The 72,089-nt window shown below is 41.2% G+C and overlaps 1 protein-coding gene across 1 annotated transcript; it reads right to left on the reverse strand.

The window, feature by feature from the left end:
- Window positions 1-15,366: 15,366 nt before the first annotated feature.
- On the reverse strand, window positions 15,367-33,694 carry LOC146608812 (uncharacterized). Its single transcript, XM_085348691.1, has 3 exons — window positions 31,423-33,694; window positions 22,968-23,038; window positions 15,367-17,724 (listed from the first exon to the last, which is right to left on the reverse strand). Exons 1-3 carry the CDS (start codon window positions 33,692-33,694, stop codon window positions 15,367-15,369), a joined length of 4,701 nt encoding a protein of 1,566 aa, XP_085204817.1.
- Between the last annotated feature and the right edge of the window lie 38,395 nt (window positions 33,695-72,089).

A 72,089-nucleotide genomic window follows, 5' to 3' on the forward strand; every position in this document is an offset into this window, starting at 1 on the left:
GGAGGAAACACTTGTGGGGACAATTAGAAACGAGAGTCCCTGTTTAAAAAAGGATTCAGCGAGGTAATCCAAACTCAAGTTCTTGTTTCTTTTTGAGATGACGTCATTTTGCTGAGTGTGGAAACTAGATGCGACGACAGGTTTCACTATCAGCAAAGAACGGATGAATGGATGAAAGACTGGGAATAAAAACAAACGGACTGACTGGTAAAAGATGACAAGACTTGACCATGACTCAAGGTTAACCACCTCCACCTAGATAGGATAAAAGGGTGGATGAATTTATGTGGGTTTCTTTTACAGGAGTAGAAGGATGACAAAATATTCGAGGATGAGTGAACCTGTAAATGCCATTTTTGTGTCTTGTGTTGCTTACAGAGGTGACTGCGCAGCGTTACCATTTACATTTTCTTCCCTACAGGGTTACAGTTTTAATGTTTTTCTATTACAGGATTTCTGGGCGGATGTGTGAAGAAACGGTGTTTATGGGTTAGGAGTTGGGGATGCTATTACACTGTATTCTGGTGAGAGTGTTGGGGGAGACACACCCTGTCTTGAAAACTGTGATTCTTTTACAGGAAATGTTTTATAGCACCTATGGAATGAGGATGCCGGACTACGGTCAATGTGCTGCTAATGTTTGCTTTGCTTTGGTGAGAGGGGTGCAGTAGAAAACAGACAAGTGACATGAAAACAAGTAATAATAACAACTAACAAATTTGGGGACAGTTTGACCTAGAGCCCACTAACTGGCCATTAGGGGCTCTCTCTCGCTCTCTCTCTCTCTCTCTCTCTCTCTCTCTCTCTCTCTCTCTCTCTCTCTCTCTCTCTCTCTCTTGGAATAACATTGCCCAAAGGGTGAATAAAGCAAATTGTGGCAATAATAGTGATTTAATGATTGGAGAAACCTGAACATGATACTTGTCTGTTGAGCTGAATCGTTTATTACTCTTATGATTTTCCGGTGGGACTATGAAGATTTTTTGGTACAGATTGCAGGTTGTTGCTCTTTAACTCCTAGAACACGCCCTTGGCGAGGTGGGGGGAACTGGACCACCTTTCTCTGCCCCATCATCCTCTATTGGAAGACATCCAAGCTAAGTAAACATGTCTTGGCCCTTTCCCCCTGAAATGACAGGCAGGCAAAGATGTTGCGTCTTTATTTGCTTCCTGGCCCTGGGTCTCATTCCCATTGGCATAATCCTGATCGTGAGGGTGACGAACATTATCGTCTTTCTCTTGTTTAAATGCTTCTAGACTGGTTGTTTCTCTGTGGTGTTTTGTATTAGGTTTGTTATTAATTGTTTCCCTCACCCACTTCCTCTTGAAGGATATATCTGGTTGAACTGTGTCTGGTCGGGTTGTGAGGGTTAAGCGATGTTCTCAGGGTCTCCGGACTTAAGCCTGAGCGAATGTGTACTCCCACCACTGGATATAAATTGTTTTTTTCCACACCCCTTCCTCACGTTTTACCATATTCACTTTTGAATGTCCTTAGCAGTTACCGTTCTGGGTTTATTTTACGATTGATTTATTCTTTCACATTTTCACGTTTATATCTCTCATTATTATAGTATACTCTGCACTCTCCACATTTTTATCATTACTTATGCTTTTTGGTTGCTAGGTTACAGGAACTGTTAATTTTGTGTCACTACCCTGGTTGCACTGACTCGTGTATCCTTCTGTGCAGGACAGCTGTTACTGCTTTCGTCGGGAACCGAGACTGCTTGCAGCCGACCCCTGGGCAGGGTGGTGCCTGGACTCTTTTCTCCTCATCTGCAATGACAGATAAAGACAAATGATAAGACCCGAGGAGTTTTTCGAGCCAGGCTTCGACACGTCTCTGTGTTCCTTTGAATGTTGCTTATTTTTGTGTGTTGACCCATTTAAGATGGGTCAAAAGGGGGATTTGAAGAAAATATAATCTGATCAAACATTATTCAGCTTTAAATATTGTTCAGCTTTAAAGTTACTGTGCAACTGTGTAATAAAAATGTGTGCTCACGACTTTGGCCTTGAGAGCGATAAGAAGCGATCGCCTCATCCTGCAGGTGGAAGATATCTGCAAGCGAAGAGGCTAGAACACCCAAGGCCGATTTCCTTTTATGGAGTTGTTTTTCTGCTAATGCAGCACTTTCCTCACAACCCCCTCCTGTAAGTTTTAGAGAATATATACCCATCCTCACAGCAAATATTAGGAATCTTCTGATGTGAGCTGTATTGAGAGGTTGTCTCTGTCTCAATAAAAGTTCACTGATTCCCCATCTGCTGCAGGTGTCCGGTTGTCTTCATTCTCCGCCAGCCTGGTTAAGTCAATTCCTCCTTAACATCTAAAAGAACCTATTTAATGAAGGAAGACGGTTCACTTTGTGTTTAATATTATTCTATTGCTGTTGTTGTTTTTTTTTATATCCTTCACAGTACAGATTTGTTATTACAGACCAAGCCACAATACACGAGGAGATGTGAGGAAAGCTTCCAGCGTTTACATTTATGATGATTTCATGTCCGAGTCGACGTTTAAGTTCTTGCAAATTGTTTCATTGTGTGATGTAAAGATTTCTGGCTGGCGATCAGTTTGTGAAAAGACAAAATCAAAATTCTAATGTGTCTCACTATAAGACATTTAGATTCAACAGCAATTTAAGACTCGGCCCCTTAGTTCCAGTAAAAGATACTCTTAATGCTTCTACACACCAAAACACTTATGATACATTCATGCTCCATAGTCTGTGGGAACAGTTTGGGGATGGCCCCTTCCTGTTCCAACGTCACTGCACACCAGTGCACAAAACAAGATCCATAAAGACATGGATGAGCGAGTTTGGCCTGCACAGAGTCCTGATCTCAACCTGAAAGAACTGCTCATAAATAGAGCAGAGACTGCAAGTTAATGTGTGAGATCAGTGGCTGACCTCATAAATTCCCCATACACTCCTAAACGCTGTGGAAAGCATTTACAGGGAGGTCGACATCATATGGATTAAAAATAGGATGTAATTCAAGTTTATATGTGTGTGTGAAAGCAGAGGAACAGAATCTTTTGGCAACATAGTGTATGTAACAGTAGAATATGAATGAAGGGGAAGGAGTGTATGAGAAGTCCCTGAGCACCCAAAGACAAAAGCAAAGTAACTAAGCAATCATTCAGCAGCTGATCCGACGCTTCTTGCTGGGCTTGAAGCCAGAATAGGAGCAGGCTCAACAGGAGAGGGCTGGGTGATAGTTGAAGCCTCTGCTTCCTGTTAGATTTGTATTGTTGGATTGTCATTTATGCTTAGAAATATATATTTATATATGCTTAGAAGTATATATTCATTTGTAGATTGAAAGAATGTCTCATCCTAGGAGGTCTGTAACAACTCTGTGTAGCATGAAGAGGGGGGTGCGTTCACTCCTCTTCAGAGAGACACTTGGCTCCAGGCAGGTCTCCCTCATGCATGAGTAACACAAAGAACTTTGCCTACTTGTGTCTTGATTTTTGCTGTGTAGTAAACTGTGGTTTATGCTACAAACCTATCACTTCCCATTCTACTTTAGGAACCACAAGTTAGCATGTAGACTCAAATTTATTACATATTTGTTGCAATAATTTGTGCTTTTTCTGGATAAAATTCTCAATCAGAATATTGTTTCTGTTTTTTCTTCACCAGGTAATAATGAGGATCCTGTTTATCTGTTTGCTGCTCATTGCCACTGAGAGTTCAACGCTTGAAGAAACCCGCTATGGCCAGTTTAGAAGACAGCACATAAACGCCAAGATGACTGCAATGGATTGTGATACGGTTATAAGAAGGAAACAGATCTACAATGTTGACAACAGCTGTAAAGATACCAACACGTTCATCCTTGATAATCCAAGTGAGATCAAAAACATTTGTGTTGAGGGAAAATTTGATGAAACACTTCAAATGACAAAAAGTCACAAGAAGTTCAAAGTTGTTAAGTGTGAACTAAGGAAGGAGGGAGCCAGAAAACCCAGATGCCAGTATACTGGTAATCTCCTCACTAACAGATATGTTGCAGTTGATTGTGAAAATAATTTACCTGTACACTTTGCAAGAGACATTCTGGTCTTAGACGGCTAACAACTAGTGTTAAGTATGTTCAGGAAAGCCCCTAATATTATTTTTTCTTTTCTCTTTGGTGGAAGCAAAACTTAGCTGTGAAGACTGTTAACCTGTAGCTAAACACACAATGAATTTGAATCTCTCTAAAACTGCAAAGTAATCACAGAACATCGAACGATTCCTGAAGCTCGTGTTGCTTTGAGTTTGTGGTCCAAAGCATTAACATGTCGTAACAGTAACATGCTGCCACTTGTTCAGTGATTCTGTCATCAGCCATGGCTGGCTTGTGACGCAGTGCCAAAGGTGACTGTGTTTCTGTGATACTTTTACAGTCTGGACGATGTCAATGACTAGTCTCATGATCACACACATTTCACTGAACACACATGAGCTGTTTCTGTCATGAATCGCTGTGCGGCAGGCAGGAGTTGGACCCAAAGTGCAGGACTCACAGACTCAGGGAGGTGAACTCAAAACTCAGCTTTATTTGCTGGCAGGGAAAAAACATACAAACTAATCTAAACTGGGAACTTGGAAAACTCACAGAGAGACACACAGGGAGATCCACACAGCATGAGGGACGACGCGACACTGACTCAGAGAAACACAGGGTTTAAATACACTGGGAAGTAACGAGGGGAATGAGACACAGAAGGAGGGCACAGCTGGGAGAAATCAGGACTGACGAGACAAGCAAAGCAGGACGCATTCACATGAGACACGGACCATCAAAGTAAAACAGGAAGTATCACACAGAGACGCGAACTTGACACAGTGGAGACAGCAACTAAGAAATACAGAGACATAAACCATAAGGCAGAGGTCTAAGAACCAAAATACACAGGGAAATACTCAGCTGGGAACACAAGAGACTAGACTAGAGAGAGTAACAAAAAACCAACCATGAGAACATAATGCACAATGCAGAGTGACAGAAAACAAGAAACTCAAACATGCAAAGACACACAATTACACAGAACAGAGGGGACACAGAGAGACATGAAGGGCAAGGGATCAAAACTAGAAGCCATAGAATAAATCACACACAAGTACAATAATACAAAAATCACAAAGAACTAAAAACGCTGGGTCAGGAGACCCAGGACCGTGACAGTTTCTCTGTCAGTCACAGCAGGAGGAAGACTGTCACTTTTTTGTCTTTTTACCTTTGACTCTGTCATTTCTTTTGGAGCTTAGTAAACAACCTGAACACGCGTTAGCCACTTTTTAATTTCTTTCTTTGTTTTTAGCAGCATTCCAGGGCTGTGTGCTGCCCAGCAATTTTGTTTTTCAAAGCATGTTTCTTGTGTTTGAGCAATAAAAAAAGTTACTAAAAAAACCATCTGGTTACACGTCATTTTTCTTTATACTACCTGAGCTGGTACATAATAAATACAACAATAAATACTGTACCTTCTACAACACGACTTGTGTAGATGAGTTAGTAATATCTCTCCCGAGCTTGCAGAATTAACTAAATTAAACCACATCCCACTTTTAAAGACAGTAGAAGGCGACCTGGCTAGATGGATTTCTCTACCCATATCACTCATGGGAAGGGTCGCCGCTATAAAAATGATGGTCTTGCCAAAAATAAACTATTTATTTTCAATGATCCTAAATAAGCCATCACAAGATTGGTTCAGATCTCTAGACTCGTATATTTCTAAATTCCTTTGGAAAGATAAATCCCCACGTATCAGCTTAAAAACACTACAAAGGACCAAGGATAAAGGAGGATTAGATCTGCCTAACTTTAATCACTACTTTTTAGCCAACAGGCTTCAGTTCATCTCTAGATGGTTTAAACACATCTTCTTAGATGAAACCTGGATAGATGTAGAACAGGCACTATGTAATAACCTAGAGATTTCAGACCTACCATTTATCAGCTCAAACATCAAACGACATGAATGCTTTAAAAGCATCAATATCAGCTCTTCTCTGACAGCATGGTGGGAGTTTCTAAAATTGACGGCGTCTTCATTAATCCCATGCAAACGTACACCTATCTGGAACTATCCGGACATATTACAAAACAATAACATGATAAACTTTCCAGTTTGGAGTTATAAAGGAATTAAAAACTTGGAACATATATTGGAAGGAACAGACTTTATTTTATTTGACAGACTAGTTACACAATATGGGATCAACAAGAAAATACTTTTGGAATATCAACAAATTAAATCCATAGTAAAAAAAAGAAATTTAATTCCAGTGAAGCTGAATTACAAACACCACCAAGTGTGGTACAATTTTTTAATCTAACCCCCCCCCCAAAAATTATTGTCTAAAATATACAGCACACTTTCTAAAGTAGATGAATCAATATCCCTTCCGATTGCAAAATGGGAAGCAGATTTATCAATCAGCTTAGACCAAATCCTTTGGTCTCAGATATGCTTAAAAACCTTTCAATGGATCAGAAATCCCAGTTTGCCATTAATACAATACAAAATATTACACAGAGTGCACTATACTGGTCATAGGATGTTCAAGATCGGCTATACGTCTTCCAACAACTGCTCACACTGCACAGCAAATACACCGGACAATTATATCCACGCTCTTTGGTTCTGTCCACCAGTTCAGAAGTTTTGGCGCAAGATATGTGACGACTTATCAAAGTGTCTGAAATGTAACATTCCAGCCTCCCCTTTAGTATGCTTGCTGGGCAACTTGGATGAGGTCACTACAGAAATAAACACAGCCCACGTTGTTTTTACGGCCCTATGCATTGCCAAGAAAATGGTCCTCATTAACTGGAAAAATAAAAATAATCTTAATTCTAATCAATATAAAAACCATCTAATAGATCACATTAGTCTTGATACAGCCTCTGCCATCACATTTGATCAATCCCTCTGGACTACTTTGATTGGCTTCATCACCTAGTGGGGGTGGGGGGTCATGGTTTAGTTCTGCCTTCGCTATTGTGGTTGATATGGGGGTCGGGACGGCCTTAGGGCATCTAGGGATTCCCTAGGGACGTTTTCCCTGTGGCCATGACCTGGTAAGGGGCTCTGGTGGCTCTTAGATGGTGTTTTCCTTGTGGCTGCTTACAGCGGAGATGGGGGAGGGTCTGTGCTGGTGGACGTTGGTTACTGGCCTGGTAGCCTGGCTGCCCCTGGGTGGGTCCGGGATGGGCGTGGAGGCTTGGGGGTCTGGGGGTGCTCCGCCCCCAGGCTGGGGCTCTGGCTGGGCCTTGGGGCCTTGGGTCCTGGTTGTTGTGTCGCCGGGGTGGTGCATGGGGGCTCAGCCCCGGAGCGGGGGACCTCTGGTGCATCGGCCTGAATGGAGGGCTCTCTAACTGGTGGGGAGGCTGTTACATCTTTGCAGGAGGTCTCCTCTCTACAGGAGCAGACTCTGCAGGTGGGGGAAAGATATTGGAGAGGTGGAGAATGACTCAACCTGGGTGTCTATTGTCTTGTGTAGTCTGGGAGAAGATTGGATGACGGGGTGGGTGCATTTTTCTCTGCAGTGGGGTCGGGTGGGCTGTCCCGGACTCTGTGGGGCCGGGTGGTGCTGCTGCTGTGGGTCCCGGTCCGGATGGGCCTGGGCCCTCTTGCCCCGGTGGGTTCCAGAGTGTGGGGGTGCCTACTGGGGTCAGCGGGGGAGCTTGGGTGTAAGACTCCACCTCTCTGGGGACATCTCGGGCTCTCCGAGGTGTGGAGACCTCTCCCCCCTCGGCACGCTCCCTGCCGGTGGCTGGTGTTGGTGTGTTGGTGGTTCTGGGGGCGACTGTGGCTCAGGGATTTGGGAAGCCTCGCTTCTGTCAGTCTGCCCCAGGGCAGCTGTGGCTACAACTGTAGCTTGCCTCCACCAGTCTTATGAATGTGAGAGTGAATGAATAGTGGAATTGTAAAGCGCTTTGGGTGCCTAGAAAAACTCTATATAAATGCAATCCATTATTGTTATTCGTTTTGGTGTCTGGGGCGGGGCGCTCATGTATGTACCGACTCACTCCTGGTGGCCGATTGGCGGGGCCTGGCACCTGTGGCCCAGCTAGGCCCCTTACGGGGGGTCGGGTGCCCTCAGGCCTCTCGGCCTGATACCCGGTCTTCTCTGGCACAGCTGGCTGCTGGCAGAGCCCGCGGGCACATCACTGCAACCCCCTCTGGCCTCTGCTCCGTGGCTGCTGGGTGACCTCTCGTTTGGGGCTCTCCTCAGCTCTTCCCAGGAGGGTGGCACGTTGGCCCCCTGGTGGTCCTCCTCGGGTCCTCGTACTCTGGGGCCTCTGGATGTCTGGGGCCTGGATCTCCTCCATACCTGCTTCATGCCCTGGGGGACGGGGCTATGGCTCCCCACACTCCCTAGCAGATCGTTACATGGAGAAACCTTTTGAATACAAGCGTGCTGATCCACACAGGTGTGCACACAGGTGTGCACACAGGTGTTCACAGACACAAACTACACCTTTCTTGGCTGCTGCCTGAAAGCACATTGTGCGCTGTCGATCTTGCGTGCTGTAACATAACATCTAATATTTGGTATCTACTGTTATCTACTGTTAGCTGTTTTATTGTGATGGTGCTATATTTATTATGTTGCTCTTTCTTGTTTGTTTTCTCTTCTGTTTTTTCTTATCTCCATACAGGTGATCCAGGTGTTTTGTTTGTTTTTCTTTTTTTCTTCCCCCCTTTCTCACCGTCTCTTCTCCCCTCTATTTTTTTTTCTCCCCCTCTCTTTCTTTCATTCTTTCTCCCTGTCCTATCCCCCAGTCATGTCTGTCCCATCTGTAACAACCAAAAATCAAATCAAATAAATATATAATTATAATAAAGGTCAATCAAATGGCCCAAACGCAAGACCGTGATGATCCAATTGGTAAAGTAAAGCCGCTTGGCATCTTTCTTGGCCTTCAGACAACAATTCTGATGGCTAAAGATCCAAACGGGACAGGCAAAAAAAAAAAAAAAAAGATGAGTCAGTGAAGCAAACTGATCAGCTGTCTTATTGTGTCTTTTGTGTGTTTGGTTTTGTGTATTCAATGAACCGAACGCCGTCTTTACTGCACGAGGGTGTGACCATCCACATCCTTTCATCTGTCCACTGTCAGCCAATAATTTTATAAAAATCTGGCCAAGTCTTCCAAGTGTGCGTGCTTTTCCTTCTGACCAGATGCAGATTTCTGTACCATCACTTTATTGCCCTTATACTGTTCAGCACACAGTGTATGTGCGCTAAAACAGAAACTGTTTCACTGCTTCTTTGTAGTGGCAGGTTACAAAACATCATAAGATGCTGAGTGGCCATACAAGATGGAATTTGGTTAGCAACAACTCTCTGAGGCCTTTACTGTGAAACACAACGCTGTCTTATCCGGTTAACTTCAAGATTTAATGTGGGATTTTTTTGTAATCCAAGACATAATGCCAGGTCAACTCATGCTTTGAACCTAATCTGCTCCAGAGCAAATCATGTTCCAAATGTGAGATCAACAGGTAGAAAATCACCACCTACTAACCAGTAAGACCGAAAAAGAACAAAATAAATAAAATCCCCGATCCTGGAAGATCCCTCAGACCACTGTGTGCAGAGAGTAGGAGGGTGTAATGTCTTTGTCTTTCCATGATGAGCAACAATAATGAACATAGATTCTCTACAACAACTTTATTGTTTTGGAAGTATTAATATATTATCCCAAAACTTCTACATTTAACCTTTTAATCAGACCAGCAAAAATCTAGTATTGAATTTTAGCAGCAGTCATAAAAAATTATTTGCTAAAAGCATTTTTGCAGCTGAATATTTTAAATTACAGTTAACTTTACTTTTTGGCTGTTTTACCTGTAAGACATTAAAATAACATGCTAAGGTTTAATAGTCTATATGGAATACACTCTGAGGCCTGGGCAGTGTTGTGCTAATAAGAGAAGGTTTGTGTGTGCAGTGAAACAGTAATTTTTTGTATTTCACAATTTATTGATATGTTTGATCCTTTCTGACCTGCGTTAATGAAGCAGTCATTAGAGCACCATGTCCGCTATAATAGTTCTGTAGTTTGATGCTTGAGTCGTTGCAGACTTGTTGAAACTCCCTCACCCGTCAAAGCAGCGTCTTTGTTATTCGAGTCCAGCAGATGGCAGTGTTTCACTGTCATATGACGGCTGTCTGAAGCTTCAATATGATTGTTCGTTTAAATTAGATCGTTTTATACAATAGTTTGTGTTTGCTAGGTTTGCTATGCAACAGTGGGGAGGAAAAACTCCGTTTCAACAGGAATATCTAGACATGAGTGATTACTGCAGTGGGGCACTATCTGTGCTATCTATAAGAAATGTTAGCAACAATAAAACTCTGAGGATCAGGGCTCCATTTCACTCCAGTGTTCAGTGGCATTTTAAAAGAGTGAATACCGACGCTGAATGTCTTTGTAAAGCAAAAGCACTTTGTTAGCCTTTACAGAGCAAAGCTATGGATCAATGTGCAGTGAAGAAAAATCCAGGTGGCCAGTCTGTCCTTTCCTAACCAATCACAGAGCTCCTTACATTGTTGCGCTGGAGAATAACTAAATATAATATAAAGATGATATTGAAAATAATCTTTTGTAGAGTCACTACTTAGTGGGCAGAGGACAGTTATCACTTTGCTGGATGCTTTAAAGTCACATGTTCTGTATTTGCTGTATGCTAGACTTGTAGTCAAGACCGCCTAATCCGAGACCAAGACAAGACCAAGACCAGAGGGTATCGAGACCAAGACCGAGACCAAGACCAGAGGGTATCGAGACCAAGACCAAGACCAAGTTGAGACGAGACCAAGACCGAGACAAAAAAGTCTTTAAACTGCAGCCAGATGCTATTCTATATACATATGCAGGACACCTTAAACTAGTTTTTTAATTAAGCAGCAAGGCAGAACAAAGTCGGGCCTGTATCAAGACACGAGGACTAAACCCCAATTCAACCAGACCCAGAACTGATCCGGAATTAAAACAGGACTACAACAGTAACCAAGACAGAACCAGAATCAGAACTAGATGATAGTAGCACTAAAAATCATCATAGACCTGCACTACACTTATTTTTTAATTCTACCAAAGTACAATATTTAGATTGAGAAAGGTTTATATAATTATTTAGCCTTGTTGTGCAAACAAGCCTGCATAACTTAATAAATATAGAATTTGAAAAATAACAAACCTAAAAAGAAACACTAGGTACTAGGTACATGTTCTGATGAGTTTTGGCAAACAACCATTTGACTAACATGTGTCTCACCTGCTCTTGTTCCATCTCTGTTCTGTCGTCATTCTCTCTCTCCCTCTCTGCTCCTCTCTCTCTCTCCCTCTCTGCTCCTCTCTCTCCCTCTCTGCTCCTCTCTCTCCCTCTCTGCTCCTCTCTCTCTCTCTCTGCTCCTCTCTCTCTCTCTCTCTCTCTCTCTCTCTCTCTGTTCCTCTCTCTCCCTCTCTGCTCCTCTCTCTCTCTCTCTCTCTCTCTCTCTCTCTGTTCCTCTCTCTCCCTCTCTGCTCCTCTCTCTCTCCCTCCCTCTCTCTCTCTCTCTCCCTCTTTCTCTCTCTCTCTCCCTCCCTCTCTCTCCCTCTTTGTGCTGACAATCAAGCCAAACACCAACATCATCAAATATACAGTTGAAACCAGATATTTACAAACTCTTCAGATAAAAACACAAACACTTTTTAATTGTAACATCAAATCAGACTAAATGTTTATTTTTTTAGATTGATAAATATAAAAAACATATTTGTTAACTTTGAGAGTAAAGAGAGAAACTATCTGTATTTCTTAATTGCAAATGGCACCAAACTGTATTCAAAATTGAGCCACACTTATGGAGCTCCACAATTCTTTTCCTGGTGTTTTGGTTGACATCTCTTGATTTTCCCATGTCACAGAAACAGGCTCTGTGTTTTGCCTTATATGCATCCACAGCTGTGCCACCAGTTTACTCACATGGACTCTACTAACCTATCAGAAGCTTCTTCAGCTCAGAATCGAATCGTCTGGAGTTTCTTATTAATTAACAATAAACTTAGTGTACATGTACTCCTACATTTGATGAAAGTGATTAAAATAGACAGCTCCCTCTTTTTATTCTGACATTTAACTAATTCAAAAGATATTTCAACATTTATTTATCTAAAACAAAAGTTTACTCTAAATTGATGTTTAACAGTAAAAAAAGTTTTTATGTTTTCTCCATAAAGTGTATGTAAATATCTGGTTTCAAGTGTGAATATACTGCTGTGTATTGAAATTCCTCTTGTTTTGCATAGATATACTGAACAACATCCAAAGCATAATATATAAAATAACATCTACCTGAGTTTTTTCTTTGAAAGAAGCTCCTTATGTCCATTGTTGTGTACATCAGTACACAATTGAAACCGATTTAGAGAGTTTGTTTAGCCGTGGAGGGTAACAACTGAAAATATGAAATGTAAGCTAAGACTCTAAAAAATCAGCATTGCTGTTCGGCTTTTTATTTATCCATTTGTTGATTCACTCGAAGAGCAAGTAACGCAACCAAGTGATCAGTTTGATATCAATCTTTTGTGATACACCGTCATATTTACATTATTAGTTCAGTACGAATGATTTGCTTTGGTACCTGGTCAAACTTAAGCTCTCCTCTGTCTGCAGCAAACTCGCAGGCAGCAGCTTCTCCCCCCTCGCTCACATGGGTGCTGTGCTCAGTCGCCCAGTGCCTGAGCTCGGATCATACCAAAATTAGGGGGAATTTACGACGGTGCGCTCTGTGCTTCGTGTGTTGTTTTTGTTTTATACAGTTGTCAGTCAGGCATCTAACTAACAAATTACACTCCAAAAGACCCCATGCTTCTGAAAAAATGACCCGGGCTTAAGCCCAGTAAGCCACCCCCCCCCCGCTCCGCTGATGGTTGACTCCAAATCTCCCGAACACTATGTCGATTTGAGAACGCAGGACCGAAACAGCGAGACCAAGACCGAGACCAAGACAAAAGTCCGTCGAGACCAAGACGAGACCAAGACCACGTAAAAGTGGTCTCGAGACCGGTCTCGAGACATCCAACTCTACTGTATGCAGATTAGCAGGATATTAACAGATTAACAGCTTTCATTAGACTTCATATGATAATCAACAGTGAAGTGTTTCTCTTTCAGTGTTTATTCTTGCTCATTGAATGGTCTCTGTTCAGATAATATGCTGCACTCATCTCATGTTTCTTTAAATACGGCATCACTTGTCCAGCTGTCAAACTCTGAAAGAGTTACAGTTTCACCACTGAGCACTTTGAATGGTTATTCTTTTATTTAAAAGCACTTATTCTAGCTGCATCATCAATACGACAAAAACTGTGACTTTAGCAAAAGTTTATCTAAAAATATTTAGGGGGAAATGTTCCTACACCCCTCATGTAAACGTTACACCTCCAAAAGGGAGAAATAATCAGAATAAGGCGTAATCATTGTCTTGATAATAATGACCATGAAAATGAAACTAGGCCTACCTTTAGTTCAGCACACTCAGTGTTGCATAAAGACATGCGAACATGCCATCATCCATTCTGGAGCCTACTTTTAAAAAGAGCGAGCTGTTTATTCTGGCTGAGAAGCAAACAGAACCAACCATGACAACCTAAACTGGGAAAACACTTGGAAACCTTGAACACTGGGAATATGGAGACACAGGGGGTAGGTGAACAGGCACTCTGACAAAGGACAGAGGAAAACAGAGACAATATATATAAGACAAGAAGTAACACAGACACCCTTTTCGGTGACAAAAAAGAGAAAATATCCAGTGAAAGGCAGTTCTCTTGGAAAAACTGCCTTATTGATGTCAACGGTCAGAGAAAAATGTCTGATAGGAAGGCAACCGTAGCTCATACAACCATTTGTTGCAACCAAAGAATGCAGAAGAGCGTTTTGGTCAGCTAAGAACAGGAAATTGAAGCTACAGTTCTCAAAATTTGACATGAGAAGATTGGATAAATGTTGCCTGGTCTGATGAGTCTTGATTTCTGCTCTGACATGCAGATGGTCGGGTCAGAATTTGGCATAAATAGCATGAAAGGATGGATCCATGCTGCCTTATGTCAGACTAGTGGTGGTGGTGTCACTGTGGGGGGGAGGGGCGGTATTTTCTTGCTGAAACGTTACATAGTGAGTGTGTGTGTGTGTGTGTGTGTGTGTGTGTGTGTGTGTGAGAGAGAGAGAGAACAACTTGAAACAAACTGCAGCAATAAGGGCAAACTAGTGCACAGTTATGTTTACGTGAGCGTTATTTTGTATGCATTTGTACAGTTCCATAACTGTGAGAATACATTGATAGCATTTAACTCTAGTAACAGGCATTTGTACCAGTAAGCATGAAAAAGTAGGGAAAAGAACTAGTATGTAAGCACTGACTAGTACTGTAAAGTATATGTGTATATAGGTCAATCGTGGCTCAAGAGTTCGCAGTTCATCCTGTAATTGGAAGGTTGCCAGATTGAGCCCCGCCTCCGACAGTCTCGGTCGTTGTGTCCCGGGGCAAGACACTTCACCCGTTGCCTACTGGTGGTGGTCAGAGGGCCCGGTGGCGCCAGTGTCCGGCAGCCTCGCCTCTGTCAGTGCGCCCCAGGGCAGCTGTGGCTACAATGTAGCTGCCATCACCAGTGTGTGAATGTGTGAATGACTGAATGTAGTGTAAAGCTCTTTGGGGTCCTTGGGGACTAAGTAAAGCGCTGTACAAGTACAGGCCATTTACTGTGCATGTGTTTATGCTCAAGTGTATGAATAAATTAGTCAGTTTTAAACAGTTGCAATTTAAACAGTAGAAGAGTGGCACTATATTTATATATTTATAAAGAATTTCAAACAACAATTAATTGATGCTCAAAGCAGGTTTATTTAATTAATATCCAGATTTCCAATTAGTTCCGAATTGATTCAGCAGCAAATCACATCACCAGTCACTTCAAGGCTGTATGTATTATTGTAAGGTAGACCCTACAATAATACATACAGAGAACCCAACAATCATATGACCCCCTATGAGCAAGCACTTTGGCGACAGTGGGAAGGAAAAACTCCCTTTTTACAGGAAGAAACCTCCGGCAGAACCAGGCTCAGGTCGGGGCGGCCATCTGCTGCGACCGGTTGGGGTGAGAGACTGAAGACGTTTGTTGTAGGTCTGATTGAAGGACTGATGTGATGGTAAGTTGTCTGCTGCTCAGCTTTGAATATTGAGAGATTAGTTGATGGATTTCAAGCCAAATTGTGCCCAAGTTTAAGACCACATTCATTGCTTTTTTTTGTTGATGTTATTGTTTTGGGCTTTTTTTCCACAAGAATTTCTAGCTCCCCTAGAATTCTGGCCACCCAAACGATGATTGCTGCTGAGAGAACACAAGGTTTTGTCCCCCTGTACTATTCATGTCAGTGCAGGGGGTTCTCCTTGAGAGGCCAGGGTCGAAAAAGGGATGCTTCAGAACCTCCGAGGGTGTTATGCGCTGATTTGCATCCAAGGCCAACATTTCTTTGATTAGCCTTACAAATAATGTTTGGCCATTTTCCGATCCTCGCCTAACTTTCAGCAGTTTTTCGAGGTCATCGAGACACTTAAGTTTTATATATCGAGTTTCCTTTGATCGATAATGTGTCTCGTATTGAAATTGTTCTTGGGTCTTAAATGTCCAGCGCTGTTTGTTGTAGTTATCCTCGATGAAGTAGCAGTCAGTGTACAGGCCAGACTCTAGGAGATGATCTGGTAGCTGACCCTGGGTTTCAATTATGAATTTTAAAACATCATAATCGTCTTCCCCAGGATAGAGAGGCACCCCTGTAGCAAGCTCCACAGCTACCAGCCCCAGAGACCACATGTCGATTGCTTCGTCGTATGGAATGCCAAGCATAACCTCAGGTGCACAATAACCAGTTGTCCCCACACAGTCACCAGGAATCACTGCAGAAGCAGGACATGCGAGGCCAAAGTCTATGAGTTTGACTTTGACGGGAGACTCACTGTGGTTCAGCACCATGATGTTTCCAGGTTTGAGGTCAGCATGCACTATTCCCACAGAACCCAGGTGGAACAGAGCATTTGCAAGCTGATGCAAAATTGGCCTGAGTTCTCTCATTGGGAGACCTCGGTTATTCCGGTCCCCAATGTAGTCCCACAGGCTTTGGTCGAGCAATTCGAAATTCAAGCAAATGCGCTGTCCATCGAGGAAATAGTCGTTCCATTCCACAATGTTGCACCTGTCTGGATCCAAGCGTCGTAGCTGCTCCAGGATGAAAATTTCCAGTTTTGCCTGGAGCAGAATTTCAGGGTCGCTCTTGTTGACTTTAATAGCAACGGTTTTGTTGTTTTTTGTATCGCGACATCTGGTTACCAAACCAAAGCCTCCTTCTCCAAGCAAGGCCTCTACCACGTGGTGATCTCCTAAAATGGTCCCTTCCGTTATTTGAAGATCATCTTCAGAGGCAGATGGGTTGGCTGAGATGTTGATGTCTCCTTTTTGAGGAAATTCAACTGAGTTTTGGAAACTGCAGCTGAATTTTTGCAATCCATGACTTTTCCAGCTTGAAGGCTGCTGAGAGAGCACAAGGAGTTCTCCCCCTGTACTATTCATGTCAGTGCAGGGGGTTCTCCTTGAGAGGCCAGGGTGGAAAAAGGGATGCTTCAGAACCTCCGAGGGTGTTATGCGCTGATTTGCATCCAAGGCCAACATTTCTTTGATTAGCCTTACAAATAATGTTTGGCCATTTTCCGGTCCTCGCCTAACTTTCAGCAGTTGCTCGAGGTCATCGAGACACTTAAGTTTTATCGATCGAGTTTCCTTGGATCGATAATCTGTCTCGTATTGAAATTGTTCTGGGGTCTTAAATGTCCAGCGCTGTTCCTTGTGGTTATCCTCGATGAAATAGCTGTCAGTGTACAAGCCAGACTCTAGGAGATGATCTGGTAGCTGACCCTGGGTTTCAATTATGAATTTCAAAACGTCATAATCGTCTTCCCCAGGATAGAGAGGCACCCCTGTAGCAAGCTCCACAGCTACCAGCCCCAGAGACCACATGTCAATTGCTTCATCATATGGAGTGCCAAGCATAATCTCAGGTGCACAATAACCAATTGTCCCCACACAGTCACCAGGAATCACTGCAGAGGTGTTACATGCGATGCCAAAGTCTATAAGTTTGACTCTGACTTGAGACTCACTGCGGTTCACAACCATGATGTTGACAGGTTTGAGGTCAGCATGCACTATTCCCACAGAACCCAGGTGGAATAGAGCATTTGCGAGCTGATGCAAAATTGGCCTGATTTCTCTCATTGGGAGACCTCGGTTATTCCGGTCCCCTATGTAGTCTGACAGGCTTTGGTCGAGGAGTTCAAAATTCAGGCAAATGCGCTCTCCATCGAGGAAATAGCCGTTCCATTCGACGATGTTGCACCTGTCTGGATCCAAGCGTCGTAGCTGCTCCAGGATGAAAATTTCCAGTTTTGCCTGGAGCAGAATTTCAGGGTCGCTCTTGTTGACTTTAACAGCAACAGTTTTGTTGTTTTTTGTATCGCGACATCTGGTTACAACACCAAAGCTTCCTTCTCCAAGAAAAGCCTCCACCATGTGGTGATCTCCCAAAATGGTCCCTTTAGATATTCCAAGCTCATCTGAGCCGAAGGCTGGGTTGGCTGACATGGTGTAATGTGTCTGTTTGCGCTGTGAATTGGTGAGAAACAAAACTGAACTTGTTTTGGTTTCTCTCGTAAATTGCTCTCAAATCTTCTCAAAAGGGTTTTAGTTGCTGCAGGTCAACGTCCGTTAAGCATAAAGTAACAGGTGAGCGCTCCTATTTATAGGTTTTCGGATCAAAGCAAAGTTATGACGTCAGAAAGGATCAAAGCAAAGTTATCACGTCACAAGCGATCGAAGCGATTCTAATATGTGCGCATGCGCACATATGAGAAGCGATCGAAGGGATTCTAATATGTGCGCATGCGCACACGTGCTTGCTTGTGTAATATTGTTCACAGTAAACTTGACCCTAATCAATTTAATATCAGTCAATCAAAGAAAATGTTAGTTTTGGAAAATTTTAAAATGACATAACTGACAGTTAAAACATTTTTTGTTCATGTATTTGTATTTGTATTGTCTTCGGGGTTTTTTTTGCATACCACGTCAAGCTTTTCTGTATATAGTCATGTCGTAGATTTCGGAGCAAACAAGAAATTGAATTGGATTTTAATATTGCAGTGCTTGGATTTCGGATTTGGTGCTTAAAACTTCTTGAAACTGTAACCGTATTTCATTCACCACAAAGAACTATCTGATTGAATAGTTTTCTTATCAGATAGAGAAATAAAACGAGTCGCAAAGTCTAAAAGCAACATTTGTCTGCCTGGGCTGTACCTCTGCACGTTAGTCTGTTTCAGTGTGTGACCCCCCACCCCCTCCCTGATCAGTCGGGGGTGAGTGCGCTAATGTGCCTGGAGGCCGTTTTAATGAGTGTTTGCTGGAAAACGAAAAATACAAGAAGGATTTGTACGTTTTCACAACGGGGGAGTTTGCGTAAGTACTAGTAAATAATTTTCTCGAGTGTGTACGTTACACATGTTATTTGTTTAAAATTGGTATTATTATTTTGCTAGCTAGCAAACTCGCGGGATAAAGGATTGAAGTGCACTCAGTGCGATACAATACGGTGGCGCTATTCTAACAGTTAGTTATTGCAGGGTAACTTGTAGAATATGCTGTGAATTGAACCAAGATTACACAGCAGTAGCAGTAATACGAGTTACTTCCCTCAAGTGAAAGCGTTAAACGTTAGCCCGATGCTTAACTAGCCAACGTCAGGCTTTCTGATTGAAGGCTAAAAGCGACGTTGTCACCAAGTAAACAGAATATTGATGATATTTTTGTGTATCGCTGCAGCCTTTTCAAGTATTAACCTGGTGTCTTTGGGAACAGCTTAGGGGGAAATGACGGTAATATGACTGAACCATATGGGAAGAAAGAATAGGCACTTTTTGTGCTAGCGAAGTTTCCTCGCTTTCATTCAAAATCTGTTTATCATTAAACAATTGAAACATAATGGCTTCGAGCTGACATTGAGGCCTGTGGGGCACTATCAGCCACTGAGACAGTAGACAAGTGACTATTTCACACTTTAAGGCTGCCTGTTTATTTAAGGGAGATGAACAGTACATTCTAACTGTACATAATAATATCAATGATGATAGATTAAATAAATGGGTTTTTGAAAGACGCTTGTGCATTTTTAAAGTCTAAAGTGTTGAATTGATCTGAGTATGTCATGTGTTCAAAGCCTCTCCCAGTCAGTGCTGTTCTCTATGCCTGTCTTACTCTACATGATGTTATTAGCACAAACACTTTAAAGGTGATAATTAGGTCTACAACAATAACACAGACTGCAATGTAGTTAAGCGTCTTACAGTTAGTTTTGAATGAATGAACTTAAAAACAACACAAGCAAAGATCTGTCTCCTCCTGTTTTTTGTGTCACATAAGAAAGAAGCATCAATATCTGATGAGAAGACTTATTCATTTGGCCTTTCACGTGGTCTTACTCAGGTGATGCGAAGTGAAATATGCATCCTTTTTATGGTAATGTGCTGGAAAATGTTGAAAATGGACATTAAACGTGCTTACAAAGTGCTTGAATTTGACCCTGAAAGGTGTATGAAGCCAGAAAAAGTCACACTTGGAGTAAAAACCTCTCATAGCAAGTTAATCATATTCAATTGATTTGATGCTTTCAGCACAAAATTTAGCCACACAGTCAGGACAGCGTCTGATTTACCTTCATCGGTAAACGTGTTTATGCAGTACATAGTAACAGTGTGGCTGAGTCCTCTGGTTCAAATCAGTTCCAGTACATTTGGAGATGTAAGTCTTAACCTTTCACATGCATCGGGAAGGAAAAAACATTTAATCTTCACAGTACTGCCGAAGTGCAGCGATACATTGTGAAGTGCACATTTGCATTTCTCATACAGTACCGAGCAAAAGTCTTGAACCACCCCCTTATTTTTTCGTGTTTTGCCAGGTCAGTCTGTGTTAACGGTGTTATTAACTGCATTCTTCAACTAAAGAAGTGAGAACAAATGATGTGGGCTTTTGTTTTTTTGCAATAGGCTGCAAGTAAATGTGTACAGATACAATTTAAAATTGGTTCTTTGTTAAGTTTTGTGGTCCTTTCCGTGACTTAGGTGTCTGTTTATGTTTGAATGTTTCAGAGATTAGTGTGAAGGGTCTTAACAGACAAAAAGTGGTCAAATACAAGCCCTGGATTAAAAATCAGAAACACTTTAAAAAGCCTGGAGAGCTATTCCTTAATACCACTTTAAAGATTACAGGGAAGTCCGGATCCCTGGAAGCAAATGAGGGATGGCTCAAGACTTTTGCACAGTGCTGTACATGTCATGTTCCCTGTTTTATAGCTCAGCTCAAACTGACACGTTCTCACTAACTGCTTCTCATTTTCTCCACAGTAAACTTTGACCACTTCCAGATACTGCGGGCCATCGGGAAAGGAAGCTTTGGAAAGGTAATGCAGCCTCCATTTTTCACGCCACTTGTATATTGTTTGCCCTTAATTACCCACCACGGTCGTCATCTCTAAAGAATCAGTGCAAGCGAAGCGAAATGTGCTGGGATTACACTTTAGTTCTCGTGTGCTGCTGTTATTTAATAACAGTTATAAATGCAGCTTATGTAATTATTTCTATAAAGTCAGTTAGAGGAGAGCCGATTTCTATTTCATCTCACTCAATCTAGGTGGGAATTTTGACCCCACGTCTCAATTTAATTACACAGCAGCAAAATTCTGCGGCTCTATTTGTCATCGCGCTCAACGGTTGGGCTGAAGGCAGGAGGAGAACTTAGTGTGTGTGTGATACACAATTGGGGCTGCAGAGATTGGAATAGTTTACCTTCATTTGAAATATCACTGCCCTGTGCACATTGTCGGCTTTAAAATTCAAACTTAAAGAGTTTGTAAGTAAACTGGCTGAGATGAGACAGACGATGCACCGGGTCCTCGTCTGAGTGCTGGCTTTCAGTTGTGCTGTTTCTCTTGCCCAGCCATGCACACACAGACACTGTGCTACACTTACACAGTGAGACAGATGCTCACAGAGACGTCCAGATACATTTTGTCCTTGCTGGAGGTCATCTTGTGTTTTTTGGCCCACTGTGGCCTCACACCGAGCTCCTGCTGTTTTTTGAACACTTTAACAGCACCAGTCTTTAGCTTCCTGTTGAACACACTTAAGTGGGGGAGGTGTTATTATTAGTGGTAAATGATTTGTGTATTTGTTGGATGCACCTCAGAGCAACAGGAAACATGACACGACACGCTCCAGTAACCTGCAGTCTTTACAGTTAGGACACACAAACATTAACCCTCTGCTCCTTACAGAAACTCTCTAAATCCTGTAAGTTTCTTGACTGCCACTTGGAAAGTTGAAACTTCAGCTCCCTCCACAGATTTTCTACAGTACTGATGTCTGGAGACTGACTAGACCACTCCGTGATCTTATAGCACTTCTCCATTAGTACATACTCAGATCAGCTTGCTGTGACTCATTTTCCATTACAATCAAGTACCACCTAATGTGCGTGGGGTCATTACAGCAAAGCGGCCCGATGTCCATGTTGTCATTTATGAGCAACACGAATGCCACAACAAAGGAAGACGTCGCAGCGATGATGTATCTGTGGCTTTTTGTCACACTTGGAAACCACGGTGTTGTGCAGCTATTTGCCTTGTTGCAGGGTTTTAAAAAAACTGCAGTTTTGATTTTAGTGAAAGACACCGTCTCATGACTCATTGAGTGCCGCGACTGACAAGCCAATCCGTGGCCTGCAGTCTGACGATGTCACATTTCCTGACTGCTTGGAACCCCGACTAAGTCGTCCTGTAGCCCACATCATAATGTTTCCATCTCTCTGCTTGACTGCGGGGATGCTATTTTTTGCATCACACTCCTATTTCAAAAGGTCAGTTAAAGCCACATAATTTCGTTTCATCTCCCCACAGCACTTTCTCCAAAGTCTTCCCTGAATCATTTAGATGTTCACTGGCACTTGAGATGGGCCTATACATGTTTCTCCTTGAACAGGTAGCTACCCTATGTTAGCCTAGCTTTCTATCACTGATGCTCTGTGTGTATGCTGCTGCCTCTCGTCTCGTGTTACTTAAAAAATTAATCCCACAGCTTCAATAACCGTATCTAAAAATCTCTCATTGAAAGTTACGGTTGTAGGTTTGGAAACATTTTGGGGTAGCCAGTGTTAAATAGAGACAGTGCCACATTCTTTATCTAGTCATTGTAATGAAAGAAGCACATTAAAAACTATATGAGAGTTTGCTTTTAACAAGCATGTAATGACTCTACTTAAAAACTGAAAGTAGCATTTTGTGGATGTTTTCCCTGCTGCCCGATCCCATCAGTCTCTTAAAGCATCATTTTTTATGCGCCCTGGTGTGACAGAGGTTTCATGGCGCTACAGGTTACCTGAGCACATCAGGTATATTACGGTTGAAAACGAGTGCCCGGCCTTCCAGTGGGTGGTCGACCCCTCGTGCACAGCTCAGGAGTCTAAACGACCCAGCAGTTATGGACATGTGTGTTTTTGGTGTGCTGTCCCTCGTTCTCCCTGCTTGCAGGTGTGTGTGTGTGTGTGTGTGTGTGTGTGTGTGTGGATGCCGGCGTTTCTGAGAGCACCTGTTTACAGGCACCTTCAGGCCTGGTGGGTGTGGCCCTGCCAGGTGGTTGGCCACACCTGAAGACCATCACACAGCTGATCAAGCCTTGTCGTAGGAGCTACTTAAGAATGCGGTGGCGCTCTCTCTCTGACGCTGGATCATTGCGTGACTTCACGTTAGTCTCTCGGCCAGTCAGTACGGATAGTCTGCCGCATTGTATGTGTCTTACGGCTGCCTGTTTGTTATCTCCCCAGGAGAAGCGTGGAGACGAGAGGGCAGCGAGCACGGGGTGCTCAGACACTGAGGAGCGGAGACAAGGAACACTAGCACTGGGAAGAGGACATTTCACGGGAGTCGGGAACGCACTGGGGATTTATTGTTATTTTCCATTCACTGTAAATAAACGCACTGCTTGCATTCAGAGCTCCGTGCCTGGCTCCTCCTTCCTCACATCCCCACGGTTGACGCTGGACAACCGTGACAAATAGCTGTTCTTAGATTCATTATTAGTTCAACATTGACAAATAGTAGTTGACTAATATCAGGAGCCAAAAAGAAAACAAAAAACAAACTAAATAAATATTTCAGACGCTGAAAATAAATTATTACGGTCGTTTAAATTTGCTGTCAGCAAGTTAGGTCTAATACATGTAGTCAATCTAATGAATCAATATTACATGTAAAAAGTACAGAACTGAAAATGAAACTAAAATATAACGGTAAATGAACTGGTTCTTGTATAAAACCTTTCTACTCTCTACAACTTGCCTCATTCATGCACTCACTTTTTTCTATGCTTTTTCTCTGTAAGTGCTTTCTATCTAACATTAATACGCATTCATCCTCCCGATGGATGCATCGGAGAGCAACTTGGGGTTAGCATCTTGCCCAAGGATATTTGGCATGCAGGCTGGAGCAGGCGGGCATTGAACCAGCAACTTTCTGATTAGTAGGTTTCCTGCTCTACCTGAGCTACAGACACCCCAATTTGTGGTGTTCTGGAAACAACACGTTCTCATCCCAACAGGTAACGATGCTATGTGACAAATCATCGGTATGTGTAAATGTGTTTTTTATTCTGATCATGAATCGCTTTGTAAAACAAGACCTGATAGGGTTAAAGTTATGGTTAGAGTTAATGTTAGGGATAGGGCTGGAATGGACGGCTGGAGCCTCTCCTCCAAGTGTGTGTTACTGCCGCGATCAGCATTCTGTTGTATGCTTTTCTCTGTAAGCGCTTCGAGCCTGTACTTTTTTGCTTTAGCTGAGTAATGAAGTTGAATCAGTACTTTAACTTTCACTGGAACAATAGTATTTTTACTTCTACTTAAGAATGTCTGATCTTTTGCCAACTCTGGCTGTCTCTCAGTCTTGGAATACCCACTTGTTGTCCAGCGGTGTCCTGGGAATATGGGAACTAGACAGACTGGGGAAACAATGGGAGGAGACACAAAGATGGAATCACTTTTACCATCTTTTATGTATTTGCTGGTCGTCTTATTTCTTCTATTTTGCAAGCACAGTGTTGCAATCATTGTCTTTGTGGTACAATGACACAGGTAGAATGCAGGTGTTTTCATGTAACACGATGCCAGAAAGATGAGTAATGTGTTTTGAAGAGAAGATAAAACATCATGTTTGAACAAAGATTAAGCAGCAGACACGTCTGTGTGTGAGTTATTCAGGTTCAGTAAGAAGGTAATATGTCTGCAGAATTTGTAATTCTTATGAAGATATTGCTTGTACAATAAATAAAATCCCTTTAACTTCTTCTGGAGAGTGTCTTTATATATTTAGTCATTTTGGGGCGATCCTTTATTTAGTACTAACTCTAGTCGGGGATATATATCAGAGTTTACTTTCAGATATGAGCATTGTGTTTCCTGTGGATGAATGAATGAATTATTTATTTATGTATTTTTTGAAAGACTGGCTCATGTAAAATCTCTGAAAGTATGACACAGCTCTCCTGTTACACTTTATGGACTCCTGAGCTTCACCATGAGGGCCTGTCTTTATTCACTGAAATCCACTTTTATAATGAATTCACAGTAATCACTGACACCTTCAGAGCATTACATTCATTAAAGACGTCTTCTACACCTACTCTTCCAGACGACCGACACATACTTCAACCACTGCAGGTTAACCAGCCACTCATCAGTAAAGCAAAAACTAAATGTAAATGTCCTCATGTGGAAAAGACTGAAACACAACTCCCACATATCACTAATGTAACAGATCCATTTAGGGAGAGTGAGAACACTAGGCTGGATGTGTTTTAATGCAGGAACATTCATCATGTCTTGAGTTCAACAAATCATTTACATTGAATATGTGAGCTGGATGGTTACACGATACAATGTGATTGTCAACAATAACTGCAATGAACGCTGGTTTGAGGGCGGAGTCAAGGAGGCCATTTACGTGAAAAGGGAAAGACCCTCTCTGAATCAAGGAGGGGGCCTAAGGGTACATCTGTCACCATCTTACAATACGAAGCTGTAAAAAAGTAATTATAAAAAAGCATTTTTGTAGCTGAATGTTACTGGATAGCTGTTTCATCTGTAACACATCAAAATAACCTGCTAAGGTTTAATAGGCTATAAGGAACACACTCACTTCCTGAGCCCTGGGCAATAAGAGACGTTTTGTGTTTTATAATTTATTGATATGTTTGATCCTTTCTGACCTGCGTTAATGAAGCAGTCATTAGAGCACCATGTCCGCTATAATAGTTCTGTAGTTTGATGCTTGAGTCGTTGCAGACTTGTTGAAACTCCCTCACCCGTCAAAGCAGCGTCTTTGTTATTGGAGTCCAGCAGATGGCAGTGTTTCACTGTCTGACGGCTGTCTGAAGCTTCAGCTGGTTTATCCGTTTGCTATGTTTGCCATGTTATAGTGGGGAGGAAAAACTCCGTTTTAACAGGAATATCTAGACATGAGTGATTACTGCAGTGGGGCACTATCTGTGCTATCTATAAGAAATGTTAGCAACAATAAAACTCTGAGGATCAGGGCTCCATTTCACTCCAGTGTTCAGTGGCATTTTAAAAGAGTGAATACCGACGCTGAATGTCTTTGTAAAGCAAAAGCACTTTGTTAGCCTTTACAGAGCAAAGCTATGGATCAATGTGCAGTGAAGAAAAATCCAGGTGGCCAGTCTGTCCTTTCCTAACCAATCACAGAGCTCCTTACATTGTTGCGCTGGAGAATAACTAAATATAATATAAAGATGATATTGAAAATAATCTTTTGTAGAGTCACTACTTAGTGGGCAGAGGACAGTTATCACTTTGCTGGATGCTTTAAAGTCGCATGTTCTGTATTTGCTGTATGCAGATTAACAGGATATTAACAGATTAACAGCTTTCATTAGACTTCATATGATAATCAGATAAGATAGAACTTTATTAATCCCTTGGGTGGGTTCCTCTGGGAAATTCGGTTTCCAAAAGCACAGCACCGACAGAAGTTACAGTTACAGAATGAATGTTATATATATACATACACACACACATATATAAATACAGAGACAATATAAATAAAATATACGAAGGGGATAAATAGAATAAATAGGAATAAAAAATAAAAATACAAGTGAATTGCACATTTCAAGTATTGAGGTCTATTTGCACCATTGACTATTAACAAAAGTATTGCACAAGGTATTGCACAGTGAGGTGAAGAGGCACTACAGCTTAGTTGTTCCCCCCTCCTTTGTCCTCCTGTCTCCCCTCCCTCTCCCCTCCAGAGTGGAGTTAAACAGTCTGATGGCGTGTGGGACAAAGGAGTTTTTAAGTCTGTTAGTTCTTGTCTTGGGGAGAAGCAACCTGTCACTGAACAGACTCTTCTGGTTGTTAACGGCCGTGTGCAGAGCAGCATTGTTCATAATGTCCAGCAGTTTTTTTAGTGTCCTTTTCTCTGCCACTGTCACCAGAGTGTCCAGCTTCATGCCAACCACAGAGCTAGCCTTCCTGATCAGTTTCTCCAGCCTGGATGAGTCCTTCTTTGCTGTGCTGCTCCCCCAGCACACCACAGCATAGAAAAGTACTCCAGCAACCACTGACTGGTAAAACATCCTCAGGAGCTTCCTGCAGATGTTAAAAGACCTCAGCCTCCTGAGGAAGTACAGTCGGCTTTGGGCTTTTTTATACAGGTGCTCTGTGTTGCATGACCAGTCCAGTTTATTGTCCACCCACAGCCCGAGGTACTTGTACTTGTTGACCACCTCCTCCCCCTCTATCTGAACCGGCAGTGGACCTTCTCTGGACCTCCCGAAGTCCACAACCAGTTCCTTGGTCTTTGAGGTGTTGAGTTGCAGGTGGTTTGTGCAACTCAACACCTCAACAGTGAAGTGTTTCTCTTTCAGTGTTTATTCTTGGACATGGATATGCATATACATGGATTTTATTAAAATATGAAATTATTGTGTAAATAACGCTACATGTTAGATCAAAAGTTAGTAGAATTACAAAGGGTTTGTAGATTGTAAATGCAAAATGAGTTTGATTAGCCTGTAGAAACACAAAAGAGAGTAACAGGAAGTGTGTGTGTGACAGGACCTTTGCATGCCTATAGAAGGAGTGAGCACCCAGAGAGAAAAACAGAAGAGACAGACTCTAGCCAGATGAAGCAATGGAGGCTTTAAGAAAAGACATGAAAATGATATTAATGGTATGGTTTAGTGTGTTAATATAGGCCACAAATAGATAAAGGTGGACTTTCCTCAACCTAGAATTTTGAGCATAGCAGCAAAACCATAGATTTAACATAATTGGGAAAAAACAAGCCAAAGTTTGGCTTAAAATTTTACAGCTTGACCTCCCACTTATCCCGATCCTGAGAAGAAGCTCAAAGGACAGTCAATCTCCTGATGAAGACCAACAGAGCATCGTGAACCTGAAGAATTAACAGCAGGCTGGTAAGAACAGTGTGACATAACTGTTTAAAGGCATTGAATGTGATATTTTGCCTGGCTGGGACTTAATCTACAAGGAAAATACTGAAAGGAAACAGAGAAGAAGCAGATTGTGTTTGCTGGAGATTTAAGACAACAAAGGACACTTTGAGAAGGGTACAGGGGCCAGTGGGAAGGTGAAGCCCAGAGGAGTATAATTGGGTTGAAATTGAAGCCTGAAAAAGGCCCAACAGAGACTGTACTTCCTGAGAATTCTCAGGAGGAATAACATCACACAGAGACTGCTGGTGTCCTTCTACAGAGCCACCATTGAGAGTGTTCTAACTTACTGCATATGTATTTGGTACACTAGCTGCACAGGGGCTCAGAGGAAAGCACTCCAAGGGATCATTAACACCGCCCAAAAGATCACTGGCTGGCTTCTCCCCACACTGGACGTTCTACACAACGCCCACTGTTTTAAAAAGGCCCAAAACATCATAAAAGACACCTCACATCCTGGCCACTCCCTGTTCGAACTGTTGCCCTCAGGCAGACGGTACAGGGCAATCAGAGCAAGGACTAATAGACTCAAACACAGTTGTTATCCAACTGCAATAACACATCTGAATACTACAAAAAAAATGTCCATCACGCCACTCTTGTGTTAATCTATGCACGGTCTGAAGCATGTGTGTGGGAATGTATGTGAATGTTTTACTGTTACATCTTATTAGTATTTTAAGTATTCTATCTATTTTATTTATTGAATTTTATTGTTTTATTTATATTTTGATATTGCTAGGGATGATGCAATGATCGGGGACCATTCTTCATTTCGTTGTTCTCGTGACAATGACAATAAAGTTTCTGATTCTGATTCTGAACTCATGATGGTGTTTAGAGATGTCCACCAGAGCACAACAAAGAGTCTCTTGCAGATTAAACCCAGGCGATAAGGTCCATACCAAGTACTCCTAATGACGCCAACAGTTTGCAAAATCGCTGAGAGGCCCTTTTGGATCCACCAGAGCCATTGCAAAAAAGTGGAAGTGAGTGACAGCATAACCTAAAAGACACCACCACCCCGACTCTTTGGTGATCTACAGGTGAAGGGAGGGCTGATTGGGTATATCCCGCCTTCTACTTCTCACCTGTAGTCTACTCACCAGAGAAATCGGTGTGTCTGGTCATCATGAAGATTATTCTGTTTACCACCTTGGCCCTGCTGCTTACAGCATGGACTCTGATGCACTTAATGGATCAAGAAGCCAACTTGTATAGAAGGACATGGACATATGACAATTCACACCTGGTCGAAGTGACACAGGACCACATCCATCCCTGGATGAACAACGCCTGATACAGATATATATGCTCACACATGCCTACTACAACGCAGCATGCTATATTATATGGCAAACCTATGAATATGACTCAAGTGACATGCGCAGCAAGCTTTGCCAATCTAGATTATCAATATTCAGGAATTGTCCTAACCACAGCGACCCCCTGACTATGGGACTATCGTTTTGGGCTGTTTTTAAATGCATCGACCACCATCAACAAAGAGCAACTTCTCCTCACACTTGTCCAGCTGTCAAACTCTGAAAGAGTTACAGTTTCACCACTGAGCACTTTGAATGGTTATTCTTTTATTTAAAAGCACTTATTCTAGCTGCATCATCAATACGACAAAAACTGTGACTTCAACAAAAATGTATCTAAAAATATTTAGGGGGAAATGTTCCTACACCCCTCATGTAAACGTTACACCTCCAAAAGGGAGAAATAATCAGAATAAGGCGTAATCATTGTCCTGATAATAATGACCATGAAAATGAAACTAGGCCTACCTTTAGTTCAGCACACTCAGTGTTGCATAAAGACATGCGAACATGCCATCATCCATTCTGGAGCCTACTTTTAAAAAGAGCGAGCTGTTTATTCTGGCTGAGTAGCAAACAGAACCAACCATGACAACCTAAACTGGGAAAACACTTGGAAACCTTGAACACTGGGAATATGGAGACACAGGGGGTAGGTGAACAGGCACTCTGACAAAGGACAGAGGAAAACAGAGACAATATATATAAGACAAGAAGTAACACAGACACCCTTTTCGGTGACAAAAAAGAGAAAATATCCAGTGAAAGGCAGTTCTCTTGGAAAAACTGCCTTATTGATGTCAACGGTCAGAGAAAAATGTCTGATAGGAAGGCAACCGTAGCTCATACAACCATTTGTTGCAACCAAAGAATGCAGAAGAGCGTTTTGGTCAGCTAAGAACAGGAAATTGAAGCTACAGTTCTCAAAATTTGACATGAGAAGATTGGATAAATGTTGCCTGGTCTGATGAGTCTTGATTTCTGCTCTGACATGCAGATGGCCGGGTCAGAATTTGGCATAAATAGCATGAAAGGATGGATCCATGCTGCCTTATGTCAGCTGTGCAGACTAGTGGTGGTGGTGTCACTGTGGGGGGGAGGGGCGGTATTTTCTTGCTGAAACGTTACATAGTGTGTGTGTGTGTGTGTGTGTGTGTGTGTGTGTGTGTGTGTGTGTGTGTGTGTGAGAGAGAGAGAGAGAGAACAACTTGAAACAAACTGCAGCAATAAGGGCAAACTAGTGCACAGTTATGTTTACGTGAGCGTTATTTTGTATGCATTTGTACAGTTCCATAACTGTGAGAATACATCGATAGCATTTAACTCTAGTAACAGGCATTTGTACCAGTAAGCATGAAAAAGTAGGGAAAAGAACTAGTATGTAAGCACTGACTAGTACTGTAAAGTATATGTGTATATAGGTCAATCGTGGCTCAAGAGTTCGCAGTTCATCCTGTAATTGGAAGGTTGCCAGATTGAGCCCCGCCTCCGACAGTCTCGGTCGTTGTGTCCCGGGGCAAGACACTTCACCCGTTGCCTACTGGTGGTGGTCAGAGGGCCCGGTGGCGCCAGTGTCCGGCAGCCTCGCCTCTGTCAGTGCGCCCCAGGGCAGCTGTGGCTACAATGTAGCTGCCATCACCAGTGTGTGAATGTGTGAATGACTGAATGTAGTGTAAAGCTCTTTGGGGTCCTTGGGGACTAAGTAAAGCGCTGTACAAATACAGGCCATTTACTGTGCATGTGTTTATGCTCAAGTGTATGAATAAATTAGTCAGTTTGAAACAGTTGCAATTTAAACAGTAGAAGAGTGGCACTATATTTATATATTTATAAAGAATTTCAAACAACAATTAATTGATGCTCAAAGCAGGTTTATTTAATTAATATCCAGATTTCCAATTAGTTCCGAATTGATTCAGCAGCAAATCACATCACCAGTCACTTCAAGGCTGTATGTATTATTGTAAGGTAGACCATACAATAATACATACAGAGAACCCAACAATCATATGACCCCCTATGAGCAAGCACTTTGGCGACAGTGGGAAGGAAAAACTCCCTTTTTACAGGAAGAAACCTCCGGCAGAACCAGGCTCAGGTCGGGGCGGCCATCTGCTGCGACCGGTTGGGGTGAGAGACTGAAGACGTTTGTTGTAGGTCTGATTGAAGGACTGATGTGATGGTAAGTTGTCTGCTGCTCAGCTTTGAATATTGAGAGATTAGTTGATGGATTTCAAGCCAAATTGTGCCCAAGTTTAAGACCACATTCATTGCTTTTTTTTGTTGATGTTATTGTTTTGGGCTTTTTTTCCACAAGAATTTCTAGCTCCCCTAGAATTCTGGCCACCCAAACGATGATTGCTGCTGAGAGAACACAAGGTTTTGTCCCCCTGTACTATTCATGTCAGTGCAGGGGGTTCTCCTTGAGAGGCCAGGGTGGAAAAAGGGATGCTTCAGAACCTCCGAGGGTGTTATGCGCAGATTTGCATCCAAGGCCAACATTTCTTTGATTAGCCTTACAAATAATGTTTGGCCATTTTCCGGCCCTCGCCTAACTTTCAGCAGTTTTTCGAGGTCATCGAGACACTTAAGTTTTATATATCGAGTTTCTTTAGATCGATAATGTGTCTCGTATTGAAATTGTTCTTGGGTCTTAAATGTCCAGCGCTGTTTGTTGTAGTTATCCTCGATGAAGTAGCAGTCAGTGTACAGGCCAGACTCTAGGAGATGATCTGGTAGCTGACCCTGGGTTTCAATTATGAATTTTAAAACATCATAATCGTCTTCCCCAGGATAGAGAGGCACCCCTGTAGCAAGCTCCACAGCTACCAGCCCCAGAGACCACATGTCGATTGCTTCGTCGTATGGAATGCCAAGCATAACCTCAGGTGCACAATAACCAGTTGTCCCCACACAGTCACCAGGAATCACTGCAGAAGCAGGACATGCGAGGCCAAAGTCTATGAGTTTGACTTTGACGGGAGACTCACTGCGGTTCACAACCATGATGTTTCCAGGTTTGAGGTCAGCATGCACTATTCCCACAGAACCCAGGTGGAACAGAGCATTTGCGAGCTGATGCAAAATTGGCCTGAGTTCTCTCATTGGGAGACCTCGGTTATTCCGGTCCCCAATGTAGTCCCACAGGCTTTGGTCGAGCAATTCGAAATTCAAGCAAATGCGCTGTCCATCGAGGAAATAGTCGTTCCATTCCACAATGTTGCACCTGTCTGGATCCAAGCGTCGTAGCTGCTCCAGGATGAAAATTTCCAGTTTTGCCTGGAGCAGAATTTCAGGGTCGCTCTTGTTGACTTTAATAGCAACGGTTTTGTTGTTTTTTGTATCGCGACATCTGGTTACCAAACCAAAGCCTCCTTCTCCAAGGAAAGCCTCTACCACGTGGTGATCTCCTAAAATGGTCCCTTCCGTTATTTGAAGATCATCTTCAGAGGCAGATGGGTTGGCTGAGGTGTTGATGTCTCCTTTTTGAGGAAATTCAACTGAGTTTTGGAAACTGCAGCTGAATTTTTGCGATCCATGACTTTTCCAGCTTGAAGGCTGCTGAGAGAGCACAAGGAGTTCTCCCCCTGTACTATTCATGTCAGTGCAGGGGGTTCTCCTTGAGAGGCCAGGGTTGAAAAAGGGATGCTTCAGAACCTCCGAGGGTGTTATGCGCTGATTTGCATCCAAGGCCAACATTTCTTTGATTAGCCTTACAAATAATGTTTGGCCATTTTCCGATCCTCGCCTAACTTTCAGCAGTTGTTCGAGGTCATCGAGACACTTAAGTTTTATCGATCGAGTTTCCTTGGATCGATAATCTGTCTCGTATTGAAATTGTTCTGGGGTCTTAAATGTCCAGCGCTGTTCCTTGTGGTTATCCTCGATGAAATAGCTGTCAGTGTACAAGCCAGACTCTAGGAGATGATCTGGTAGCTGACCCTGGGTTTCAATTATGAATTTCAAAACGTCATAATCGTCTTCCCCAGGATAGAGAGGCACCCCTGTAGCAAGCTCCACAGCTACCAGCCCTAGAGACCACATGTCAATTGCTTCATCATATGGAGTGCCAAGCATAATCTCAGGTGCACAATAACCAATTGTCCCCACACAGTCACCAGGAATCACTGCAGAGGTGTTACATGCGATGCCAAAGTCTATAAGTTTGACTCTGACTTGAGACTCACTGCGGTTCACAACCATGATGTTGACAGGTTTGAGGTCAGCATGCACTATTCCCACAGAACCCAGGTGGAATAGAGCATTTGCGAGCTGATTCAAAATTGGCCTGATTTCTCTCATTGGGAGACCTTGGTTATTCCGGTCCCCTATGTAGTCTGACAGGCTTTGGTCGAGGAGTTCAAAATTCAGGCAAATGCGCTCTCCATCGAGGAAATAGCCGTTCCATTCGACGATGTTGCACCTGTCTGGATCCAAGCGTCGTAGCTGCTCCAGGATGAAAATTTCCAGTTTTGCCTGGAGCAGAATTTCAGGGTCGCTCTTGTTGACTTTAACAGCAACAGTTTTGTTGTTTTTTGTATCGCGACATCTGGTTACAACACCAAAGCTTCCTTCTCCAAGGAAAGCCTCCACCATGTGGTGATCTCCCAAAATGGTCCCTTTAGATATTCCAAGCTCATCTGAGCCGAAGGCTGGGTTGGCTGACATGGTGTAATGTGTCTGTTTGCGCTGTGAATTGGTGAGAAACAAAACTGAACTTGTTTTGGTTTCTCTCGTAAATTGCTCTCAAAGCTTCTCAAAAGGGTTTTAGTTGCTGCAGGTCAACGTCCGTTAAGCATAAAGTAACAGGTGAGCGCTTCTATTTATAGGTTTTGGATCAAAGCAAAGTTATGACGTCAGAAAGGATCAAAGCAAAGTTATCACGTCACAAGCGATCGAAGCGATTCTAATATGTGCGCATGCGCACATATGAGAAGCGATCGAAGGGATTCTAATATGTGCGCATGCGCACACACGTGCTTGTTTGTGTAATATTGTTCACACTAAACTTGACCCTAATCAATTTAATATCAGTCAATCAAAGAAAATGTTAGTTTTGGAAAATTTTAAAATGACATAACTGACAGTTAAAACATTTTTTGTTCATGTATTTGTATTTGTATTGTCTTCGGAATTTTTTTTTGCATACCATGTCAAGCTTTTCTGTATATAGTCATGTCGTAGATTTCGGAGCAAACAAGAAATTGAATTGGATTTTAATATTGCAGTGCTTGGATTTCGGATTTGGTGCTTAAAACTTCTTGAAACTGTAACCGTATTTCATTCACCACAAAGAACTATCTGATTGAATAGTTTTCTTATCAGATAGAGAAATAAAACGAGTCGCAAAGTCTAAAAGCAACATTTGTCTGCCTGGGCTGTACCTCTGCACGTTAGTCTGTTTCAATGTGTGACCCCCCACCCCCTCCCTGATCAGTCGGGGGTGAGTGCGCTAATGTGCCTGGAGGCCGTTTTAATGAGTGTTTGCTGGAAAACGAAAAATACAAGAAGGATTTGTACGTTTTCACAACGGGGGAGTTTGCGTAAGTACTAGTAAATAATTTTCTCGAGTGTGTACGTTACACATGTTATTTGTTTAAAATTGGTATTATTATTTTGCTAGCTAGCAAACTCGCGGGATAAAGGATTGAAGTGCACTCAGTGCGATACAATACGGTGGCGCTATTCTAACAGTTAGTTATTGCAGGGTAACTTGTAGAATATGCTGTGAATTGAACCAAGATTACACAGCAGTAGCAGTAATACGAGTTACTTCCCTCAAGTGAAAGCGTTAAACGTTAGCCCGATGCTTAACTAGCCAACGTCAGGCTTTCTGATTGAAGGCTAAAAGCGACGTTGTCACCAAGTAAACAGAATATTGATGATATTTTTGTGTATCGCTGCAGCCTTTTCAAGTATTAACCTGGTGTCTTTGGGAACAGCTTAGGGGGAAATGACGGTAATATGACTGAACCATATGGGAAGAAAGAATAGGCACTTTTTTGTGCTAGCGAAGTTTCCTGGCTTTCATTCAAAATCTGTTTATCATTAAACAATTGAAACATAATGGCTTCAAGCTGACATTGAGGCCTGTGGGGCACTATCAGCCACTGAGACAGTAGACAAGTGACTATTTCACACTTTAAGGCTGCCTGTTTATTTAAGGGAGATGAACAGTACATTCTAACTGTACATAATAATATCAATGATGATAGATTAAATAAATGGGTTTTTGAAAGACGCTTGTGCATTTTTAAAGTCTAAAGTGTTGAATTGATCTGAGTATGTCATGTGTTCAAAGCCTCTCCCAGTCAGTGCTGTTCTCTATGCCTGTCTTACTCTACATGATGTTATTAGCACAAACACTTTAAAGGTGATAATTAGGTCTACAACAATAACACAGACTGCAATGTAGTTAAGCGTCTTACAGTTAGTTTTGAATGAATGAACTTAAAAAACAACACAAGCAAAGATCTGTCTCCTCCTGTTTTTTGTGTCACATAAGAAAGAAGCATCAATATCTGATGAGAAGACTTATTAATTTGGCCTTTCACGTGCTCTTACTCAGGTGATGCGAAGTGAAATATGCATCCTTTTTATGGTAATGTGCTGGAAAATGTTGAAAATGGACATTAAACGTGCTTACAAAGTGCTTGAATTTGACCCTGAAAGGTGTATGAAGCCAGAAAAAGTCACACTTGGAGTAAAAACCTCTCATAGCAAGTTAATCATATTCAATTGATTTGATGCTTTCAGCACAAAATTTAGCCACACAGTCAGGACAGCGTCTGATTTACCTTCATCGGTAAACGTGTTTATGCAGTACATAGTAACAGTGTGGCTGAGTCCTCTGGTTCAAATCAGTTCCAGTACATTTGGAGATGTAAGTCTTAACCTTTCACATGCATCGGGAAGGAAAAAACATTTAATCTGCACAGTACTGCCGAAGTGCAGCGATACATTGTGAAGTGCACATTTGCATTTGTCATACAGTACCGAGCAAAAGTCTTGAACCACCCCCTTATTTTTTCGTGTTTTGCCAGGTCAGTCTGTGTTAACGGTGTTATTAACTGCATTCTTCAACTAAAGAAGTGAGAACAAATGATGTGGGCTTTTGTTTTTTTGCAATAGGCTGCAAGTAAATGTGTACAGATACAATTTAAAATTGGTTCTTTGTTAAGTTTTGTGGTCCTTTCCGTGACTTAGGTGTCTGTTTATGTTTGAATGTTTCAGAGATTAGTGTGAAGGGTCTTAACAGACAAAAAGTGGTCAAATACAAGCCCTGGATTAAAAATCAGAAACACTTTAAAAAGCCTGGAGAGCTATTCCTTAATACCACTTTAAAGATTACAGGGAAGTCCGGATCCCTGGAAGCAAATGAGGGATGGCTCAAGACTTTTGCACAATGCTGTACATGTCATGTTCCCTGTTTTATAGCTCAGCTCAAACTGACACGTTCTCACTAACTGCTTCTCATTTTCTCCACAGTAAACTTTGACCACTTCCAGATACTGCGGGCCATCGGGAAAGGAAGCTTTGGAAAGGTAATGCAGCCTCCATTTTTCACGCCACTTGTATATTGTTTGCCCTTAATTACCCACCACGGTCGTCATCTCTAAAGAATCAGTGCAAGCGAAGCGAAATGTGCTGGGATTACACTTTAGTTCTCGTGTGCTGCTGTTATTTAATAACAGTTATAAATGCAGCTGATGTAATTATTTCTATAAAGTCAGTTAGAGGAGAGCCGATTTCTATTTCATCTCACTCAATCTAGGTGGGAATTTTGACCCCACGTCTCAATTTAATTACACAGCACATTGAATGTCTGGATGAGACTTCAGTAATGAATTCAGGACTGTGTGTGTGTGTGTGTGTGTGTGTGTGTGTGTGTGTGTGTGTGTGTGCGTGCGTGTGTGAGATACACAATTGGGGCTGCAGAGATTGGAATAGTTTACCTTCATTTTAAATATCACTGCCCTGTGCACATTGTCGGCTTTAAAATTCAAACTTAAAGAGTTTGTAAGTAAACTGGCTGAGATGAGACAGACGATGCACCGGGTCCTCGTCTGAGTGCTGGCTTTCAGTTGTGCTGTTTCTCTTGCCCAGCCATGCACACACAGACACTGTGCTACACTTACACAGTGAGACCGATGCTCACAGAGACGTCCAGATACATTTTGTCCTTGCTGGAGGTCACCTTGTGTTTTTTGGCCCACTGTGGCCTCACACCGAGCTCCTGCTGTTTTTTGAACACTTTAACAGCTAACAACTTTTAGCTTCCTGTTGAACACACGGGGGGGTGCAGGAGGTAATAAATCAAGTTTGATTATCCTAATTTATAGCTGTCTTTATGTTAATGATTAAAATAAAATTCACAAGAGGAAGGTGTTGGTGTGTGTGGTTGGGAAGAGAAGGGCGAAGCTAGTATGAAGCACAAACAGAGGGAGCTGTTTGCCTCTCGCTGTAGCGCTGTGAAACACGATCTGTAGATTGCAGCTTGTGTAGGTGCTCCAAGAAAATGGGTTCATCGGCATGCAACACTGTAGATGTGCACGTATGCACTCGCGAAAGAGAGAGGATGCTTGTGTTGCTGAGCTTGGTCTTGCACAGCGGGGAGATGTGAGGTAGGTTGGGGCTACCTCATAACTCCCCGCTGTGAGGCTGCCAGATGGGAAGAAGAGGAAACCGCTTCGTTGTCCTGAAACGCTCATTTTCCTCTGCTCACTTTTCATCTTTACAATCTCAGCACTTGGGTGTGTATCTTCTTGCAGTGGGCCTCTCAGTTTCATTCTTATTCATAAGCTCCTCTTTGTGTTATTTAGTTTGTACCTGAAAAGTCTAATTTCTGCTGTTGCGACTTTCATCCGTAAATAAAGCCGCGGCCGGCTGAGTTGGTTGTGTCCCTGTGACGCGCCTCCAATAATCCATAATGAGTCGTACTTGTACTTTGCGCATTTATTTTAAGAACAAAACAAAAACAAACATTTGCGCTTTCAATCAATTTACAACTAGCGCATGGATTAACTGGTGTGCCAAAAAATGACGATCAACAGAAAAGTTTGCCCACAAACCACTCACCCAACACACCTGCTGCGGACACAGACACCACGTAAATAGACTGTGACCACACCCACATACCATCACCTGAGACGCAGGTAAAGCTATACACCTGTGCCACCAAAACAAAAAGGAAAAACATAAACATTGACTTTGGCTCTTACAATACCGGCCCCTAATTATTATCTTTTAAATAATAATTACAAAATAATCAAGTCTTACATCATTTGCTTGTTCATAAAACATGTCAATCACCCTTTAGTGCAACATGCATCAGTACTACTACTTGTGGTTCACCATCTGTGAAGTTAATAACCCATAAATAAAAGGAGTAGGTCACTTAAAGATTATCCAGTCAGTCCAATATGTTAAATATTCTCTGTTTCCTGCAAAAGACAGACTTTATTTATAGGTCTGTTTAAGAATCCAGTCTTTGTCTTGATCCGAAGATGACGAACAAATCCCCTTTTGTCCTGGATTGTCTCTTCTATGTTTCCAGTTATCCAGGAATTCCGTGGTGCGGAATCATCAACAATGATCACAATGTCTCCTGGCATGAAGTTTGGCTTCGTTTTGGGTTGCACCATTTCTGTCTTTGTTGCAGAAGCAGTTTTTTAACTCTCAGAATCCATGCTACTGCACGCTTCAACCGAGTCCAGGAGGAAAAATACTGAATGAAGTGAGAAACCGGATCCATTTCTTGTGACGTCGGAACAGCATTCAATGTTGTTTTAATTTCTGCATCGCTTGATGAGATTTGTTTCACTTCATCAGGATTCTGAGGCCACTCCTCTTGTGGTAGTAGAAGAAATGGAGGTCCAGAGAGCCAAGTTTGTTTATTTTTCAAAAAGGATTGTACTGTTAAACCTCGAGAAGCCAAATCTGCTGGATTGTTATCCGTGTCCACATATCTCCATTGTTGAGGATTTGAAACTTTGACAATCTCAGAAACTCTGTTGGCGACGAAAGTGCGGAACCTTGTTGTTTTATTGTTGATATATTTTAGTACAGAGGTGCTGTCAGTCCAAAATACTGAGTCCTTCAGTTCCATCTGCAGCTCCTTTTTCCACATTACATCCATTCTGCTTGCTAAGGTGGCAGCAGTTAACTCCATTCGAGGGATTGTAACTGGTTTTAAAGGAGCAACACGTGCCTTTCCCATAATGAATGCACAGTGTGCCTGGTCTTGTTGGTTCTTTAGTGACAAATAAGTCAATGTTCCATAGCTGTCCTCAGATGCATCTGCGAAATGATGCAACTGAGCTGTTTTTACAGTTCCAAAACTGTTGGTTTTAAAACAATGATCAACCTTGAACTCCTCCAGCTTGTAGAGCTCTTGCATCCAAATAGTCCATTCTTGTATAACTGCATCAGGTAATGCATCATCCCATCCAATCTTTTTTCGACACAGATTTTGCAGAATCTTTTTAGCAGTTAAGATTACTGGTGCCAACATTCCTAAAGGGTCATAAACAGAGCTGACTACAGAAAGGATGCCACGTCTTGTCAAAGGTCGATCTCTTAGAGTGATTCTGAACTTGAAAACGTCAGACTCCACACACCATTGAACGCCCAAAACTCTTTCCACCGGAAGTTCATCACTGATCAAGTCTAGATCCTTTATTTTGCTTGCTCTGTTACTTTCAGGTATTGCAGCCAACACATTACGACTGTTACTTATCCATTTGTTCAGTGGAAAGCCTCCTTTCAAGCATATGGCGCAGAGTTCATGATAGAGATCGATCGCATCCTCTTCTGTGGCTGCTGAGACGAGACAATCGTCGATGTAAAAGTTGTTCAACATTGCATCCACGGCTTGAAGGCTAAACTGTTGTTTATGATCTTCAGCACATTTCCTTAGTGCAAAATTTGCACAACTTGGAGATGAAGTTGCTCCAAACACATGTACTGTCATCCTGTATTCAACCATGGCTTGAGTGTAATCTCCGTTGGGCCACCATAGGAATCTCAACATATCTCGATCCTCCTCTGGTATTTTAACCTGGTGAAACATGGCCTTAATGTCTGCAGCAATGACAACAGGTTCTTTACGAAATCTTGTCAGAACTCCAATTAACGTGCTGGTTAAGTCTGGACCTTGTAAGAGCTTGCTATTTAGCGACACTCCTTGATACTTGACTCCACAGTCAAACACCACTCTAAGGGTTTTCTTTTGCGGATGCAGCACACCATGGTGCGGCAAATACCATTTCCTGCCATCCATCCGTTCTAAGTTGTCTTCTGGTACCTTTTCTGCATAACCTTCAGAGATCATATCTGACATAAAGCTGTTATAGTCCTGCAGAAAAGTAGCGTTCTTCATAAGTCTTTTCTTCAGATTCTGAAGGCGTTGTTCAGCAACACTTTTATTATCTGGCATGCAGACCTTTAAGTCTTTCAATGGGAGTCCAATATAATAATGACCATTATGTAGCTTAGCAGTATTGGAAACTTTATCCAAAAACTGTTGGTCTTCCTTAGAAGGTTCTTTCTCATCTCTGGCACACTCTGGGAAATCAGTTTTAAACTGCTGATTCCACAGCTCATCAAGTTTCACCACTGAAACTCTATTGACACTTATCTGTGGCTGATTGTGAACTTCAGTTTGAGTCTCACCCAAAGGTCCGTTCACTGTCCAGCCAAGGACAGTTTTAACAGCATACGGTCCATCTCCAACACTTCTAATGACATCCAGTGGTTCCAGAGCCTTTGGCACATTCGAGCCAATTAGCAAATCGATTTCAGAGTCAATTTCTGGCAGATGTACAGACTTCAAATATGGCCACCGGATTATATCGTTCTGGTGGGGAATGTTTCCTTTATGGACAGGCATAGTGAACTGAGTATAAAGAATGGGAAGATCACAAAACTCATTTCCGTCTAGTCCAGCGACTTCTAAATCTGCAATAATATCCGTTTCAACAACTTTATTTTGTCCCATAGTTCTCAGCAGAATGTTGGATCTTCTTTCATGAATTTTCAGCTTATTCATCAGCTTTACTGTACAAAATGATGCAGTGCTGCCTGGGTCAAGAAATGCATAGGTGTACAATGTTACATTTCCTTTCTTGGCCTTAACTTTCACAGGCACAATGGAAAGTTTAAATTCATCTTTACCGGCCCCAGTAAGAGCACTGGTCTGAATAGAGACTATGGCACGATTTTGAGTTTGTTCCTTTGATTCTTGTTCTTTACTCATTGTCTTTTGATAGATGTGTAACATTTGAGGATGATTTAAGCCACACGTCTTGCACCTGAGGCGCTTTTTGCAGTCTCTACTAATGTGACCTTTACAAAGACATCCGAAACAGACTCCATTCTCTTTTAGAAAAGTGATTTTGTCTTTTTGCGTTTTTCTTTCCAGCTCTTGACAATTTTCTAAGGTATGTTCCCCTTTGCAAAACAAGCGACTCCTCATTTGTATTGTTCTTTCCTTTTCCTTAACTTTGTTATTTTCTTTTTCAGAGGCCATCACAGAGATAGCGAAAGAACTTTCTTTGAATCTTGTGTGAGTTTGAGACTTAAGTTTTCTTGTGTCTTTATTTGTCGTGCAGATATCTTTAATGTCCCCAAACACTGGGTCAGATGCGATCTTAACTTGTTTTTCTAAAAACTCCACAAGATCCTTAAATGTAGCTTGTCGATTACACTTCTCATGGAAATCACAGACTGCAGTTCTCCACTTATCTCTCTGCCTGTACGGAAGTTTCTTTGTTATAGCTAACATGTTGGCGGGCATGTCAAGCTCCTGCATATAACTGAGATCTTCCATAGCATTGCAACAGCCTCTTAGGAATATTGTGTAGGCTTGAAGAGCTTTGGTGTCCTCTGCTTTTATTGAAGACCAAGCAAGTGCTTTGCTCATGTAAGCCGTGGCAAGTTTATGTTCATTCCCAAAATGCTGCCGTAATAAAGACTTTGCCTTTCTGAATCCTGCTTCTGAAGTCATGTGTAGGCAACTCCTTACAAGTTTTCTTGGTTGACCTTTTGTGTGTTGTTCCAAATAATAAAGACAATCTCCAGGGTTTTTATTTCTACTTTCAATGTTGTGTTCAAACGATTTAATAAAAGTCTGGTACTGAAGTGGATCTCCATCAAAAACTGGGATCTCCTTTTTAGGTAATGAAGAAAGACTATGTTGTTGGATTAATAAAGCAGTGAGTTCGTTTTGCTTACTCATGACAGATAAGATGTTACAGTCTTCTTCATGGCTAGAAATTTGAGAAGGTACATGTTTATTGTCACGTGAATTTCTAATGTCTGACTGATATGTCAAGGGATCTTCAGAAAGAGTCTGAGGTTGTATTGGAACTCTGCCTGTGGTTAAGAGGGATTGTGAGTCTGCAACATTATGCTCCCTAAAAATATGCACATGTTGCCTTTCATGTACAGGAGTATCCGGATTAGTATTCAACACTTGAGTTACCTTCTGTCCCTTTTCAAAATATGACTCCATACCATCTGATATTTTTGATAGTTTACTTTTAATACTGGATCCTTTTGAGCCTTTCAGTACTTTCATTTTTGCAACCGTGGCAGCTATATTTGTTTCCAGCTCCAGTTGCTCCCGCTGTCTCCTTAACTGTGCTTCATGTTCCTCCAAGGCATGTTTATCCTTAAGCAGTTTTTGCCTTACCATCAGAGCAGCTGCTTCAGCTTCAGCCATTATTCGTGCTGATGTTGTACTTGATGCCCTGGAGTTTGAGCTTGAAGAACTGATTTTACTCTTTTTGCTTCCTACGTTTGAAACACTGTCACCTGGCTGTATTTCATCTTGTATGTCAGAATTTGTTTTAACCTGCTTTGGAGATGTTAAGATGTTATTTTTATCATTTGTAGAAGAAACCGTCTCCTTTGATAAAACAGGCTCAGCAGAAACGGGCACATCCAAAGTAACAGCAGTAGGCACTTTCTCAGCTTCATTGTCTTTTTCCATATATGGTCTTCCAGCTTCAAGAAGCCACCGTTTCACATCTTCAACAAAATCATCATTACATTTTGTTATGCGTCCAAACCAGTCAATATGAGCATCTTGTTCATCTTTAGGAATCAATAAAATGAATGCATCATGAACAGCTTTGGCATTTTTATACAAATCATTCAGTTTTTCCAAGTTAAGCAGCACAGCTTTTGCATTGTCATCCTTGTTCATAAAGTCTTTAATATCACGAGTTAACCCTTTAATCTTGTTAACATGAGCTTTTCGCTCTTTCTGCAAAGTTTCCATTTTAAAAGCAAGAGCTTTAGCCGTCAGTTTTGCAGATCTTTTTTCTTCCAGTTCATGTTCGGCTTCTTTTATTTCACTCATCGTCACTTTTTCACATGCATCAAAACAACATTATATTCCACAGCTTCAAAGATAGACCACAGCCAATACTTTTCTTCCGTGTAACCATTGCGCAGCAGCGTCACAGGCTGTGAAAACCAGAGCAGAGTCCTCCAGCTTGCCGAATCAAGCACACGCACGCACACAACGCAGATCAAACCAATGTCCCCAATGGACAAGCGATGACACTTACAAACTGTGTTCAAAACATCCAATAATACACAGAGTGAATCCTACCGCTTCTGAAGTGTCTGTTGCGTTGCGTTCCACCATGCCAGTGTGACGGTGCCGTTTCCAATTACTCATTTGAGAAGTGCGTCCACTCATCTGAAAGCTCCGTGACTCCAAAACGTATATCCAAAAATCCTCTTCATTGTTTTGATGCGTGCAATAAAAGACAAGGTTTTCTGTTGACTAAATGTTGCGACTTTCATCCGTAAATAAAGCCGCGGCCGGCTGAGTTGGTTGTGTCCCTGTGACGCGCCTCCAATAATCCATAATGAGTCGTACTTGTACTTTGCGCATTTATTTTAAGAACAAAACAAAAACAAACATTTGCGCTTTCAATCAATTTACAACTAGCGCATGGATTAACTGGTGTGCCAAAAAATGATGATCAACAGAAAAGTTTGCCCACAAACCACTCACCCAACACACCTGCTGCAGACACAGACACCACGTAAATAGACTGTGACCACACCCACATACCATCACCTGAGACGCAGGTAAAGCTATACACCTGTGCCACCAAAACAAAAAGGAAAAACATAAACATTGACTTTGGCTCTTACATCTGCCTTTGTACACAAGTACAAATAAAAGGAGTACCACGTACTTTAATGGGTCAGCTTGGGTCCAGACCTGAATTAGAGATAATGTTGGGCTGTTTTAGGTCTGAGCCACTAACCTGACGAAAACGCAACACAACTGCTGGTTGTTTAAAACAGATGGTTGGAGAGGCAGGTCAGTGCTTTTAAAGGTTTATCAGGTGCCAAATCATTTTATAGATGTGAAATGTAGGACTGTGCAAAAGTTTGAGCCACACCTTAATTCTAACATATAACTTGCTGGGAAACGGGTGCAACAGTTTAAATTTGAAAAGTTTACATGAAAATACAATATAAAAGGCGTCATACAGAGTTGATATAATGAGCTTGAGCATCTTTATCTTCAGCACGCCCTGAACTCTCTTAGGCACATTTCTTTGGAATTCCTTTAAGTAGTCTTCAGGAATAGTTCTCCGAGCTTCTTTAAGGACATTCAGAGCTCTTCTTTCAATATCAGCTGCCGTTTTGTTCCATTCTCTGCCGAGATGATCCCACACGGCTCAGGTCAGTCCATGAATGATGGTGTTTCGATTTAGTAAGCTGCTGCCGATCAGACGCTTTCCAGATGGTATTGCATGGTGCATCAAAGTCTGGTGGTACTTTTCATAATTCCATCAATTTTGACGAAATCCCCAACACCCTGGCTGAAATGCAGACCCAAACTATGGCAGAGCTGTACAGTAGTTTACAGGTGGTTGTAGACATATTACCAGCAATTTGAACCAGAAATGTCAAATTTTGGTTCATCACTCCATCAGACCTGCTGCTACTGATTTTCAGTCCAGTTCATGTGTAATTTGGCATCCCTCAGCCTTTTCTCCCTGTTCCCTTCCTTAATAATGGCTTCTTGACAGCCACCCTTCACTGACACCATGAGATGAGGCTTTGGTGAACACTAGATGGATCAACTGAAGGACCGAGTGCATCTTTCAGGTCCTGTGTCAGGTGTTTGCTGAATCTTTTTTGACATGACTTTCAGGTACTGTTCCTCCACTGTAGATAGATTTTTCAGCTTCTCCCCTTTTTTTCTGTCTTCTACTTTCCCAATCCAAAGAAATTAAATAGTGTGTTTTTGTGGCAGGTTGCTAGTAACGAAGTGCCTAAAGATAACATTTAAAATTGGTTCTTTGCTAAGTTGTGTGTTTTGTATTGTATTTGACAACTCGGGTTTGTCCCCTTGAGTTAGGTTAAGTGGTTTAACCCCCCAAAAACAAAAATATCGCTCTGAAAGCGATCAGGTACAAGGACTGGACTGAAAATGGGTGAAAAAGCAGTTAATGTCCAAAGAAAAACTTTAAATGACCTTCAGAAAGTCTAAAGAAAGGAAGAAGAAGAACATCTGGCTCAGTACAGGCAAAATATAAAGAACTGAGGAGAGGCTCAAGACTTATTCACAGATAATCAATCAAATTAATCAAGCGTCATCTGGAAGCAGCCTCCTGGCTGTAAGAGCGTCTCGTTTTTGTCTGGTGGCGCTCACAGTAGTCTGCTGTGACGGGGACCTCGAGGACTAATGTTACAGGGAAATCATTAGGAAAGTGCTTTGGACTGAGCTTTACTGAAATCTGTTTTCCCCCTGTCGGAGAGCTCCACCACCTCCACCCCTCCTCCTCCTATTCCTTCTTTTTAAACGTCAGTACAGGTACCGTCTCCCTCCCTCCCATCCCTGTCTTTTTGTTACATAATACTTAGTGGCTGTGCTCACTGTTCAATTCAAGTTGGTTTAAGAGAGATGGTAGTTTAAAAAACACAAAAACAAGCTGTTTTGCTAAAGCAATATATATGATTATTAAAGATAAAGTATGGCGTTAATTTTGTTTGAGTTCCTGCCGTCTCTTTACTTCTCACTCTGTTTTGAAGCATCTGCCTTCCAGCAGATGGGGGAGACTGTAATGGCAGCTGCTTTCCAGGAGGATGTAGCTCATCTGTATCATGAGGCCTGTTGGCCCATATGCGTCCTAAGAGTAAGAGTAATTTCCTGCTCTCTCTTTTCCTCTCTAACTTTTCCCTGTGTGCATCTGACTTTCGCCCCCCTCTTCTTTGTCACTCCAACGTTCTCAGCTCAGGCTGCATAGGAAGCTGGCATTTCTCTTGCCGGGCTTATTAAAGCCTGTGCTTTAGAGCTCTGGAGGGGGGCTAACACTCGAGGGGGACATGACAGTCATTGGCAGCGACAGCAGTTTAGTGACAGCTTCCTAATGTCAACAGTCACATGGACAGGTGAACATCTAAACGGATAGAAGAGAGGTGGATGGAGAGAGACAGGGAAGGTCAGAAGTTGTGGATGAACTCAGCGTGCGGTTCCTGCGTCTTCTTTCCCTGCGCCGTGCAGCTGCTTCAGTGGGAATAAAGCCTCATTAGGATGGAAATGGGAAGGCAGACTAACAGAGACGGCTGCTGGAAATGAGTGGGAGTAAAAACGAGATGGAGATGAGGGAGTAGATGATCAAACCTTCAACGTTTTCAACTTTTTTTTCCTTTTTTTTACATCCGTTGGGCTCCCAGACGGCCAATCAGTCCTTCTGTCTGTAAAGACTGACAGTAGCTGCTTTTTACTTCTCATCCCTCCCTTCTTTGCACCTCTCAAAACCAACTCTCGTCTTTACTTGATGAAAGTTGGTTTTGCAGAGTTAATCTTGCAGCTCAGCCACAGCATAGCCCTCGGCAACCTAGAGCATGCTAGCGGGCCGTTGTTATTATGTTATTAGTGTGTTTTTCGGAAAATAAGGCACTCTAAAAATCAGTCCTTTGATTTTTCTGGAAATCGACAGTGCTCCTTATAATCCGGTTCGCCTTATGTCTCTACCAGCTTTGCACATCTACAGACTGAAATCTTTGCCCATTCTTCTTTGCAAAACAGCTCCAGCTCAGTCAGATTAGATGGGCAGCGTTTGTGAACAGCAGTTTTCAGGTCTTGCCACAGATTCTCGATTGGATTTAGATCTGAACTTTGACTGGGCCATTCTAACACATGGATATGTTTTGTTTTAAACCACTCCATTGTTGCCCTGGCTTTATGTTTAGGGTCGTTGTCCTGCTGGAAGGTGAACCTCCGCCCCAGTCTCAAGTCTTTTGCAGACTCTAAGAGGTTTTCTTCCAAGATTGCCCTGTATTTGGCTCCATCCATCTTCCCATCAACTCTGACCAGCTTCCCTGTCCCTGCTGAAGAGAAGCACCCCCAGAGCATGATGCTGCCACCACCATATTTGACAGTGGGGATGGTGTGTTCAGAGTCATGTGCAGTGTTAGTTTTCCACACATAGTGTTTTGCATTTTGGCCAAAAAGTTCCATTTTGGTCTCATCTGACCAGAGCAGCTTGTTCACGTTTGCTGTGTTCCCCACATGGCTTGTGGCAAACTGCAAACGGGACTTCTTATGGTTTTCTGTTAACAATGGCTTTCTTCTTCTTGCCACTCTTCCATAAAGGCCAACTTTGTGCAGTGCACGACTAATAGTTGTCCTATGGACAGATTCCCCCACCTGAGCTGTAGATCTCTGCAGCTCGTCCAGAGTCACCATGGGCCTCTTGGCTGCATTTCTGATCAGCTCTCCTTGTTCGGCCTGTGAGTTTAGGTGGACGGCCTTGTCTTGGTAGGTTTACAGTTGTGCCATACTCCTTCCATTTCTTAATGATCGCTTGAACAGTGCTCCGTGGGATGTTCAAGGCTTGGGAAATCTTTTTGTAGCCTAAGCCTGCTTTAAATGTCTCAATAACTTTATCCCTGACCTGTCTGGTGTGTTCTTTGGACTTCATGGTGTTGTTGCTCCCAATATTCTCTTAGACAACCTCTGAGGCTGTCACAGAGCAGCTGTATTTGTACTGACATTAGATCACACACAGGTGATGATCTGTTGCTTGTGAAGCTCGCACACAAGAATTTCACTCACATGTGCTGTACCAATGTACCTGCACATGTGATGTGACAATAAAAGTGATTTGATTTGAGGTGCACTCTGTTTAGTCATTAGCACTCATCAGGCAACGTCTATGTGCAACTGACTGCACTCAGACCAAAGGGGGCTGAATAATTACGCACACCCCACTTTGCAGTTATTTATTTGTAAAAAATGTTTGGAATCATGTCTGATTTTCTTTCCACTTCTCACGTGTACACCACTTTGTGTTGGTCTTTCACGTGGAATTCCAATAAAATTGATTCATGTTTGTGGCTGTAATGTGACAAAATGGGGAAAAGTTCAAGGGGGCCGAATACTTTTGCAAGCCACTGTATGAATTCTGGTTGTGTTTACTGACCTCGAAACGATTTTATGTACACGGCGCTCGAAAATCTGTCAAATGTTTTAGTACGACTTTGCTAAGCTACGAAGCCGCACCGCTTGATGGATTGTCGGAGCATTACGGCTATCGTAGGCAGGAGCCTCGCGGAGTGATACGTACTGTGCTTCAACATAATATTACTGTATTGTGTGTTTGTTTAACCTCTTTTTAAGTTTTGTGGATATTATACATGGTTGTGCTGAGGATATGTCGGCCAGTTTCCACTGGAAATGCCTTTTGGTTAAACTGTCAGCCAGGAATTTGCATTTGCACTGTTACATTTTTATATAACTTTAATGCAGATAAAACAGCTGCTTATTTAAGTGTAAATACATTGATGTTTTTTTTTTTTTTGCACAAATGAAGTGGAGTTGTAAAGTATTTTGTCTCGTGTCAGTTATATCGTTATCGCACATTTTCAAATTTATATCGTGATGAATATTTTTGGCCATATCGCCCTGCTCTACTTCTACAACACGCCTTGTGTAGATGAGTTAGTGAGGCAAACTTACCAGCTGTCTTATTGTGTCTGTTGAGTGTTTGGTTTTGTGAACGGCCTCTTTAATGCACGAGGGTGTGACCATCCACATCCTTGTATCTGTCCACTGTCAGCCATTCATTTTGTGCAAATCTGGCCAAGTCTTCCAAGTGTGCGTGTTTTGGGTTTTTTTTGGGTTTTTTTCCTTCTGACCAGATGCAGCTTTCTGCAACATCACTTTAATGTCCTTATACTGATCACCACACTGTGTATGTGCGCTAAAACAGCAATCATTTCACTGCTCCTTCGTAGTGGCAGGTTACAAAACGTCATTAGATGCTGCGTGGCTGTACAAGATAGACTTTGGTTAGCAACAACTCTCTGAGGCCTTTACTGTGAAACAGAACGCTGTCTTATCCAGCTAACTTCAAGGCTTAATGGGATCACTGCGGTTCAGCTCAGTGTGACTTCATGTGTCTGAAAGCATCAGCAGGTGAAAGATGCACCAACATTATCTCCTGGCTTTAGTTTCCAGACTGTCAGCAGTTGTTCCTGCAGTCTGTAGCTTCCTGAACACGCCTGATCTTGTCTGATCTCGGAAGCTAAGCAGGGTCGGGCCTGGTCAGTACTTGGATGGGAGACTGCCTGGGAATACCAGGTGCTGTAAGCTTTTACACACAAACTGCAGAGGGCGCTGCTGCTCACTCACAGAAAACAGCATCAGGAAAAAAACTTGATGACAACACTTCACTAAAAAGAATGTGTTAAGTTTGTGTGTAAAAATAAATAAATAAAAAATACAAATCATCTTACGTTATCCACTTTTCTGGAGACACACAATTCAGCTAATCCAAAATGCTGCAGCAAGAGTCCTGACAGGGACTAGAAAGAGAGAGCATATTTCTCCTGTTTTGGCTTCCCTTCATTGGCTTCCTGTTAAATCCAGAATTGAATTTAAAATCCTGCTCCTCACATACAAGGTCTTAAATAATCAGGCCCCATCTTATCTTAATGACCTTGTAGTACCATATCACCCTATTAGAGCACTTCGCTCTCGCTCTGCAGGCCTACTTGTTGTTCTTAGAGTATTTAAAAGTAGAATGGGAGGCAGAGCCTTCAGTTTTCAGGCCCCTCTTCTGTGGAACCAGCTTCCAGTTTGGATTCAGGAGACAGACACTATCTCTACTTTTAAGATTAGGCTTAAAACTTTCCTTTTTGCTAAAGCATATAGTTAGGGCTGGACCAGGTGACCCTGAATCCTCCCTTAGTTATGCTGCAATAGACGTAGGTTGCCGGGGGATTCCCATGATGCATTGAGGTTTTCCTTTCCAGTCACCTTTCTCACTCACTATGTGTTAACAGACCTCTCTGCATTGAATCATATCTGTTATTAACCTCTGTCTCTCTTCCACAGCATGTCTTTTATCCTGTCTTCCTTCTCTCACCCCAACCGGTCGCAGCAGATGGCCCCGCCCCTCCCTGAGCCTGGTTCTGCCGGAGGTTTCTTCCTGTTAAAAGGGAGTTTTTCCTTCCCACTGTTGCCAAAGTGCTTGCTCATAGGGGGTCATATGATTGTTGGGTTTTTCTCTGTATCTATGAAGCGCCTTGAGGCGACTTTTGTTGTGATTTGGCGCTAAATAAATAAAATTGAATTGTTTCCTTACCCCTTGTGTCAAAGTGGCTCGGACTGAATTCATTTACCATTTGTCATTTGTGTTCTTTTATCTTATAGTCAATCATAATGCTTTAATGTAAACACAGCACATGTAACCTTGCCTCTGCATACTATCCCGGGTCTGTTTGTGGTAGCATTGGTTATATTCATTACTGCAGTGCAAATGTTCTTAAAGCTAAATGTCACTTCATCATTAGTTGATTTGAATCTTTCATTTGGTTATACTTATCATTGTGTGTTCCTTTGAGCAGGTCCTATGTGTAAAACAGGTATGTGGGAGGGGCCGCCCTAGTACTTCCTGATTATATAGGATATGATGTCATTGATCATGTCAATTGGGTATAACCAAATGAAGGGGTGTTTCTTTTGTGTAAAATTGTTTATTTCCTATAAAATAACCTCATGAGTCAGATTTTGTGCAGAGATTGACTTTTCAAACCGTTTAGTTGGGTGAATGAGTTTGTTAAGTGCAAAAATGATTTTATTCCCGTTTCTTTGCCTAGACTGTTATTTAGTCTACCCTGTTTTCCCAATGGTAGAGGTTAATGAGGTTCAGATGTGAGTGGAATTCTATATAAAGCAGGGGAGATTTTGACTGCCGAGTTCTTCTGTTTTGTGAAACAATGGTTGAAAGGTGATGCCAGAAAATAAAGCACAATTAAAAGAAGCTTTAACAGTCTGCAGATGCTGTCTTCCTATCACTTTCCTTGCTGTCTATGTTGTGCTACCTCACACCCCTCCAAGATCAAATGTACAAATCTAGCTAAGGTCACTCATTTCATTTTTCAAGCTTCCATGTTAGCTTGAATTATTTGTCGAGCAGAAAGGCAACTTTTAAAATCATTCTCTATCTCCTTCCATATTCACCTACTGTGCTAATATTCACTCCTGTTTTATCCAGATGCTGTCATCTCTTTTCTTAACGTTTTTGCTTCTTTGGTGGAGAGAACCCCTTCTCAGATGATAAAGGTATGACCAAATATATATTGAGTCTGAAGGAATAGATGCAAATTTAAATTAGTCTCCACAGTACAGGGATGCTTACGAATTCTCTCCTCCACCTTTGGCCCACTACAGCACACATGTGGTTGGTCTCTGATAAAGGTTATTATAGATGATTATTGTGTTAACATCTATAATTTTGCCATATTTTGTTGTAGTGTTGATGTTTTCTGAACTTAATTAAGAAATTGTTTCATTATTTCTTTTTAACTTTATTAAAGATTTTTATCATTAATTTTTATGTTTGTTTTCTGTTAATGCTGCATATACTTACATATTTCCCACATATGTATAAATGCAATAAAGGTTAATTTCAAGTCTAAATCATCAGCATCAAATAATACAACGAATGATTCAGAGGCAGGAAATTGATTTAAAGTTTACAGTTTGTTTACAGTAAACAAGTAAATAGTGGCATCTAATCATAATCACACTGAAGCTGCAATTGGTAAGTGCAATAAAAATGTTATATGGAGTATACAAGGTGTGCGGTTCATTGAGTAACTACATCAGTTTTCTCAGACCCTCGGGAGGCCCGTCACTCTTGGTGTTCCAGATGCTCAATAAAAAACATTTCTTACACATTTTACAATAACAGAATAAATGATTTAAATAAGTGAATAATAAATAAATAAATGATAGAAAGTTGGTCCACTGTTGGTAAATTAGGAATGTGTTTATGTTACTTACTTTAAGAAGGAACAGAGGGCATTACTGTAAATAACTCCATAATCAATAAAGCCCACAGTAATGCGTGACAACTTGTGGTTGTGAAGCTACAGTTCACATTATTACTCACATTATATAAGGAGTGATCTACAATGCCAGAAGACAAAAGCAAAAATGTGATTGTGGACTACAAGAAACAACTGCAAGATGATATTGAACCAAAAGGATAGTCTATTGATTATTAAGACTGCTATAAAATTAATGAACACTGGCATTTTGTGTTGTTATTAAAAATATTTTAATACTTCCTGTTTCAGCATTATCTACTCTTTTGCATCATTTTTAGCAGAAAAATTAGGTTGAGAGCGGATATGTTCTAGAAAACATACAAACAGGAAGGGGGCATGAAGACATCATCAACGTAGTCCTAATCTTTTGTCTGTTCAAATCAGATTTGCAACCTTCAGATAGTTGTTATCATTTTTAATACATTTATAATCATTCTCTTATATATTGGCTTGAAGTTGGGGGATTATGTGTATGAACATGAATAAAGTTACATGATCACCCACTATGGATATGAAGACTCAGCAAATCTGGCCAATTTGAATTCAGCCCATGTTCAAATCTGTCTTTTATAAGTGAACACACACACAAAAGAAAAACAACTGAAAACTGCCACATTTCACAAATGGATTCGGCTACATGACATGATTTTGATTCTGTGAAGTTTTCTTGCATGGATATTTTTCCATAATTTACTAGCATATCTCACATAGAGCAGACTTTAACTGATTTCTGTTTCAATAATTATTTATCTTCATTCAAACTCAGATATGCAGGTGTGGCCCATTCACTTGGACACTCTATGAACTCCAACCAGTCTGAAGTTTCAGAGAGTTCCCTTTTTGCTGTCCTTCCAGAAGACTGACTGCTGCCTCAGACTGCCGACTCCTGCCAGCCTCTGTGAGTCAACTATAGCCAACTTTAGTTCTTTGGGAAGTAAGTAAAATGGAGCCTTGGCGAGCATCATCCAGTATATTTGTATTTTCCTTCAGTGTACAGTCGTGCTAAAATTGTTAAAATATGCAGAAAAATATAGCTTTACCGATACCTATTCTAATGAATGTTTGTTTTTTCTTTATCATAGAAATATGACGAAACGTTCCGTTTTCCTACTGATGCTGCCTTCTGTCATTCTGGTCTGGTCCGTGCCTCCGAAAGAGTCACTATTTGAAATTCAACATATTGCGAAGAAAGAAGACAAGTGTGATAATCTGATGAACAAGGAGAAGCTTAAATGCAAGCCAAGGAATACCTTCATCATTGGTGATGTGAATGTTCAAGAAATTTGTAATCAGAAGCCTGTTTATGACTATCTTTATGCAAGCCACGACAAGTTGAAAATGTTGCACTGTAAATTGATCTCTAAAGATCCACCTTGCAAGTATGAAGACATACCTATAGAACTGCATGCAGAAATTGCATGTAATGAAAAAAAGCAACCTGTACACTTTGAGTGTTCCTTTTGATTCAAGAGCTGCTGTAGACTTGCTGCGATCTTTCAACATCTTAACAATGTTCAGACTTTAAATTTGGTTAAATATTAATGGTAATAATAATAAATAAGAACAATAATGACTGAATACTGGTAACTTGCTTTTCAGTGATTATGGAAAATATTTCAATCACCAGCACTATATGTTACATTTAACTTTGTCTCACTTGCATAACTATAGTTTACATGTTTTCTAACTGGCTGTATCTCATCTTATTCTCTCATATGACAATTAAATAAACTAAAGATGACCAAGCTGCTGCTCCAGAGAATTGTATTACACTGAAAGTGAAACAACATATTTGGTTGGTTTTTAAAACTCTGAAGAGAGAAGCTTTATGCACATTATGTGGCAGAAAAGAAACTGGTTATAAGTCGAGTGGGCTGGGCTGGGTAACAGCACCCTATAGCAAAAAGGTCTCAGGTTTAAATCCACCATCTGGCTGGAGCCTTTCTGTGTGTTAGTCCTGCAATAGACTTGCAACGTGCCCCGATGCAACCTGCCTCATATAAATAAGCAGACATGACAAATTTATATCTGCTGTACAAAGTGAAGCTTATTCAAGTGTTAGACTTATCTTCAGTGTCTGGATAAGTCAGGCCCACTTCTTCATTGTTGCTGTGGTAGATCACCAGCAGAATCTTCAGAACCAGGATATACAAAAGCATAGGGACACTGAAGGACGGAAAGACTACACATTTAACATAACTTTATGTACAAAAATGAATTTTTAAAGTTATCATGTTTATCAGTTTTAGTGTTTCAGTTTTCTTGATCTGTCAGACATAAAATTCATCATTTTGTTGGCTACAAATTCACATTTTCCTTTCAAATGCAACACTGGCACTAGTACTGAGCACTTCTCTGAGGCCCATCTCAGGACATTTTGGCGTGAGGCTGGTGACTCTAATTATAGGAATATTGTATCATGATTGTAATACATTAGAGTTCATTATTACAATAAATTAATTCTTCTGTGGAACGTCCTAAATGCCATCTACCTAATAATCATATTTCATACTTCAATATATAAGTTAAAGTCTCCAAACAACAAAAATGTTGGACTTCCAAATCGTCCTAACCAGAGATGGGCAGTAACGCGTTACTTGTAACGCGTTACTGTAATCCGATTTCTTTTTTCAAGTAACTTGACCAACACTGGTCCTAACACACTGTGTGCTCTCTGTCACTTTAACTGTTGCTGTAATAAAGTAATATGTGTTATTTTTGAGATGTGTTTTTGCAGTTATACTTTTAATATTGTTTTAGTTGAGAATGTAGTGGCATAGTTTTCACATATCAGGTCAGGTTGTCAACATAGAAAATGTTTGCAAAAGTGCTCCAATGGTTTTCAGAGATGTCGCTAGCTTCTCTAACAGTCAGCTCCAAGCTCACAGCCCCGGTGTTCCAGCTTAACTGTTTATAACATTAAGCGGTTAGATTTGATTACATATTCCACTCTCCGTGTTCCAGATGTTACATCTGCAGATTCTCATTTCCAGATTTGTTCTTTTATATTCAGTAATTCATTGATCTTTTATCATCACTACACTCCTTGACAACACGTGAGGTCTGAATACAAAAGGTCACAAGATCTCTGTTCATGATCATACTGAACAAACTGCTCATGTACAAGCATTATGTTCACATAGATTCTGCTGACGTTTTGGCTCAATGCACTTGAATATCTCACACACTGAGCTGTCTGTTACTTGATACGTCCATCCATCTATTTATCCAACTTCTTCCGCTTTATCCGGGACCATGTCATGGGGGTAGCAGCCCAAGCAGAGGAGCCCAGACCTCCCTCTCCTCAGCCACCTCCTCTAGCTTGTCCGGGGGAACACCAAAGTGTTCTCTGGCCGCCCGAGAGATATAGTCTCTCCAGCATGTCCAGGGTCTGCCCGGCCTCCTCTGGGGCAGACCCTGGACAAGGCACCCAGGAGGCATCTTTGTCAGATGCCAGAACCACCTGAACTGGCTCCTTTCGATGTGGAGGAGCAGCGGCTCTACTCCGAGCCCCTCACGGATGGCTGAACTTCTCACCCTATCTCTAAGGGAGAGGCCAGCCACCCTTCATAGGAAGCTCATTTTCGCCGCTTGTATCCGTGATCTCATTCTTTTGGCCACTACCCACAGCTCGTACTTGATATGTCATGGTAGTCATTATTCAAATCACATGAGCTATTTTCCAGGCTATCAAACTTTCAGTGAGCAACAAATGAAGTTCATCGCACACGCAACAGCATCTGTTGTAGCAGCAGCATCGCTACTATTGAGACAAAATATAAATGTACATTTTATATTATTTTTTAAAAAAACGAAATATAAGTGGACATATGGAAACATAAGTAAAAAAAACAGGTGCTCTTTTTGATTTCAAACTTTTTGCTGTATATGAGGCCTCTTTTGCTGGGGAGCTTGTGATCCTACACTGTATCCTCCTGTGGTTATATCTCAGAGTTTATTCAACAGCATACGTGAGTGATGTATACCATATTGTCTCTGTGTTTCACTGTGTTGGAAATATTGTTTTCATGTAAAAATTGAAATTGCAGTTGACATGTTTGTATCAAGATCAAAAGAATTACAATGTTTAACTGACCTTGTGTGATTGTGTAAAAAAAGAGTTACAGCCCCATGATTGTAATAATGCAGAAAGTGAAAAAATAAGTATCTACTGGGTCATTTAACAATAATTGTCTGCTACAAACTACTGAAGTGAATCTAAGGTCTATGCGAAGTCAGAATCTTATCCACAAATGCAAATCTCCAGTACAGTTAATGCAAATAGAGTGATAAAGCAAAATGTGACTGGACTTTTTTTTCTTGAATGACAGTTAGGAAAATGTGTAACCAATACACATAGATTTTAAACCATCACATTAGCTGTAGGAATAGAGACTCTTTAATGGGCTACTCCTGTCATCTAACAGACCATGAATTTGTACATCTCAAAACTTAGACCAATGGTTTCAACAAGTGAACTTGAGATGATTTTGTCTCTACAAGACTCGACTACTGTAATAGTCTGTTTACCTGTCTAAACGATGAAGGGTTAATTCATCTACAGGTTGTTCAAAACTCTGCAGTGAGACTACTGACTCATTCAAACAAAGGAGCTCATATAACTCGTGGTTTTAAGTTGCTACACTGGCTACCAATCGATCTAGCTTCCATTTAAAATTATAGTTTTAACCTTTAGAGCACTACATGGACAAGCTACTCCCTATTGCTGATTTAAAGTATATACCTCTTCTCGTAACCTGAGGTCAGTGAAAAGTGCTATATAAATAAACTTTTACTTAGTTATTTACTTATTTTACTTGCTCATTCTTAACACTATGCTTCAGTGCAGATCTTGAATGTTTGTTTAGAACTTTACTCGTCAAAAAACCATTAGTCTTTTTCTGACTGATCTATTCCCTTTAAATTATAAAATACAATTTTGGTTGTTCATGTTGCACTATAGTTGATGTGAGGGACCAGTTTTGCCAAGGAAGAATATTTGGAATTTAAAAAGAGAAAAACACATCACAGGTTGATACTGAGTGATAAATGGAGGGCAGTTTAATGATCTGGACCACGGGCGGATCAATAAGGGTGGTATGGGGTGTTACGTGTCACCCTGAAATAATCGCATCCCACCCCTAGCGCGTGTTACTTAGTGTTATTAATGCTCTGGGGTCGACTGACATGCAGTGCCTCCACATGAACAATTTAAGAAGACTTTGCAAAACAATGAAGCCACACTGAGTCCCTGTATCAATTGAAAGTGCGGACTTCAAAATATAGACCAGTTTTTAAATTGTGTTGATAGACCACTAAAACCAGAGTTATGATTTTTTTTTTAAGTTGGGAAGAAACTGTAAAAATGCCATTAAAATAATGCGTTTTTTTTTCTTTTCTTTTTTCGCCTGTCCCATTTGGCTCTTTTGCCATCAGAATTATTGTCTAAAGGCGAAGAAAGATGCCCAACGGATTTACTTTACCAAATTGACCATCCCAGCCTTGCCCTGTTGGTCTATTTGATTCACCTTTTATTGTTTATTTTATTTTATTTTATTTTCACTTGCTAAATACGGGACAGACTTGACTGGGGAAAAGAAAGAGGGAAAGAAAAACAGCTGGGAAGAGGGATAAAGGGCAAAAACCAAAAACCAACAGAATAAACAGACAAAAATCACAAATATCAATCACCTTGATCAGCTGTTGAGAAAGAAAAAAGAGAAAACAAGCAGAAGAAAAAGAGAGCAACATAATAAACAGCATCACAATGATATATGTGAATATAACAGTAAATACTAAATGTTAAACATTATTGTGCAGCACATAAGATCAACAGAACACAGTGTGCTTTGAGGTAGGAGCCAAAAAGGGTGTAGTTTGTGTGTGTGTGAGCACCCGTGTGTACACCTGTGAGCATGGACGTGCTTGTTTCATGTAATGATCTGCTAGAGGGTGTGGGGGGGCCACAGCCCCGTCCTCCAGGGCATGAAGCAGGTATGGAGGAGATCAAAACTCCAGACATCCAGAGGCCCCCAGAACACAAGAGACCAAGGAAGACCCACAGAGGGGCAGCCGCGCCACTGTCCCAGAAAGAGCTGAGGAGAGTCCCAGATGAGGGCTCACTCAGCAGCCGTGGAGCAGAAGCCAGGGGGGTTGCAGTGACGCGCCCATGTGCTCCGCCGGCAGCCAGCTGTGCCTGAGTGACCGAGCCCCAGGCCGAGAGGCTGAGGGCACCGCACCCCCAAGCCCGAGCCCCACACTCCCGAGCCCCAGGCTCCAGGCCCTGACGAGCAGCCACCAAGGAGTGAGCCGGTGGGTACCTGGACGCCCATCCTCGGACACAAAGAACCACCAACGCACCGATCTCTGAGGGCGTCTGTCACTGGTAGGGAAGTGGTGGTGGGGAGATAGGCCTCCATACCTTGCATTAAAATAATGCCATCGGTTTCCCATTGGTGTAAAAATGTCATGCCATGTCACCAATCAAAAATTATATTGTAACGTGATATTAGGAAGAGGGGAAAGTTTTGGGAGTGATAGCAGTGAGATAGAGAGAGAGAGAGAGAGATGGACGACAGAGCGTTTTGAGATGTGAGAGATTTATGGCATTAGATATCTTTTGAGGGTGTTTATTGTAGTCGTTTGTTTTGTTTGGTGTTTTAAAACACTGATGCCACTAATAAATGTTACAGTTGCTGCCAAAAAGGCAGATTGCAATGTAAACGCTGTCTCCAGGTGGAAACAGGAGTGAAACACCTCCTGTTGTCAGGCCTCCAGATGTAAGACCTGTGATGTGCTCCTCTGCCTCGTGTTGGAGAGAAACTAACATTTTTGTGGCATCTTAATGAGACACCTGATTGTTCTGTAATTTTAGATTTAAATGGTTATACAAAGAATGTCTGAGACATTGTTGCATTTGCTTTTAAAATTTACAATTTATATTTGGATTTCAAGTTATGAAAAATAATCATTAAACGTGTTTGTGGTTTTTAGAGTAAAAAACACAACTTTATCCTACCATGATTTTATATTTTTGTTTGATTTTCATATCAATTGCGTTAATACAGTATGTTAAAATGAAATAATAACTGTAAATTCAGACATGGGAGATTGTGCTGAAAAGAATGATACAAAACAAGGCAAAGGTCAGTGAAAAGTAGTCAAAATTGGTCAGTCACACCCTGGACCCCATCAGGTTTAATTTTTTTTGTGACATTACATATTTCTGACATTTTGTGTCAATTTAAGCATGTAACAGTTCGATTATTTCTTACAAAAAGTGTGTGAAACCTAAGTTAGACTTGTATTTCTAACTGATCCACCTCATGTTGTGTAGCTTTCTGGATTTTATATTTATGGGGCTACCTCCATATTTATTATATGGGCTATAGAGTACTTAAAATCAAAAATTAAATTTAAAAATAATCAACTGAAAATGAAAATGTTTAATTATTTAGGCTAAAGAAAATAAGAAAGTTACATACTATGTTTATATAAAACATGTGTATACTTACTGCATTTGATGTATTTTAACTATATATAATATGAATGTAAGACATGCTTATGTGCAAAGAAAAGGCTTTGATTTTGCCACCCCATTTGATTTCCACGCCACCCTAAGAAAATTTCTCTAGATAAAATAGAATAGAAAAAAGTAGAATCTCCCTTTATTGTCCTTGTAAATCTACAATGAAATCATGACTTAAGGATCTGTCCCTGGTCTGGACCCTTGTAGTAATTTCTTTATCCATCACAACAACAATCTTGAAAAGCAAAAGCAACAAAAATTCATATTCACACAAACACCTCCACACCATGCAACATATAGCGAGGAAAAAAGAAGCCTATATTTGATGGGGCTGCTCAAAACTTTTGTTTTTCTTCTACGTTCCAAGGCCACACATCTCAATGACAATCATGTGTCCACCCCAGCAGAAAATGGACATAGGCCCAAATGAGGCGCCCACGGCTAAAGGTTGAGAGTCACTGAGAAGCCGGCCATCCAGCCACGAGTCGAGTACAGGAAACCCGAGATCCACACAGCACCTGGTAGAACAAAAACCCCATCATTAACAAATTCATCAGAAGTTCATACAGATCAGAATTGTGTAGCATGTATCAAGAAGAATTGGGCTGGTAATGGATAGAAGGCTCTTAAGACATCATTAACATCTTTTTCTGTCAGAACTGACTTTTGTACATGAGCAAAAATGAAACCATTACATTTGCAAGTGTACAGTCTGCGAGGGAGAGCAATGAAGTATTTTTACTGAAATATCATACCTGATATGGCATTTGTTCATCTGATAATGTGTATTTAACTATCATACACTTTGAATTTGCAACCGTCTTTGCAGAATTTAATTTGCAAATGAACACCTGTGTGACACAATTGTACTATGTACTACACAGGCATTGTGTTTAAACTCTCTGTGCAAGATATACAAGAATGGCATCAAATATATGCTGATTCACTGAATAAACAATGCTAAACTGAAACTTTTTAGATTTTCTCAATGTGAACAGTTAGTTTTTTATTTCAAGAGTCTGGCTGAACTGAAGCAGCTGTTCTGATCTGCTGATCTGCAGCTGTCAGAAAGGCTTGTTTGAAGTTACTGCTATTGTTTGACTAGTTACAAACTAAAGGATACTCTTATTTCTTCCACCAAACTAAAATTGTTTATTGGTTTGTTCAATAAAGAGGATATCCTATTGGTTTATGTGTCTTAAGCACTCTTTATTTATTCTTAGGAACAAGATAAGCTCACATTTGACTTCAGGGGGTTCATATACATGAATATATAATAATTGTATGAACTAAAATTGATGAAATAATAGCCATCAAAAACTTTAAAAACCCTCTGAAAATCATAAGCCAATAAAGACATATTTTATTCACCTTTTCTTCAGGTTTTAGTAAAGTAGCGCATCTAATGAATTACCTTTGTACTTGCACAATTAAAATGAATTTACATTTTTTAATAGAGTTTACTGACTTTCTCTGTTCTAATATGAACTTAACCACAAGCTAGCATGGTGTGGGTTTCGTTAGTATGCAAATCTTGCATAAGTCACATATCTCACATACGGGGTTGTCTTTATTAATTGATGTTCAGTTAAACTTCAGTGTTCATTCAAATTGAAGATACTATCAGATGATACGCATCCAGCTGGATACTATATAATGAATTCACTCTTACCAGTCAAAGCATTTTCACAGAAGACATCTTTTCCAAACGACCAGCTTGTGCCTGAACAGCAGACCAAAAGGAAAATAAGGTAAGTGTCCTAATTTGGAAAAGTTTTAGTTATGAGTGCTTGGTAAACCATAAATCACTAATGCAAAACATATATAGGAAGTGCAATGTGACTTTGTTTGGTTTTCAGAGAAGTAACTAAATGCAGGTAATACTTCCTTTGATGAGAGTCCAGTATTGTTTTACTGTAAACAAATGTGTGTAGTGCAAGTTCTTTTCATGCAGGAGAAGTTTTAAGTTTTAAGTTGGATTTTTTTTTTCTTTCTATAAAGCTGCAGTATATCAGTGTTACTACAAATCAACTGTTCCACCAAAACCAGAACATAAGAGAAGGAAAACTAAAGTAAATACAAAATAATTTAAAAAATAATTTATTTAAATGTATTTAAAACATATTAGTATATAAGTAGCTATTAACATAATAATGACACTCCTGCTCCTCCTCCTCCTCCTGTTGGAATATTGGAACGTCACTTTGGTAAAGGCACAAAATCGCCACACAGCTCCCTCACTTCTGATGTCACAAACCTGTTTATCCATCTGCTAGTAAATGCTATACTGGCACAGGACCCAGATGAGAAGCTGAATCATCGCTCTCACTGGGAGAAAGACCTGGTGAATCTATGAAAACACAGCGCTAGATTTAATTATTATTTCATTTTCTTTATTCTTTTTCAATATTGCACAGAGTTACATTCATGCTACAGTGCCTCTGTGTTTTGGCCCTGAGGTGCAGTCGGAGCCGTGCCATATGAGGGGATTAGCATGTACAGAGGGAGCATATCAGACTGTCTCCCAGACAAACTATAGATAACACACCCTTGTCTTTGAAATCAGCTGGCATGGCGGGGGTCTGCCTTCTCATTCAGCACTCAGAGGATGGTTAGCAATGGGTCTGCCTGGAGGAGCCCAGTCTGTGTCTTTTTTCTCCCATTATTGCTCTTTGTCTACATGGAGAGGGCGCTGAGTGACTTATAAGGAGAAGCTGCATGAGTTGGCATCACACCTGCTGTGCCCCCTAATCTGCTTGGGGCACTGTTACACATGCACACACACACACACACACACATGCACAGAGCAGAGGTAAGTCTTAATCAGTAACACAGACGACCAGAAGGCAGGGGTGGAGGTCCATCAGTGACCATCTTCATCCGCCCACATTACCACAGCTGGAGTCTGCACATGCAGGGTTAAAGTTGAACAGGAAACCTGGCAGTGTACAAAGTTTAGAAAAGTGCGTATTTCTCTTTTGTTCTGTGGTTTTGGTATTTCGGCTACATATTTTGTTTTTTGTACATATTTTTTTATAAACCTTTATGTTTATTTAATTTTTTTCATCAGCTGTAAAAGGCTGATGATTTACAAAACAGACACCATGTCGTTTAAATAGATGAGGCTTAAAATAAGAAATACTTTACTCTCTGAACATTGTTCCTTGTTTCCATTCATCCATTTAGTTTTCGCTGGTCTTAATCAAGATCTTAAGAAGAGATATTGTTAGAACCTAGAAAGACGAGGAGCAATTCAGACTTTAACGCATTACTGGACAGAAGAAAGTGGCACACCTATTCATCTTCAAACAGGTTAAAAGCTTACAAGACAAGATGCTGAAACATTACATAGTGTGTGTGTGTGTGTGTGTGTGTGTGTGTGTGTGTGTGTGTGTGTGTGTGTGTGTGTGTGAGAGAGAGAGAGAGAGAGAGAGCTTGAGAGAAGCTGAGGTTTATTCAAAGTGATTTGAAACAAACTGCAGCAATAAGGGCAAACTAGTGCACAGTTATGTTTACGTGAGCGTTATTTTGTATGCATTTGTACAGTTCCATAACTGTGAGAATACATTGATAGCATTTAACTCTAGTAACAGGCATTTGTACCAGTAAGCATGAAAAAGTAGGGAAAAGAACTAGTATGTAAGCACTGACTAGTACTGTAAAGTATATGTGTATATAGGGCAATCGTGGCTCAAGAGTTCGCAGTTCATCCTGTAATTGGAAGGTTGCCAGATTGAGCCCCGCTTCCGACAGTCTCGGTCGTTGTGTCCCGGGGCAAGACACTTCACCCGTTGCCTACTGGTGGTGGTCAGAGGGCCCGGTGGCGCCAGTGTCCGGCAGCCTCGCCTCTGTCAGTGCGCCCCAGGGCAGCTGTGGCTACAATGTAGCTGCCATCACCAGTGTGTGAATGTGTGTGTGAATGTGTGAATGACTGAATGTAGTGTAAAGCTCTTTGGGGTCCTTAGGGACTAAGTAAAGCGCTGTACAAATACAGGCCATTTACAATTTACAAGTAACCTTCCCAACACTGTCTGTGGGATACTCTTAAACCCCTGCCTTCTTAGTACCAAGGGTTTTCTCCAGAGATGGAGATGTTATTACCAAAAAGAGAAGCCAGCTGAGTCCAAGCACAGTGGAAAAAATATTATTTTTAATTAAACTTTATTTGTATAGCACCAAATCACAAAGGTGATTTATATTGTAAGATAAAACCCTACAATAATACAAGGACAACAGAAGACCAATCTTCCCTCTAATTTTTCATGTGTCTGAGCGAACACACAAACTCTCTGAGCGTCCCTTAGACCACTGTGAGCAGCAGCAGACGTGTGCGCTGTGGTTACGCCAGCATCGAATCCATCCACGTTACATGGTTTATTAAAATAATCAAATTACAGCATTTAGATGTTAGACTACTTTTACTTAAGTGCTTTAGCCCACTTAGAATAAAAATTAATAAATAAATCTTGTTCATGACCTGTGCAGTATGTTAACACTATTGGAAGTAAAAAAATAACTTGAACTCCAATTTCGAAAACACAACTTACTTTTTTTATTATTTTTTTTTATAAAGCTCTGACTTGTATTATGAGTCTGTGGTCTGGGAGAGAGTCCCGTAACCCTCCTTCTGCAAAATATAGTATATAATGACCAATGTTGGGCAATTAATTATATAGTTACTTCTTCAAAAAAGTAACTCAGTTTGGCAAACAACAAAGTTTTTTGCAGCTATTTTTTTAAATGCAGCCAAGGCATTTTTAAATAAACATTTCAAACTATTTACAGAACAATCAGCTGTTCTGCATCAAATCTGATGCCACACAAATTACAGGGAGTGCAGAATTATTAGGCAAGTTGTATTTTTGAGGAATAATGTTATTATTGAACAACAACCATGTTCTCAATGAACCCAAAAAACTCATTAATATCAAAGCTGAATGTTTGTGGAAGTAGTTTTTAGTTTGTTTTTAGTTTTAGCTATTTTAGGGGGATATCTGTGTGTGCAGGTGACGATTACTGTGCATAATTATTAGGCAACTTAACAAAAAACCAATATATACCCATTTCAATTACTTATTTTTACCAGTGAAACCAATATAACATCTCCACATTCACAAATATACATTTCTGACATTCAAAAACAAAACAAAAACAAATCAGCGACCAATATAGCCACCTTTCTTTGCAAGGACACTCAAAAGCCTGCCATCCATGGATTCTGTCAGTGTTTTGATCTGTTCACCATCAACATTGCGTGCAGCAGCAACCACAGCCTCCCAGACACTGTTCAGAGAGGTGTACTGTTTTGCCTCCTTGTAAATCTCACATTTGATGATGGACCACAGGTTCTCAATGGGGTTCAGATCAGGTGAACAAGGAGGCCATGTCATTAGTTTTTCTTCTTTTATACCCTTTCTTGCCAGCCACGCTGTGGAGTACTTGGACGCGTGTGATGGAGCATTGTCCTGCATGAAAATCATGTTTTTCTTGAAGGATGCAGACTTCTTCCTGTACCACTGCTTGAAGAAGGTGTCTTCCAGAAACTGGCAGTAGGACTGGGAGTTGAGCTTGACTCCATCCTCAACCCGAAAAGGCCCCACAAGCTCATCTTTGATGATACCAGCCCAAACCAGTACTCCACCTCCACCTTGCTGGCGTCTGAGTCGGACTGGAGCTCTCTGCCTTTACCAATCCAGCCACGGGCCCATCCATCTGGCCCATCAAGACTCACACACATTTCATCAGTCCATAAAACCTTAGAAAAACCAGTCTTGAGATATTTCTTGGCCCAGTCTTGACGTTTCAGCTTGTGTGTCTTGTTCAGTGGTGGTCGTCTTTCAGCCTTTCTTACCTTGGCCATGTCTCTGAGTATTGCACACCTTGTGCTTTTGGGCACTCCAGTGATGTTGCAGCTCTGAAATATGGCCAAACTGGTGGCAAGTGGCATCTTGGCAGCTGCACGCTTGACTTTTCTCAGTTCATGGGCAGTTATTTTGCGCCTTGGTTTTTCCACACGCTTCTTGCGACCCTGTTGACTATTTTGAATGAAACGCTTGATTGTTCGATGATCACGCTTCAGAAGCTTTGCAATTTTGAGACTGCTGCATCCCTCTGCAAGATATCTCACTATTTTTGACTTTTCTGAGCCTGTCAAGTCCTTCTTTTGTGCCCCTCTGTGTATTTATGAGCTCTCGTCTCTCTTTGTGTTTATTCCATGTTTCCCCCAGCCTGTTATGTCTGTGTTCTCCCCGTGCTTTCTCTCCTCCTGTCTGAACCTCTGTGTACTTCCTGTTTTACTTTGACAGTCTCTCGTCAGTATGCGTAATGTTGTGTTCACTCCTGCCCTGTCTCGTTATGTTTATCAGTATCACCTGTGTTCCCCACCTGTGTGTAATCTCCCTGTGTTCTCTGGGTGTATTTAAGTTGTGTCTTCTGTTATGGTAGTTGCTGGTTCGTCTGTGTTGTTTCCCCTCGGTCTCCCTGCGTCTCTTGTGTATTTCCCCGGACCTCCCTGCATCCTCGTTTCTGGTTTGTGTTATTAGCTTACCCAGTTTAGGTTTCCGGTTTCTTGTTTTTCCACCAGTGCTGTTTTGTGCCCACCGTTGTAAATAAATATTCACCTGCACCAGAGCTGCCGCCTTTTGGGTCCTTTTCTACAACTCCACACGGCTTGCCCCGCAAACCGTGACAAGTTCACTTTAATCCTTTAACCTTAACTTAAAAATAACAGTTTCAGTTTTACCATATCCAAATCATCAAAAACCCAAAAGGTCCTGAAATGATCCTAAATTATTAAACAATTAAATTATTAAACCCTAAACCCCCCTTTATCTTGATACATTTCATGTGTCAAGATACTATACAAAACTTAAAAATGCTCAGTTTCCCCACTCATGATCCAATCTATGTCATAAAAATAAACTTAAAACAGAACAGTTATCAGTCATGTGTTTCTTCAATTAATGATAACTGAGTTACATCAAAAAATATTTCCCCTTTAGCATTTGGCATTCTCCCAACAATATACTATAATCCCATAATCTAACCCCACTTAATAAAACAAAACAAAACAGAAATTTTCTCTGGTAAAAACAAATTGTTTGTCCACATTTATTCATCCTCACATTCACTCACACATTCACTCCATATTTTTGCTAATAGTGGAGCTTCCCGCGTCAGATTCTCCACCCTCAGCAAAATGAGCTCAGTCATTTTTATTTTCCATAGGAAAATATTTCTTTATGCTTTTGGACTGGATTGACTCGCATAAAATCCTTTTTACAGGGACTTACGACCTGAATAGTCCCCAGGTAGCTTTCTCCTCAGCCAATTGTAATCTGGAAAGCCGCCTTATATTTGCTCTTCCCGAGAATTTTCAGCGCTGTTTCAGGCCTGCTTAGAACAGAAATGAAAAAATAGAGCTGATTGTTAGCTCACAAAACACAAAACAAAATCACCTGACAGGTTTTCTTTAAGTGCACTGTTACAAAATAATGGGCCCAATTTTAGACATGTCCATGTTTCCTAAAACTCCCTCTATTAAAAACAAAAACAACAACAACAACCTAACTGACAGAATCAACCCCTCACCACAACAACCTCAACAACCTTAAACACACAAGTCTTGCCACCACATAATTTCACCTCCTCAATACACCGAAAGTCTCATTAAAACCACACAATTTGCACACAAAAATCACCCCCTTTAACATATTTAAATTCAGCATAAAACCCCCTTACGACAACATATAATCACTAAACTATAAACTATTTCCTACCCAAATCTGTACTTCTCTTGTCTGCCATGCTTCCTCTTCTGAAAGTCACTTCCTCAGTCACACACACACACAGGAAGTTCCTTCGTCACCACTCACTCCAACTAATTTGCATACTGAGTCATCTCTCAATGAGTTGCTGTAACAACAGAAACATGGTATGTTTAAACATTACCAACTCATTAAATCATTTTATTTCTTTCTACAGTGATCACTAGTGTTGATCACTCAGTACGAGAGCACTCCTAAGTCACTCTTTTAAAACTACTTTAATCACTTTTTGTTTACATAACTCACTCCCTTTGTCATATGGCTTCTTCTATTCCTCAATTACAAACTCAAATGTATTTTATTAAACATTCACACCATTGTATCATTCATACAAAATAGCAAGCTGTTCTTCATTGCATATGTTTGTGTTCTTAGCCAGGTTTAATTAGTGTCTATGCATTAAACTCCATGAGCTTGTCTTGTCTTTATAAGGTTAATGCATTTTCTGTTTGTGTGTGTGAATTTGCATATGTTGCTTTTGCAGTGTGTCAGACTCCTTCATAATTTTGCCTTTAAACAGTCAATTTACTCCTTCCCAAATTTACTAACCCAAATTCTGATTTCCTACCTTAAATAGCAGCATTCCTTGTCCTCAGCCAGAAGGTAGGGCTCCACTTGCCACTCTCCCCCTCTGCCTCAGCCCAGCGGCTTTACCCTTAAGGTCCCGTCTTCTTCCCTTCATCTCACCCGTGAGTCTGAGCTCACCGGGACTGAGTGAAGCCGAGTAATCGTGACTGTGCCTGCCTTAGGTTGTCCCAGGGTTTCGAGGTGGGATCTTACCCGTCATGGGCTATCCAGCCTTCCATACTCGCCTAATACGGGGCCCAAGTGGGCAGGGGAGGGAACACACTGGCTCTGGAAATTAAAGGAGTGTAAGCTGCTTCCTTCATTGCATCTTATATTAAACTATCTCACTTCTGACTCCTTCCTAGAATAATTTCACATATGGCACTTTGTGTATGTGTGTTTTCTATTCATTAATGTAATTGTCAGTTATTTTCTCTCTTCAATTTTACTTTTTTTGTTTGTTTGTGACGTTCTACTTTAGTTCTACTAAACCTTGATGTAAAAACAATACTCCCTTATTTCACGCACACACTCTGCATTTTGCCTACGCACACACTTCTCTCTCAGACTTCCTCTGTTCACACACCGCCTTGCACTCACTCTACTATCAACTTTCATAGTGTCATTATTATTTAGTATTTTATACACATCACACCCAATCCCTCAAAGCCTACTACTCACAGCATTCACATCACTTAGAATCACTCAAAATATGCTTTCCTAAAAGTATTTTAGACATGCTTGTCATAATCAAAAAGAGCAAGTCAAAAACAAAAAACAAACGAAAAATTGAAACCTCCATTAATTCTCACCGCACACACAAGAAATTGAAAAAATAAACCACACCAGCAACTAATGCTGGAGAAAAGTTACTACTGAAAGTAATGTGTTAGTCTTAAGTATATACAGTGCACTCAATATATTTATATATCTGCATCCAAACTCAGTCAATTACTATACATCCACTACGGCAACTCAAAACTTTATTTATAGTCCTCTAATAAACATAAATGGCATCTTAAACACACACTCTACAATGTTTGCAGCAGTATTTGTAAAACCAACTGTGGCTTAAACAGTTCACTGCTTATTAATTTGCATTTTCACACTCACACACACACATCTAAAAATAGCAGCAGGCAGTCAGTGCATTGCTGACTCGACACACAGAGATCTCTCACACCAAATTTTCTTATTCTATATTACAACGACGTCTTATATTTACAACCACTGTCAGATCTGTCAGCTTTAGCGCCTACACAATTTCGACAAATTTAAAATAACCGCCCAGCGGATAAACTCCCTGAGTTTTTTGCGACCAATTAACCAGTATCTGTCCAACAGTTTCTGGCCTCATCTCTAAAGTCCCTAACACAATTTAAAAGCGTCAACCAACCCAAACTTTGCCTGAAGCTCTATTTTTGGCGTTTCACAGCCAAGGCTTACCCTGAAGTTTTAAGTTAAAGTTACACGCCCGAAGTCCAACTTCTCCTGTCCAAAAAAGCGCAGACTACCGTTCCAAACGGTAAGGAGACTCTAACTCCTAGTTATTCTGGAGTGCCCCAAGCTCCACAGTGACCAACTGACTATCCCTCTTCGAGGACAATGCCTAAGCGTCCTTGGCATTGGCAAGCGTTACCTCTGAGCACTGCGCTTCCTAGCAGACTCGAACTGCCGTTCTAGAATAATTTATAATACTTTGAAACAACAATCAACACCCGAAACAAGTGTATAACTGAGGCAGGTGCAACCTAGTGGTCAATTTGACCGCTCAGGTCCACTCTTATGACCAAATTTGGACTCTATCCAACAAAATAACCAATTCCCTACCAAACTACTTGAGACTCGAACTCAATTTCTTTGGGACTTCAACCCAGTATTTAAACTTTTCTTATCAGACTCTTAACTGCTTCAACTCATGAAATTTTTCATCAAAATCAAAACAGACATCCACCAGTAACTTCAGTGAGTAGACTTAAATTTTATCATGTCCAATTTGGCACACTTTGGAAATAATTCAACAGGTAGTGCCTTACCTTTTGGATAAGCCGGCTTATGCCCACTCACTTCGACCACTGGAATTCATGTCTGCCCGTCAGACCACCTAAGACCAGATTTCTCCATCTACACCTCCAATTCTCCCTCCTCAACCACCGGACGAAGCCCCCAAATGTTAAGGTTCAAAATTGAGGAAGGAGAGTACAAACCACCCTTGGTCCAGAAGGTCTTGGTCAAACAATGATTTTAATGACTACACACGTGTGGGAAGAACACTCTGTACGCCGACAGCAAGTGATCTCCGACTTAATCAAAGCATAAACAGATATTTTATAGCATCAGGGTTTGATTTACTGACGCCCCTTCATGCGTCACAGATACATTTTATACATAGATCAGATCAACACCACAATGACTTTTAACCCAGAAGATCATCTTCTATTTTCATGGCTGGTACTTTCCGTTCTTGTCTTAAAGTGAATTGTTCCTCTTTCTTGCCGAGACACGACTAATCTCTCCTCTAAATAAATCTAACTCATGTGTGTGTGTGTGTGTTGACCCCACATGCTCTTTCTCAATTCACCTGTTGCACTTCTGACCTTTTACCAGACCAGAGGCTCACTGAGACTATATGTATGTCTTCTACTAAATAAATGTTTTAACCAAGAACCTCTACTTAAACCTTAATATGAAATGACCTGATATATAAGTGTTTTGTAAGCATGTATTGCAATTCCTTCTATGGCTCCAAGTCACTTGCACAATAGATTGTCCGGACATCGCGCCGAACAAAGCTTCCAACCCCCAATTAATTGACCGAGCTCCAACTCTTTAATAAGCACAGATATGCATTGTGTATAAAATAGTCATAACTGCACCTGAAATACAAGGTCAACATAATAACTGTATGCATAACATCTTAAGGCCTTCTTAAAGCTATCTGTTACATTGTTAAAGCCTCGTCTTAGCCTGCTGCTCAAAATAACTTCCTGCTTCTGCAAACTCTCTGCAAGCCTGTTTCCTGTCAGCCTGTGACTTTTAGCCTTTCTGAAAGACACACACTGTTCAACCCCTGAATGCAATATAAACTCCAGATTATATTATTAATGCAATGGTAATAATGATGATTATTTAACCATAGCAGTAAAATAATTTCCCTGCTCCACATGACCCATTTTGCCAAAGGAAAGGACGTTGCCTAATAATTATGCACACCTGATATAGGGTGTTGATGTCATTAGACCACACCCCTTCTCATTACAGAGATGCACATCACCTAATATGCTTAATTGGTAGGAGGCTTTCGAGCCTATACAGCTTGGAGTAAGACAACATGCATGAAGAGGATGATGTGGACAAAATACTCATTTGCCTAATAATTCTGTACTCCCTGTATTTGTGCCACTCCAAAAAATCATTTCTGTCCACTATGAGATAAAGGAGAACAACAGCCTGATACCTGCAGGCCTGACAACAGGAGATGTATCACTGCTGTAACACCTGTAACATTCAGCAGTCGCCTCATTGTTCTGAAACACACAACAAAAACTACACTACACACTAACTACACGAGATTTGCACTGAACGTCTCAAATCTCTCACATCTCCACACACCGCCGTCACTCCTAAAACTTCCCCCCGTTTCTTAACAACAAGATGTCACGTTGCCATATCATTTTTTGATTGGTCGACATGGTACTTTTTTGAACCAATTGGAAAGGTGGGGGGTGGGGTTTGTTTTTGCTCACAGGCTTTCGAGCCT

This window comes from Diplotaxodon limnothrissa, linkage group LG23 (assembly GCF_057381915.1).
Source record: "Diplotaxodon limnothrissa isolate DT_005_m linkage group LG23, D_limnothrissa_male_GT1.1, whole genome shotgun sequence".
NCBI classification, from domain to species: domain Eukaryota; kingdom Metazoa; phylum Chordata; class Actinopteri; order Cichliformes; family Cichlidae; genus Diplotaxodon; species Diplotaxodon limnothrissa.

Coding starts and splice junctions, on each gene's coding strand:
- LOC146608812 (XM_085348691.1), bottom strand. CDS start 33,694: ATGTCAGCCAACCCAGCCTTCGGCTCAGATGAGCTTGGAATATCTAAA. Junction 23,039..31,422: donor CCCCTGCACTGACATGAATA/GTACAGGGGGAC, acceptor TCCGCTCCTCAG/TGTCTGAGCACCCCGTGCTC. Junction 17,725..22,967: donor GAGATAACAAACAGGCAGCC/GTAAGACACATA, acceptor ACCAATTCACAG/CGCAAACAGACACATTACAC.